Source organism: Monodelphis domestica, chromosome 7 (assembly GCF_027887165.1).
Source record: "Monodelphis domestica isolate mMonDom1 chromosome 7, mMonDom1.pri, whole genome shotgun sequence".
In the NCBI taxonomy this organism is placed as follows: domain Eukaryota; kingdom Metazoa; phylum Chordata; class Mammalia; order Didelphimorphia; family Didelphidae; genus Monodelphis; species Monodelphis domestica.
The window spans coordinates 226999572-227071660 of NC_077233.1; the positions used below are offsets into that span (position 1 = coordinate 226999572).

Below are 72089 nucleotides of genomic sequence, written 5' to 3' on the forward strand. Positions count from 1 at the left end.
AGCTGGTGAAGCCTGTCTTCAAATGAAAATTAATGCCGTGTAATTATAATAATCAAGTCTAATTCTCAAGAAGAGACAAAAAAATGTACTCTTCTCCCTTCTTTATAGAGATAGGGAAATATGAGTGTGGAACATTACATATATTGTCAGACTCATATGATGTTTTAGTTAATCTTATTGACCTTTTTTCTCTTTCATTCTTGCTTTGTGAACTATCTCTTTGGTAAGTAAAGACTATATATGAAAAATATTTTAAAAAGAAATAATAAAGACTATATATGAAAATATTAAAAAAGAGATAGTCATAAAAGACAAAAAAGAAATAATTCCAATTTTAAATAATAGCAATAACTATAGTATAACTCTTGAGCAACTAGGTGGCACAGTAGATAGAGCACTGGACTTGGAATTATCTTCCTGAGTTCAAATCTAGCCTTAGACACTTACTAGCTGTGTGACCTGGGAAAGTCATTTAACTTGCTTATCACAGTTCTTCAGTCTATTAAATGAGTTGGATGAGGAAATGGCAAACCACTCCAGTTTCTTTGCCAAAGAAAACCCAAATGGGGTCATGGAGAGTGGGACACAACTACAGTGATACAACAGCACCATAACTACCCTTTATATAGTCATGTAGGGCTAGAAGAATTTAGTACTCATCTAGTATGTACAAAAATACATAGCCAACAAAATAGCCCTAGCAAAAGCATGTTTACCATGTGGTTACAGAAAACATATAAATTAAGCCAGTCGTTATTCTTATGGCAATCTATTTCTTATGACTGCTGTCTGTTAGAAGGCAAATTCTATTTATAGGCACTGGATTCCCAGCAGCCACATTTGACCTTGATTCACTACTCAGCCAGCAAATGACTTTTGCTGGGGGAAATGGTACATGTCCTCATCTCAAATGTTTTTCTCTTTAATGTAAAGATTCTCTGAATCAGGCATGGATCATTTTAGGCTAGTTGCCTTCAGTAGCTTGGGGTCATTTATATAGTGATCTGTAGGGTGGCTTGCATTTTTCTAAGATCAAGACAGGGGTAGGGTAGTTCCCTTGAGTACTTGTGAATATGGGCATGTTTGCATACAGTTCATCTGTGGAAGCTGTGCCCAACAGCCTGACATCATGGAAGATTGCCAACTCTTCCCAAACACTGACTATTGCCACTAGAATTGTTTTCTATATCTCCTTTTATATCCGAAACAGAAAATAACCCCAGGATCAGAGATAATGTCCAAGAAGGCTACCCCCAAATACCTCCCTTCTTCCTTTTCCATATTGCCTACATGCCCTGTTTTCTCTCTGATTCCTTATCTTTGTGAAGAAGGGGAATAGGCGTTCTGCCTAGCTGAAGTAGGTAGTTGCCTATATGATAGAAATCGATAGGTCTGGGGGAAAACTCCTTTAAGATTCTCCCATGGTGCCCAAAACGCCTTCATTTTAGATTTATGTCTTAGGATACTGACTTTGGAAAAACAGATTTCCCCAGGAGAGAAATGCTATTAACATCTTATGATGAATTCATTCATCAGGCCATTCTTCATCTCTTCATGATCCACATGACTGGCAGATGAGAGGGCAGAATATAAAGGTTTAGAGTTCAGAAGGAGGAATAACTTTGTAATATAAGAAGAAAATTCTGGGATCAGCTGCCCTGGTCAATTAAAGGTCCATCTAAGGGCACTTGGTGTGATGGAGTTGGGATTGAGGGAGGAGAGAGCTTGTCATCTTCTCTGAGCCTGAGCCTAAGGAGGTCTTCATTGTCTTTGTGTATTACCTTTCCTTCAGAAATGAAGGGCTTGGTTTTCATCTCCCAGCACCAATGTTCAGCTCTTATCAAGGGCAGAATGAACTGTTTCTTATTCTTCATCTTGCAAAGCACCTGGCAGGGAACAGATGAACAATGACCATATTTTGTAAACCAGAAATCAGGACACATGGCCTAACAAAGACTTTCTGCCCTTCATTTGTCAGCACACTCCAAGCAAGATCTGGAGAGTTTTCTAACCAGAAGCAAACACTACAGCTCTGTGTCACCCACACCACCCACATTATCACTTACATAGCTCCAGACACCCATCATGCAAAACCAGTATGTGCATGCTTTTGTGAGAAATCTCAGAGGTTCTTTGGCATGTGTTTCTCCATGTTTTCTGCCTGTCAATCTTTTAGATATCCTTTATTATAATGCCAACCATAATTTTATTCAGTTACTACTTAGCAAAATATTGGACTTTTGGGGGGACATGATGTCCCAGAAAGTTATTTATTGGGTAATTGGATAGAACACTTGCAATATTAATTTTTCTATAAGAGTGCATGTGTTCACCATAATTCATAGTATTTGCTTATTTGTTAATAAGCAAATTTTCAGGGACCATCATTTTTTTTAAAGGTCGAGATCTGCAATTTCATCATGGTGGGAAATCTCTGATGCATATTATTATGATTGGGGGGAAGGGGTCTCTCCACTCATGTCAATTGGCAAGTCCTTGGTACTTTATAGTTTTAGAGATTTGCCTAGGACCATGGTGGAGAACCTATGGCATGCATGCCAGAGGGGGCACTCAGAGATTTTTCTGTGGGCACATGCACTTTTGCCATCACCTCAGCACAGATTTTGCCAGTATTCCTTATTAGAATGCCAGTAGGCTGGGCTGCTCCCTCTCCATGCATTCATGAGTCATCCACCCTCTGCCCAGCAGCCCAATGGGAGCATTTCTTCCCTTCCCTATCTGGAGTAAGGCAAAGTGGGGGACAGTTTGATCACTTAGTCTCTAAAAGGTTTGCCATCACTGGCCTAGGACATTTAGAAATTATGACTGCCCACTGTCAAAAAGCTTGTAGGTATTGAGATGCAGGATTCAGGTCTACTTAACTCTACATCTTGCTCTTAATCTAATATATTGAGCTACCTCTCTAGCTATACCTAAGGTCATAAAATTCCCCAATAGCCAAGGACCTCCAGGTTTATGCCTTTTAGCATGAGCCCTTCTTAGTTTTAAAGATTAAGAAAGTGAGACCCAGAAAAAGGAAATCATTTTCTTCACATTGCTGTTAGTTGCAGAGCTAGAATCTAGAACCAAAGCACACTAGGACACTGTAAAATCAACTGAAGGTAAGAATTGAGAAATTTTGTTTTTGTAATAGTTATTCCAAAGAAATAAGGAAATCTCCATTAGGTTCTAATCCCATTATTGCCAGTCATTGTACTAAGTGATGAGAATACAAATGTCAAACCTAGAAAAACACAGAACCACTGAAGTAGTCATAAAACCAAATCTTTAATCAGGAAAAGAGATGAGTCCTTAATATTCAGCTGCCCCACAGAGCCCAGCACTAAATGCCAGAGTCAAGACTCTGGGAACAGTGTCTATGAGAGAATCACCACCAAAGATGATTCTCCAAAGAATAATAGAATTTAGGGACTTATATACCTTTTGGGGAATTAAGCATAGCAAACTATACACAGGTGGGCAGGCCTGGGAAAGAGGCTATAGTCAAAAGCTGGGTACCAGGGAGTGGTCTATTATTACAATGGACAGAAAGGATGGCTCCAGCCAAGTGCTAGTCTTCCTGGGAATGGACCTCTTATACAATGAGGGAACCTTCTAAGACAAAAATGGTGATTGAGGATTTGAGCATTTCTATTACTCCTATTCAAGATACTTAAAATGGATGCTTGGTGATCCCTTGTTCAGTCTAAAATAAGGTCAGTTTGGGACTTCCCCTAAAGGCAAGTTCCCAAGGGATGGGGCAAATTTGGGGTTTCCAGAATTCAAGCTGACACAACTAATCAATAAACATTTATTAAACACCTACTGGGGCAGACAGTGAATAGAGTACCTAGCCTGGAGTGGGGAAGACTCCCTATATTGAGGTCAAATCTGAACTCAGACTTTTATTAGTCGTGGGCAAATCATTTCATTGAGTTTGTCTCTGTTTCTTCATCTATAAAATAAGCTGGAAAAAGAAATGGTAAATGACTTTGGCAAGGAAACCCCAAAAAGGGGTCACAAAGAGTCAGACATGACTGAACAACAAACACCTACTATAAGTCAGGTAGTATGCTAAGGAGGGGGAACAAAAAGAAACAAAAGACAGTCCCTGCCCTCAAGGAGTTTATAATGCCAAGAATGGAACAATAACTACTCTAGAGGAAGTTAAACAGTATATCTAAGTATATACAGAATTTTAAAAATGAATAAAAGTAGAGAAACACAAAGTAGCTCAAGGGTAGACATTAACATTTGGGGCAAATCAGGAAAAGTTTCATGGAGAAGATGGTGCTTAAGTGGTACCTTGAAGGAAGAGAAGGTTTGAGGTATTCTATGAACCATAGAGAAAGAAGGAATGTCTTCCAAGAAAGAGGACAAGAGACTGGAAAGGTTGCAATGCCATATGTGAAGAGCAAGGGGGTGGTCATTTGGCAGAATTGCAGCGTGAGAAGGGGAGTAATAAAAAATTAGTACTGAAAGATAGGTTGTGAGAGAAGCTAGGTGGTAGAGAGACAGGGCTGGAGATGACAGGTAGGGTGTTCAAATCTGACTTGGGAAAGAAAGAGAAGGAGAGAGAGAGAGAGAGAGAGAGAGAGAGAGAGAGAGAGAGAGAGAGAGAGAGAGAGAGAGAGAGAGAGAGAGAGAGAGAGAGAGAGAGAGAGAGAGAGAGAGAGGAGAGAGAGAGAGAGGAGAGAGAGAGAGAGGAGAGAGAGAGAGAGAGAGAGAGAGAGAGAGAGAGAGAGAGAGAGAGAGAGAGAGAGAGAGAGAGAGAGAGAATTAATTCATTTTGGCAGTAGGGAGAGATCTGAGATTTGTCTTCAGGTCCTTTGGCTTCCTTTTTGGGGTCCTCCTTGAATGAAAGAATGAAAAAATATATTTATTAAATGTTTATTATGTACCAAGCACTATGAAGAAGCTAAGTATATAAGTGGAGAAGGGGACACAGTCCCAACTTTCAAAGAACATACTTTCATTGGGAGAAATTGTATATATAAGAAAATTGAGCAATAAGGGGTACAAAGAAGAATGGGGGTGTAAAGGACATGAGTGAATAAATGGAGTAGAGAATGAGTGTCAGGAATTTTAAATGTATATCAGTAGGTCAAGTGGCAAGGCCCAAAGGTCTGGATGGCATAACAGTAGAATAAAGTCCAAAGGACCTTTGGACCTTCAGTAGAATAGACAGTAAAGCCTGGTGGTCCTCTGTGTCATTATAAAGACTGTAGTTGGCGATTCAGAGCTAATTCAAGTGTTATGTGAGTGAGCACCATTGTCCCAGTGAGCACCTTTGTCCCAATGACCCAAATGATATAAGGGCAGCCAAGTTAAAAAGAATTTGTAACATTAAAAAATATCATTAGTGACTCCATTCTTCCCTTATCCACCATTTTGTTGAGCTAAATTTCAGCTACTTGTAAGTCACTTGATTTTGGAAAAGTTAAAAGATTATTCACCCTGGGGGCAGCTGGGTAGCTCAGTGGATTAAGAGTCAGCCCTAGAGACGGGAGGTCCTAGGTTCAAATCTGGCCTCAGCCACTTCCTAGCTGTGTGACCCTGGGCAAGTCACTTGACCCCCATTGCCTAGCCCTTACCACTCTTCTGCCTTGGAGCCAATACACAGTATTGACTCCAAGACGGAAGGTAAGGGTTTAAAAAAAAAAAAGAAAAAAAGAAAAAAAAAGAAAAAAAAAGATTATTCACCCTCCCAAAAGTCATCTGACTTAAAGAATATTCCGAAACTACCCACTCTCCCTCTCAGCTCAGTGTCTCCTTATACCTTCCACTGAGAAACCAGATGTAGCAATTCCTATAATCCTATTTTTCATTCCCTTCAAATTGTGTATTAACTGTGAAGAAACCAAACTTGGGGTCCTTGATTACCAGAGCTTTGCATCCCAGTTGGCATCCCAAATCATCAATTAACTAGAACTACTCAGTTTCTTTATTCTATCATAATAGAGTGAAGAAAAGGCAAGGGGAAAGACTTCTTCCCAACTCCTAACATAACCCCCACCAAAATCTATTGTATAAGAAGCCCTATATATAATTCTCATTTATACAGTTTTTGTTGTTAATCAGCCATTTTTCAGTCATGTCCAAATATTCATGAATCTATTTGGAGTTTTATTGGCATAAATTATTTTTTAAATTAATTTATTTAATCAATTTAGAACATTATTCCTTGGTCACAATAATCACATTATTTGCCTCCCTCCCCTCTCCTCCACCCACCCTTCCAGCAGCCCTGCAATTTCATTGGGTATCACTTGTGTCCTTGATCAGAACCTATTTCCATGTTGTCGGTGTTTGCCTTAGGATGTTCATTTAGAATCTATATCCCCAATCATATCCCCTCCACCCATGTATTCAAGCAGTTGTTTTCTTCTGTGTTTCTACTCCCATAGTTTTTCCTCTGAATATGGATATTTGTTCTTTCTCATAAATCCCTCCTAGTTGATCAGGAACACTGCATTACCCCTAATGGAGAAGTCCATTACATTCGATTGTACCACAGTGTATCCATCTCTGTGTACAATGTTCTCCTGGTTCTGTTCCTCTCACTCTGCATCAATTCCTGGAGGTTGTTCCAGTTCCCATGGGATTCTCCCACTTTATTATTCCTTTGAGCACAATAGTATTCCATCACCAACATATACCACAATTTGCTCAGCCATTCCCCAATTGATGGGCATCCCCTCGTTTTCCAGGTTTTGGCCACCACAAAGAGCGCAGCTATGAATTTTTTGTACAAGTCTTTTTGTCCATTATCTCTTTGGGGTACAGACCCAGCAGTGCTATGGCTCGATCAAAAGGTAGACAGTCTTTTAGCGCCTTTTGGGCATAGTTCCAAATTGCCCTCCAAAATGGTTGGATCAGTTCACAACCCCACCAGCAGTGGATTAGTGTTCCTACTTTGCCACATCCCTTCCAGCATTCATTACTTTCCTTTGCTGTCATGTTAGCCAATCTGCTAGGTGTGAGGTGATACCTCAGAGTTATTTGGATTTGCATCTCTCTAATTATAAGAGATTTAGAAAACTTTTTCATGTGCTTTTAAATAGTTTTGATTTATTTAACTGAAAATTGCCTATTCATGTCCCTTGCCCATTTATCAACTGGAGAATGGCTTGATGTTTTGTATAATTGATTTAGTTCTTTGTAAATTTGGGTAATTAGATCTTTGTCAGAGGTTTTTGTAATGAAGACTGATTCCCAATTTGTTGCTTCCCTTCTAATTTTGGATGCATTAGTTTTGTTTGTACAAAAACTTTTTAATTTGATGTAATAAAAGTTATTGATTTTACATTTTATGATTTTTTTCTAGCTCTTGCTTGGTTTTAAAGACTTTCCTTTCCCAAAGATATGACATGTATTCTATTCTTTGTTCACCTAATTTGCTTATACTTTCCTTCTTTATATTGAGGTCATTCACCCATTCTGAGTTTATCTTGGTGGAGGGTGTGAGATGTTGATCCAAGCATAATCTCTCCTATACTGTCTTCCAATTTTCCCAGCAGTTTTTATCAAATAGTGGATTTTTTGTCCCAAAAGCTGGGATCTTTGGGCTTATCATAGACTGTCTTGCTGAGGTCTTTTACCCCAAGTCTATTTCACTGATCCTCCTTTCTGTTTCTTAGCCAGTACCAAATTGTTTTGATGACCACTGCTTTATAGTATAGTTTGAGATCTGGGACTGCAAGTCCTCCTTCCTTCACATTTTTTTTCATGATTTCCCTGGATATCCTTGATCTTTTGTTCTTCCAAATGAACTTTGTTACGGTTTTTTTCTCATTCAGTAAAAAAGTTTTTTGATAGTTCAATGGGTATGACACTAAATAGGTAAATTAATTTGGGTAGGATTGTCATTTTTATTATGTTAGCTCATCCTACCCATAAGCAATCAATGTTTTTTTCCAATTGTTTAGATCTAGTTTTAATTGTGTGGAGAGTGTTTTGTAGTTGTGTTCATATAGTTCCTATGTTTGTCTCAGCAGATAGATTCCTAAGTATTTTATATTGTCTAGGGTGATTTTGAATGGAATTTCTCTTTCTAATTCATGCTGCTGAGATGTGTTGGAGATATGTAGAAATGCTGATGACTTATGTGGGTCTATTTTGTATCCTGCAACTTTGCTAAAATGGTTGATTATTTCCACTAGCTTTTTGGTTGATTCTGTAGGATTCTTTAAGTAGACCATCATATCATCTGCAAAGAGTGATAGCTTGGTCTCCTCATTGCCAATTTTAATACCTTCAATTTCTTTTTCTTCTCTAATCACTACAGCTAGCGTTTCTAATACAATGTTAAATAATAGAGGTATCCTCTATATATGGGCATCCTTGTTTAAGTTCTGATCTTATTGGGAATGCTTCTAGTTTATCGCCATTGCAGATGATGTTGGTTGATGGTTTTAGATATATACTGTTTATTATTTTTAGGAAAGACCCTTCAATTCCTATATTTTCTAGTGTTTTCAATAGGAATGGATGTATTTTGTCAAAGGCTTTTTCTGCATCTATTGAGATAATCATGTGATTCTTGTTGGTTTACTTGTTTATATGGTCAATTATGTGGATGGTTTTCCTAATATTGAACCATCCTTGCATTCCTGGTATGAATCCTACCTGGCCATAGTGAATAACCCTCCTGATGACTTGCTGGAGTCTTTTTGCTAGTATCCTATTTAAGATTTTTGCCTCTATGTTTATTAAGGAGATTGGTCTGTAGTTTTCTTTCTCTGTTTTTGACTCCCCTGGCCTTGGAATCAGTACCATATTTTTGTCATAAAAGGGATTTGGTAGACCTCCCTCTTTGCTTATTATGTCAAATAGTTTGTATAATATTGGGATTAGTTGTTCTTTGAATGTTTGATAGAATTCATTTGTGAATCCATCTGGACCTGGGTATTTTTTCCTGGGAAGTTCTTTGATGGCATGCTCAATTTCTTTTTCTGGTATGGGGTTGTTTAGGTAATCTATTTCTTCCTCTTTTAGTCTAGGCAATTGTATTTTTGTAAGTATCCATCCATATCACCTAGATTGCCATATTTGTTGCCATATAATTGGGCATAATAGTATTTAATGATTGCCTAATCTTCATTAGAGGTGAGGTCTCCCTTTTCATCTTGGATACTGTCAATTTGGTTTTCTTCTTTCCTTTTTTTAATTAGATTGAGCAGTTCTTTGTCTATTTTACTTGTTTTTTCAAAGTACCAGATTCTAGTCTTAGTTATTAAATCAATAGTTCTTTGACTTTCAATTTTATTAATTTCTCCTTTGATTTTTAGGATCTCTAATTTAGTCCTCATCTTAGGATTTTTAATTTGTTCACTTTCTATTTTTTTTTTTAATTTTCATGCCTTGGCATAAATTCTTGAGTGGTTTGCTATTCCTTTTTCAGCATGAAGAGAATGAAGAAAACAGTTATAGTTTACTTGCTTAGGGTCCCTCAACTAGTGTCTGAGGGTGGATTTCAGCTCACAAAGATGAATCTTTCTGGCTCAGGGCTGGCATTCTATTCACTGTGCTACCTAGCTTCACTATTAAGGCTGACTCAGGGCTTTCCTCTCCACAACTCAAAGAATTAGATAGGAAAAGCATTGTTATGCCCATTTTATAGATGAGAAAATTGAACCGTAAGGGTATTCAGTGACTTTCCTAAAGTTACATTGCTAGTAAAGAACAGAACTTGAACTTGAAATCACTTTTCTGATTTCCAGTTCAGATCTTTCATTAATGATATCCTCTGATATCCATCTCTCTCTCTCTCTCTCTCTCTCTCTCTCTCTCTCTCTCTGTCTCTCTCTCTCTCTCTCTCTCTCTCTCTCTCTCTCTCTCTCTCTCAATCTCTCTCTCTCTCTCACTCTCACTCTCTCTCCTTCTCTCTCCTTCTTAGAATCAATACTAAGTATTGGTTCCAAGGCAGAAGAGTGGTTAGGGTTAGGCAGTTGGGGTCAAGTGACTTGCCCAGGATCACACAGCTAGGAAGCATCTGATCCAGATTTGAACCCAAGGTTTTCCTGGTCTCCAGGCCCGGCTCTCTATCCATTGGGTCACCCCGCTGTCCCCAAAATGATCTATTTCTAATCTTAACTACCACATCCAAACAGCATCATAGGTAGAATGCTAGACTATCTAGTTGGAAGATCTGAGTTCAGATCTTGTCACAAACAAGCTGTCTAAATGTTTACTTAGTCATTTTGTGCATACATTTTCTCATCTTTAATTGAAGGCGTTGTACTCAGTAGGCTCTGAATTCATGATTCTTTGACCTAAGCAGAAGCTGGGCTTCTCTTTTCCCTGAAATTATTCTTCCCGGGCTGTTTTCATCCAGAACAAAAGAAGCTTTGGGCAGTGACCCAAGGCACCATTCCACCTGCCACAGTTCTTTTCTCCCTGTGATTCTGATGCCAGGTACTGGGTTTCCACTGGGCACAAAACTTCATTGGTGCTTTCTGAATAGAGATGGTTCTTCTGTCCACCCTGGAGGCAGGCTTGCTTTGCTGACACCAATCAACATGTCAGACAAGCCATTGTGGTCCCAGCTCATGGTGCTTTTGGAATGCATTTTTGTTCTCCTCTTACAGGTAGGAGAGTCCAGAGGGGCTGAACCTCAGGGACTGGGGAGAGCAGAACACTGCCATGCCTGAAAGAATGTCGGATAAAACTGATGGAGAGAATGCTTATTTAATGGAAATCATTTGCATTTCTCTGGAGGAATGATTTTTGTGTCATTAGTGGCAGAACTGATTTGGCCCTGCGGCAGAATTCCAAACAGCCTTGAAGATTGACTGAATGAGGAATTGCATTGATTCAATCCTTGAGGATTTATGCTCATGCCTTGAGGTCAAACCCATCGAAATGATTGTGGTTTCTGGCAGTGACTTCTGTCTTACAAGGCAGCATTCACCTACAGTGCCTTAGCTTGTCTCCCCCCCATAGCACACAACAAGAATAATTTGGACACCCACAAGTACGTTCATCCTTTCAGATGGTTCTCATAGAATCACAAATCTAGAGTTAGAAGGAACCTTAGAGGCCACTGAGTACAACTTTCTTTTTTTATTTAGGTTTTTTTACATATGAGGAAACTGAGGCACAGAAGGGTTTAGTGACCTGTCCAGGGTCATACAGTCAAGGAGAGTCTGAATAAGGATTTGCATCTGAGTTTTCCTGCTTCCAAGTCCAATGCCCTATTATGCTCCCTTTCTAATCTGTTAGGAAACCAAGTCCAATTTTAAATGTTGTTGGGCTTACTGTGTGATGGACCTAATGCCCATCCTCTGAACTATACCAGTTCCAGGTATATAGGTCAAGTTCTCCCAAGCAATTTTTTCTCCCCTTTTTAAATGATCATTTATTATTGTTAACATTCTTTTCTTTTTAGATTTTGAGTTCCAGATTTTTTCCCTTCTCTCTCATCTGTCACCCACTGAGAAGACAAACGATATGATATCAATTATACATGTGAAATTATGCAAAAATTTTCCATATTAGCCATTTCTCAAAACAAAGCAAAAAAAAGTGAGAAAATTATATTTCAATTTGCACTCAGAATTCATTGGTTCTTTCATTCTGGAGGTAGATAGCATTTTTTTTGTTGTTATTGTTATAAATCCTTTGGAATTGTCTTAAATCATTGTATTGATAAGTGTAGCCAAGTCTTTGACGATGATCATTACAACATTGCTTTTATTGTGTACAATGATCTGGTTCTTTTCACTTCACTTTGCCTCAATTCATATTGGTTTTGGCAGGTTTTTCTGAACCACTCCCCCTTGTAATTTATTAAAGAACAATAGTATTCCATTATAATCAATCATATGCCACAACTTGTTCAGCCATTCCCCAATTGACGAACATTGCCTCAATTTCTGATTCTTTGTCACCACAAAAAGAGCTACTTACAAATATTTTTGTATATCTAGGGTTTTTTTTTTATCTTTTTGAGGTATAAACCTAGTAGTGGTATTGCTGGATCAAAGAGTGTGTGTAATTTTATAGCCCTGGTATCATTCCATGTTGTCCTTCAATACTGTTGGCCCTGCTCACTATGTCAACAGTTCATTTATGTATCTATTTTCCCTCATCCCCTCCAGAATTTGTCATTTTTTATAGATGTAAGGTAGTACCTCAAGAGTTATTTTTGTTTCTCTCTAATCAATAGTGATTTATAGCATTTTTTTAAAATATGACTATAGATGGCTTTTATTTCTTCTTCTGAAAATTGCTGGTTCATATCCATTGACCATTTATCAACTTGGAAATGTTTCTTACTTTTGTAAATTTGACTCAATTGCCTATATAGTTTAAAAATGATACCTATATCAGAAAACCTTTTTGTAAAAAAATTTTATATTAGTCTATCATACATGGTACCTTTCAGCAAATTGTAGTTTTTTTTAATTTTCTCTTTTAATTAGGTCTATTTTTGTTTTGCCTGAGATAATGATTGCTACCTCTGCCTTTTAACTTTAACTGAAGCATAATGAATTCTGCTCCTGCCCTTTATTTTAATTCTGTTTGTGTTTCTGTTTCAAATGTGACTCTTGAATTTAACATATTATTGGATTCTGGTTTCTAATCCATTCTGCTATCTACTTCCATTTTATGGGTTAGCTCAGCACATTCATATTCACAGTTATGATGGCTATGTGTTTCCCCGTGTTCTATTTTTTCTGTTTATCTTTTTTCTCTTTTTGTCTTGTCCTTCCTCAAAAATCTTTTTTGCTTCTCACTACTGTATCCCTTAATCAGACCTGGATGTTATCAAATACATGCTCTTTCTCTTATCCCTTTCCTCTCCTATCTCCCTATTGAGTAAGATAGATTCTATACCTGAGTGTGTATATATTTTCTTCCTTCTTTAAGCCTATCCCAATAAGAGTGAGTTTCAAGCATTACTCAACCCTACTCTCTATTTTCCCCTCCACCATAAAAGCTTTTCCTTGAATACCTCTTTTATTTGAGAATATTTGCCCCATTCTACTTTTTTCCTTCAACCCCCCCCCCCCCAACTCTGTGCATCCCTCTTTCTTGTCCCTACACTTTTTAGCTCTAGAATTTGACTATAATATTGCTGGGTATTTCATTTGGAAATCTTTTCCAGGAGTTAATCAGTAGATTCTTTCAATTTCTATTTTACCCTCTGGATATAAGCTATCAGGAGAGTTTTCTATGATAATTTCTTGAAATGTGATGTCTAGGATCATTTTTTATTATGGTTTTCAGTTAGTCCAATATTTTTTTCATTATCTTTCCTCAATCTATTTAACAGGTCAGTTGTTTTTCCAATGAGATATTTCACATTTTCTTTTTTTTTCAGTCTTTTGACTTTGTTTTATTATTTCTGGAAGTGTCATAGACTCATTAGCTGCTCCATGCCCAATTCTATTTTTTAGGAAATTATTTTCTTTAGTAAACTTTTGTACTTCCTTTTCCATTTGGTCAATTCTATTTTTTATGAAGGTCTTATCTCCAGTGAATTTTTGTGCCTCTATTATCATTAGGGCAATTCTGTTTTTAAAATGTTATTTTTTTCTGCCTCTTTTACCAAGCTGTTAATTCTCTTTTCATAATTTTCTTGCATTACTTTTATTTCTTTTCCCAATTTTTCCTCTACCACTCATCACTTTTTTAAAAACTCTTACATAATGGGTCCAATTAGATTTTTTCTTTGAGACTTTGCTTAGAACTATTTCCATATTGCTATCTTCTTCAAAGTATGTCTTGGTCTTCCCTGTGTGGTAGAGGCATGCATGCAAAGGACAGAAGCTGAAGATGGATCATCTGTCAGACAAATGAAGATTCCATTTGGAATGTGACTGGGAAACAGTTGGAGGTAAGAGCCAATTGCTTGACTGGAATTGAAGTCTTTGGGGCTTTCTGGCTGATGTGAAGGAAGAAGCTGGGTTTTATCTCTGGGACCTGGGATAATCAAGTTGGAGGTGATCTGACTGATTTGAAGAAGAAAAAGAAGGACAGTAGTTCTTGTATCTCTCTCTGACTGGCTCTCCTTTTGTGTTAGTGACTGAATTGCTATTTCTCTCAATATCCTCCAACCTAACATTCACTTCAGAGATTAAGGATATCCCATACCCTTAACTTATCCTCCAGTCTTGTCCTATCTTCCCCAAATAAACCCCTTGTTTGACAAAGAAGATTAAGAACTATTTAATTAAAACCTCACAGCTCACACTGATTGACTTAAGGGAGACTGAAGAAGGGAGGAGGGGAGGCTGAATTGGGAGGTACAAAAGGGAGGAGGTTAGGCAAAAAAGAAGATAACTACCTGATGCATTAGTTATCTAGTAACCATCAAATATACCCTCAAAATATCATTTTTACACCTGCCACTGTAGTAGTTTTCTTTGGTCAAGTTCTTTTTGTTGTTGTTGTTTGCTCATTTTCCCTGCTTATTTCTTCACTTTGGCTTTCATGTTAAAGTTTGGTTCTGATCACTTGGGGGTGAAGAGGCACTATGCCAAAATTCAGGCTTTTTCATGCTGTTCTTTTCAGAACTAGTCTCTGGGCATCTACAAGTTTTTAGTGCTTCCAAGAAGAGAAGTGTGGTCACTGCTATCCAGATCTACTCTCTAGTCTTTATCCAAGAAGGGACTATGCTCCTCTACAGCCCCAAGTATTCCCTTTGCTGCTGTTCCCTGTTGTACTGTAGCCATAACTGGTAGCAAGACTTTGGGCCCTAATTATGATCAGTGCCCCTGCTCCCTTGTGACAGATCACAAGCTCTCCTTCTCACCTTGTAACTGACCCAGATCTGCTTATGGGCAATAGAGTTGCCAATCAGCATCAACTATACCCAGCGCCAGCAAAGCAGCCTCTTGTAGCCTCTTTCTGACAAGCTTTCTAACCCCCTTACTCTCTCTGGGTTGAGAGCTCTCCAAACAGCAGCAACTACTGCTGCTGTCTCAACTGGTTGAGCTGCTAGCTCAAAGGTCCTTTTCTGGGCTCCTGTCAAGATCCAGCCTGCACTTATCCTGGTGTTACAAACCTGTCCTGCAGACCTCCTAAGTTGTCTCTGACAGGATAAACCTCTGACCTTGGTTTGTGGTATGATTTAAAACTGTTTAGGATCACCCTAGTGCAAATATCAATAAAATGGAAATAGGTCTTGATCAATGACACACGTAAAACCCAGTGGAATTGTATGTTGGCTATAGGAGGGGGGTGCTGAAGGAAGGGAAAGAACATGAATCATGTAACCATGGAAAAATTTTCTTAATCAATTAAATAAAACTTTTTAAAAATTAAAAAAAAATAAAACTGTTTGGAGGGGAATGTTGGGAGAGTTCAGCTGGGTCCAGATCTGTATCCCTTCAGCTTGGTCATCATCAATAGAGGGAATTTCCTTGTTTAGGAATTAGAAATTATAAAATCACATGTTCAGTCCACATCCTTATTTCTGCATGTGTACATGCTATCTTTTCTAATAGAGTGTAAGCTTCTTAAGGGCAGGAAGTGGTTAATTTTCATCTTTTTATCCCTGGCAGCTTGCAGTGTTTATCACATAGTAGATGCTTTATAAGTATTTTTCACACACCCAGATTATATGTTGATATAATTTTTACTAATCATTTTCTGACCTTTGACAATATATGTTCTCTCCTTCCTTACCAAGATGGCAGGTAATATGATATAGGTTATATATGTGTTGTGTACAATATTTATCTCCATGTTAGTCATGTTGTGAAAGAAGACACATATACTTACACTATTAAAAAATTCATGGAGGAAATAAAGTGAAAAATGCTATGTTCCAATCTGCATTCAGACTCCATCAGTACCTTCTAAGACAGCAGATAGTCTTTTTTATTGTAAGTCTTTTGGAGTTGTCCTGGATCCTTGCATTGCCAATAACAGTTAAGTCATTCACAGCTGAGCAACATACATTACTTCTGTTTCTGTGTACAACATTCTCCTGGGTCTGCTCACTTCACTTTACATCACTTCATATAAGCCTTTCCAGGTTTGTTTGCTTTATTGTCCTTTTTGTCATTTCTTAGGGCACAGTAGTATTCCATCACTATCATATACCACAACAAGTATGGCCATTCCCCAATTGATGGCCATTCCCAAGATTTCCCGCACTTTGCCATCACAAAAAGAGCTCTATAAATACTTTTGTGCAAATAGTCCTTTTTTCTTTCTTTTTATCTCTTTGAAATATAGACTGAGTAGTAATACTGCTGAGTCAAAGGGTATGCACAGCTTTATAGCCCTTTGGGCATGGTTCCGAATTGGTCCCCAAATGGTTCTATCAATTAACATCTCACAACAGTGTATTAGTGCCCCAATTTTTCACATCCTCTCTAACATTTATCGTTATTCTTTTTTGCCATATTAGTCAGTCTGATAGGTATGAAGTGGTACCTCAGAGCTGTTTTAATTTGCCATTCTCTCATTAATAGTGATTTGATTTATAAATGCTTATTGATTATCACTCACAAATATTTATTAAGCACCTACTATGTGCCAAACACTATGCTAAGTATTGGGGAGATAAAGACAAAAGGCAGTCACTGCTTTCAAGGAGTTCACAGGCTAATGGGAGAGACAATATGTAAATAACTCTCTAAACAAGCTTTATTCAGGATATTTCAAATCATCAACAGAAGGAAGACACCAAAATTAATAGGGGTTAGGAAAAGCTTCCTGTAGAAGGTAGAATTATAGCTGGGGTTTGAAAGAAGCCAGGGAAACCAGAAGTCAAAGAAGAGGAGAGAAGACATTTCATGTATAGGGGATAGTCAATGAAAATACCCAAAGTCAGGAGACAGAGTGTCTTGTGATTGAGTCACTGAAGAAATATACCTACGGGATATGAAAAGGCTGTTCAAAATTCACTTCCATCATGAAACCTGCCCTAATTAATTCTGGTTAGCTCTGATCATTCCATATTACCCTTCAGCCTGTTAGATATAAGACTTGAATCATATGCATTATAGGTTTTATATGTACTGAGAGGCATCTTGGTATAGTGGAAAGTGCATGGACTTTTCTCTGATTAACTGTGTGACCTTGATTAAGTCACTTTGCTTTTCTCAATGAAATAAAATAGGGATTTCCTCAATGATAAAATAGAGATTATAATGCCTCTAGTACCTACCCTATAGAACTTTTGGGAGGATCAAATTTAAAAAACCTATTATAAAATGTTTATACACCTTAACCCCTATAAAATATCAGCTATTATTGCATGATTTATAACAGGAATTCCAGGAGTATCTCATTATAACTAAAAAGTCAGGTAACCATCCTAGCATCCCTATTCCCAGCTTTCACTATGTGGGACATGCCCTATATAGGGATATTATAGGACCTGAAGAATACCTGGATTTTAAAGGGGAGGATATCTTTCTAAAGACCATATTTATTTAAGTGTACGATAGGTTCTCAGTTTATCAATAAATCCAATAAATTGTATTCCTTTTTTTTAACCCTTCCCTTCCACCTTACAATCAATACTGTGTATTGGTTGTAAGTTAGAAGAATGGTAAGGAATAGTCAATGGGGGTTAAGTGACTTGCCCAAGGTCACACAGCTGGGAAGTATCTGAGGCCAGATTTGAACCTAGGACCTCCCAACTCTAGGTCTGGCTCTCAATCCACTGAGCCACTCAGCTGCCCCCAATAGATTATATTCCAATCAATAAACAAACATTATTTTTTTTAAAACCTTACCTTTTGTCTTAGAAATAATGCTAAGTATTGGTTCAAAGGCAGAAGAACAGTAAGAACTAGGCTATTAGGATTAAGTGTCTTGCCCAGGGTCACACATCTAGGAAGCATCTAAGGCCAGATTTGAACCCAGGACCTCTCATCTGCAGACCTGATTATATTTATTGAGCTACCTAGTTCCCCCTCAGCATGCATTTATTAAGTCCTTCCAATGTATCAAGCATGGTGCTTGTCCCTGGAGATACAAAGACAAAAACAAAAACAATTTTCATTCTCATAAATGCTACTTCCTTGGAATAGACAAATATTAGTCTAAGTTTGGGAGGATGTTTTGAGGCCTACAATTTTGTACAGTTTTCCCCATAGAAAAATTATGAATACAACTAGGTGGCTATTCACCCTATGTCCTGGGTTCAAATATGGCTTCAGATATTTCCTAGCTGTGTGGCCCTAGGCAAATCACTTAACCCCAACTGCTCTTCTGCCTTAGAACCCCATCAAAAAAGTATTGGTTTTCAGACATAAGAGTTAAAAAAAAAAAGAAAATCATGGTGGTAAGGTAGTTGGCAATTTCAGATGTCTGTTGAAAACATTAGACCTGAGGTATAATCCCCTTCTAAATAGCACCATAGATACATTATGACATAATCCAATGTAATGGACTTCTCTGCTAGCAGCAATGCAACAACCCAGGACAATTCAGAGGAACTTGTGAAAAAGAACACTATCTACATCCAGAGAAAGAACTGTGGGAGTAGAAATGCATTAGAAAACTCTATGATAGATCACATAGTGTGATAGGGATGATGTTAAAGGATCATGCTATTGTAGAGATGAATAACATGGAAATAGGTTTTGAACAATGATGCATGTATAACCCAGTGGAACTGCTTGTTGGACTAAGGAGTGGGGAAGAAAGAGTGGGGGGAGGGGTAGGTAAGATGGGATCATGAATCATGTAACCATGGAAAAATATTCTAAATTAGAAAAAAAAGAAATCAATGAAGAAGATGCTATTAATGCAGAATAAACCTAGAAAAAAATAAATTGCACTATACTCCTTAATCAGAACTAGTGAAAAATATCTCTATGGGGAAATAGGTTTGGATTTCCAACTTCAGATGCCAAGGACACACTTCCTACTACTTCCATGGAGTAGGATGTAGGTGTTCTCCTTTGCCTACTGCCTGTACTTGCCCATCAGCCAATTGGTCTTTAAGCATATTTGTTAAGCACTTAAGGTACTCTGCCAGTTAATAAGAGCAGGGACTCTCCCACATCCAAGTCATGGTGGTTTCCAAGGTCCCGGTTACGAGTTCCAGCAGTGCAGAGATTGAGAGCACGCTGAAGATTGAGGATGGATCCTCCAAGGAGCTGAGCAAGACAAGTCAACAGGCATTTAATAAGTGTTTCTTATTCAGTGCTTGGGATACAAAGAAAGGCAAAGAAAAATTAGCACCTCCTTAATGAAACTCACTTTCTAATGGAGAAGAGAATATGTAAGTAACTAGGTAGACATGAGATACATACAGACTTGATGGAAAGTGATCTCAGAAGATAAGAGACTAGCCACTAGAGAGACAGGAAAAGGTCTCCTGCAAGAAGATGGCATTTCAGTTGAGTCTAAAAGGAACTCAAGACAACTAGAAGATGGAGGTGAAGAGATAGAGCATTGCTGGTATGAGGGACAGTCAGGGCAAAGGAATGGATATGGGAGAAGGAATGTTCTGAATGAGAAAAGTAGAATGGTGTTGCTGGATGAGATTGTGTGTATGTGGAGGAGAATAAAGCAGAAAACTTAGATGGACATGAAGGATTGAGTTTATGAATGACTTTAAAAGCCAGAGGGCTTTAAATTTTATCTTGGAAGTAATAGAAAGTCATTAGTTTATTGAGTAGGAGGGGTGACATGGTCAGAACTATATTATAGAAAAAATCACTTTGGTCAGTTATATGGAGGATAGATTGGAGTGGGAAGAGATTTGAGACAAGGAAATCAATGAGAGAAACCCTTGCAATGGTGCAGGCATGAAGTAAAGAACTGAACAAGATTCTGTGAGGAGAGAGAAGGAGACATGTACAAAATATGGCGGAAAGGTAATAACAGGATTGGACAACTGATTGGCCAGGTAGAGTAAATAAAAACAAAGAAGAGATTCCTTTTTGCCTTCATTATATCCTAAACACTTAGCCAATATCTGTAATTAATAGATACTTAATAAATACTATTTCTTGTGTATCCCCTATAATACCTAACCCAAGCATGCAATACATGATGCTGTTGACTAAATAATGGACGAAGGGTATACTGGTTTTGTGACTATGGACAAATCATTTTACTTTCTTTAAGCCTTGATTTTTTCACCAGTAAAATGAGGTTAACTATACTTGAACTAAGCTCACAGTGGGGAAAGCACTTTGTAAACTTGAAAGCATTATGAAAATGTGAATTATTATTTTCAAAGGATAATGTGTCATCAATTCCAAGTTACTATTTAATATCTTAGTGAAATCCTGGGTAAGAAAAAGTGTTCCTGTTTGATTATGATGAACATAAACCTTTCATTTTGTTCAGTCATTTTTCCAGTATTTAAGCAGATATATTTTAGCTTCATTTAACAATTTAAAAAAATCATTTCACATGTCTATTTTTAAAAACCCATACATTCCTTCTTAAAATCACTAATGTGTATTGGTTCCAAGGCAGAAAAACATCAAGGGTTAGGCAATGGGGATTAAGTGACTTGCCCAGGGTCACATAGCTAGGAAGTATCTGATGTAAGATTTGAACCTAGGACCTCCTGTCTCTAGGCTTGGCTCTCTATCTCCTGAACCACCCAGCTGCCCCCTTAACATGTCTTAAGAATATATTTCCCAACTGGACTGAGAAGATGGTGCTATTCCCACCCAGTCCTTTTGTCTTCAAACCCACTACCTAGCTCCACCACTGGGATATTTTCCTGATTTGCTGTTGTTATTCAGTTATGTCTGACTCTTCATGATCCCATGAACCATATTGTCTATGAGGTTTTCTTGGCAAAGATACTAGAATTGTTTTCCATTTCTTTCTCCAGTGAGTTAAGGTAAACATAAGTTAAATGACTTGCCCAAGGTCACAAAGCTAATAAGTATCTGAGGCAGGATTTGATCTCAGTCCTCCCCGAGTTTCAGGAAGCAGGCTTAGCACTCTATCCATTGAACCCTCTAGCTGCCCAATAATAACTAGATTCAAATATTTTCTAACCTGGAATTGGAATTCTCAAGGAAGATGGATGATTAAAAAAAAAAAAGCTAGAATGTCATCCACATCAGCCCCATGGTCCCTTGAACTTAAGAGGCTGAATCTTGTTAGTGGTAGGTACTACAGATAAGTGGCTCTTATTCCCATATATTGATTTTTTTTAATAATGGAAACTGAAGAATCTTAGAGATGTAGGCTCAGACACATGGCCAATTTGTGAATTCTACTGACAAATTTCATCACGGCCTCTCACTTTTAATTTTCTTATCAGTCAGGAAGGGGTCCTCCAATTCATCCTTTCTGTTCATGAATTAATACAAACCAATGCATGCTCTATCTAAGGACTTCTTTCTTAGAAGGAACAAACTCATAGGCCAACCAACACAAGATTTTAAGACTTCTAAGAAGATTCATGGATTCACACAATTAGGTAAATCTCAACAGAATTTCTGAATTGCAGATAGTGAATAAAGTCTCCCAGTTCTGTGGCCTCCATTTAGTTTGATGCCTATAAAATGCATGTTGACCATCTCCCATGAGAATATGAAACACAAAGACCAGCATCTTTCAATGAACAGATCAACAGCAACAGAGTTATTATATCTACTGGTGGTTTTTATTCTCTGGTTATTATTATTATTGGCCACACAGAAGGGAAACAGTAGGTAAAAATGGCCAAGCTATAGTACAGGCAAAGGGACTGAAGTATTTATGTACTCATCATTGCTTCCTGACTTTTTCTGAAAATTTCCTTGGATGTCTGTGGTTGCAAAGAAAGTTTGCAAAGCCAAGAGTAGATTTCCATATATTTTCTTATGAAATGTTCTTTGGAAATGCTCCATTGCAGGTAAAAGCTTGTAAGACAATTTATACATCTCTCCTAGGAAGAGATTGTCAACTTGCTTCATATTTAAGTGCCTTGCAACAACTTAGAGAACTTAGAGAACTGCATAATATGGGAGTATTGATCCAATCTGATCCATTGGATTATTCTCTTCATAATTTTCAACCAGGTGATATAGTATATGTAAAAATTTTTGCTAAAACATTAGTAACACAAGAGAGTTGGGTAGGTCCTTATACAATTGTGTTAGTTTCACCATCTTCAGTGAAAGTATTAGGTAGAGATTCATGGTATCATTGTTCACATATTAAATTAGCTCATGGAACTAATAATGAAAATGTACAAATCACTGAAGAAGAAAATAAAGAAGAATGAATCATGGAAAGCTGAGATTCATCAGCCAAATAGAGTTTGCAGTCAAAAAGATAAGTAAGGAGAGGACTGTTCCAGTGGAAGAGTACATTAGGATGGAAGAGGGCAGTGCAGATGAAGAGAATTCAGATAATTGATGGATATTATTAAAAGACTGGAAGGACTTATAAATATTAAAAGATAATGTAGCATACTAGGTATATTAGCATCTTGAAAGTATGATTGGTATATTGATTTTGTATATTATGAGTTCATATACCAGACTCATGGTCATTTACTTATTGAGTATTGTATTTCCAAATCTTCAGTCCAAAGGACAAAAGAATTCCTGAGAAGGACAATATTTGCCACAGGGTCCTAGCTCCCACCTTGTTAGACTACATTCCTTACCAAGTCACATTGTTGATTAACCTCCTCTTCTTTGAATACATAATTGTCAATTGAGCCAATGTTAAAACCTATGCAATGTCACATGTTCATTAGCTACCTCCCACTCCACTCCTAAACTCTCCAATAAAAGTTTGAGGGCACTTATAGAGGTCTTTCTCAATTCCATCAGAGGGGCAAGCACAATGGAGCCCATATTTTTTAACTCCCTGTCTCTGAGTCTTTATTCCTTTCTCTCTCTCTCTCTCTCTCTCTCTCTCTCTCTCTCTCTCTCTCTCTCTCTCTCTCTCTCTCTCTCTCTCTCTCTTCCCACTCTCTCCTCTATCCATTTTCCCTCTGTTTCCAATCTCCTTCTCAGGTGTCCACCCACAAAAATATTAATATGTAATTGCAGGAGGTTATAGATAAAGACTTTGAAAAAATTTTCAGTGAAGAGGATCAAGTGATTAATGGATGGAATTAGGGTAATATAATACAAAACAACATAACATAAATACATTTTACTACCATGGATTTCAGAGAGGAAGAATTCTTCAAACAAGTTGAGAAGAGAAGGAATAAACTGAAGTTTTGGGTAAGTATATTTCATGCAACAGTAACACAACACTAACATAACCGTAACACTGACATAACACTGACAAAACAACATAACATAGCATGAATAACAACATAACAAACATATATACACAAACACACAAACATAGTTAGGTTACATTGAATCACTAGTTCAATAAGATGCTAACAATGTTAGTTATAAAGTAGTTAGTTACTAACAAAATTAGCTACTTAGTTTAGTATAGGAATATAGACAGGGGATTTTATTAAGACAGGGCTTTAGTTAGATAGATTAAAATTAAGATTGATAAAATAAAGTAAAATACTGACTTACACTACAAAAGACATTGCAACACACATAACAATACACAATACATAGTACATATGACATATAACCTCACATATCACACAAAAATGTAAATACATATGTAAATATGTGTAAATAGTGTAAAATGTAAAATGTAAAATGTAAAAATGTGTAAAAATGTGTAAAAATGTGTAAATAGCACAAATGTCAAAATAGTGTTTTCAACACAATTTTAGCTTTGTTCAAAGGGGGTACTGTAGCAAGGAAAGTTTTCAAGTTTTCAAAGTTGATTGACAGCCCTCAAACCAAGATTCTACAGAGCTGGCTGGATCAGGATTCTAAGACAGTTGGGGGGAACTGACAACTGTCTTTCTCAAGCTGGGATTCAAAAGGAGAGGCTGTGTGTCAGAGTCTCCCTGAAGAAATCATCTTTGAAGTTGCCTGATTTGGATTATCCTCAAGAAAAGGTTGAGTGTGGAATGACCTCCAGGAATTGATGCAGAGTGAAAGGAACAGAACCAAGAGAACACTGTACACAAAGACTGTGGTACAATCAAATGTAATGGACTTCTCTACAAGTAGCAATGCAATGATCAAGGACAATTCTGAAGGACTTATGAGAAAGAACACCTATCCACATTCAGAGGAAGATCTGTGGGAGTAGAAACAGAAAAGTAAAACAACTGCTTGGTCACATGGGCCAATGGGGATATGAATGGGTTTATAAACCCTAAATGATCACCCTAGTGCAAATATCAATAATATGGAAATAGATCTTGACCAATGTAAAACCCAGTGGAATTGTGCATTGACTATGGGAGGAGGTGGGGGGAAGGGGAGTGAAAGAACATGATTTTTGTAATCCTGGAAAACTATTCTAAATTAATCAATTAAGTAAAATTTTTTAAAGAAAGTAAAAGGTTGAGTGTGTGTTTCCCTTTCACACTGGTAGACAGTTGTGAGTAGGGTGTTGTGGAAAGGAAAACTGAAGCAAGTTTTGGACTTTCTGCCACTCAGGTTGAACAAATAGCAGTTGGAATGTTATAGAGAAGATATTGACAAGAAAGACAGTTGGTGGTGGAAGGGGAACTTGGAGAGTGACATTTGGTCTAGGAGACTCTCTTTCCTGGCCCTTGGACTGGAAGGAGTGCTCTCTCCCGTTTTTGGGATAGAAGTACCTCTATTCCTGGATCTTTCCCAAATGTATGCTCTACCTGGATTCCTGTGATCATGTCATCAGACAAAAGGATTTAAGGGGAGCAATTTGAACTATAAGGCCAGTCTTTAGGGGCATCAGCCCGAAGAGACAGGACCAATCAGCTCTTGAGGTCAGCACCTTTTCTTCCTCTTGCTATCTACTGCTAAAGACTTTGAACTTAAGAAAGCCAGCATAGATTAGCATAGATAGGAATAAAAGAAACCCTCCACCAGCCTGTGAGAGACTCAAACCCAATCTATGGAAATCCCAATTCCCTCTTCCAATATCTTCCCAATCCAAACTTGTTATTAAATTCATCTTGAGTTAAATAACCCACAGTCCTCCACAGAGGACAGTCATTCAGGGGGACATAGAGGGAGCTGAACCTAAGGACAGCCATTCAACCATAAATGGTCCCTATCAGACCTCTACTGGACCATCGTGGTCTGTCCCTCAGGAGGGTCCGGACTTAGCTGCTCTGGGGTATCTTCAACATCAATCAGTAGAGAAGACATTCCCTCAGGCTATCATAGTTGGCTCATTTCTCAGGAACCCCAATTTTAAAAGATAGCCTCTCACCAGGGGTATCTCTCTCCTTTTACCTCACTGGCAGTCATATTCCCTCTCTCCCTTCAACCACTCCATTTGCTGTTACAAAACCTCCCTTATTCCCTATACCTCTTCAATATTCTTACTATTCCTTTAACTATTACATTGTGAACTTCCTTCCTTCCTGAATCTTGTAAGGACCCTACATCTGGATTCTTCAGTCTGACCCTACCAAAGACTCTGGAATTTGTGAGAATCTGGACCCGTTTTGGACTTTATCTTTTATTTACCTTTTAGTTAGTTAGATTAAGCTTAGATTAGAAACCTTAGTGTGTTAAACTCTGGGTAGTTAGGGATAAGTCACTCCCTGATTCCCTTTATGTCTGTTTGGTTTAATAAACCTCATATATATGTGTATATATATATATATATACATATATATATATTTTGTTAGTGTGATCCATCTGTTAAACTTCCCTTTCCTTTTCCTTCCTAAAACCTCCTCATTACAATAGTAAGTTTGGTTTTCCATGAGTTCACATGGCTCTCTCAATTTCCCTCCTGATTCCCATTTCCCTAATTTGAAAAAAAAAATTAGCATTCAATGGGTACTGAAATCTTTATATATATATATATATATATATATTTTTATTTGATCATTTCCAAGCATTATTCATTAAAGACATAGATCATTTTCTTTTCCTCTATGGGGATAGCCGACGCGTAAATCCACTGGACATTGTATGTTTTCTTGATTTGAACCCATTGCTATGTTGATAATATTTGCATTAGTGTTCATTTAGAGTCTCTCCTCTGTCATGTCCCCTCAACCACTGTATTCAGGCAGTTGCTTTTCCTCGATGTTTGTACTCCCATAGTTTATCCTTTGCTTATGAATAGTGTTTTTTTCTCCTAGATCCCTGCAGATTGTTTAGGGACATTACACCACCACTAATGGAGAAGTCCATTACATTCAATTATACCACAGTGTATTAGTCTCTGTGTACAATGTTCTCCTGGTTCTGCTCCTCTCGCTCTGCATCACTTCCTGGAGGTTGTTCCAGTCTCCATGGAACTCCTCCACTTTATTATTCCTTTTAGCACAATAGTATTCCATCACCAACATATACCACAATTTGCTCAGCCATTCCCCAATTGATGGGCATCCCCTCATTTTCCAGTTTTTGGCCACCACAAAGAGCACAGCTATGAATTTTTTTGTACAAGTCTTTGTGTCCATTATCTCTTTGGGGTACAGACCAAGCAGTGCTATGGCTGGATCAAAGGGTAGATATTCTTTTGTCACCCTTTGGGCATAGTTCCAAATTGCCCTCCAGAATGGTTGGATCAGTTCACAACTCCAAAAGCAATGAATTAATGTCCCTACTTTGCCACATCCCCTCCAGCATTCATTACTTTCCTTTGCTGTTATGTTAGTCAATCTGCTAGGTGTGAGGTGATACCTCAGAGTTGTTTTGATTTGTATCTCTCTGATTATAAGAGATTTAGAACACTTCTTCATGTGCTTATTAATAGTTTTGATTTCTTTATCTGAGAACTGCCTATCCCTGTCCCTTGCCCATTTATCAATAGGAGAATGGCTTGATTTTTTGTACAGTTGATTTAGCTCTTTATAAACTTTAGTAATTAAACCTTTGTCAGAGGTTTCTATGAAGATTTTTTCCCAATTTGTTGTTTCCCTTCTGATTTTAGTTACATTGGTTTTGTTTGTGCAAAAGCTTTTTAATTTGATGTAGTCAAAGTTATTTATTTTACATTTTGTGATTCTTTTTATGTCTTGCTTGGTTTTAAAGTCTTTCCCCTCCCAAAGGTCTGACATGTATACTATTCTGTGTTTACCCAATTTACTTATGGTTTCCTTCTTTATGTTTAAGTCACTCACCCATTTTGAATTTATCTTGGTGTAGGGTGTAAGGTGTTGATCTATTCCTAGTCTCTCCCACACTGTCTTCCAATTTTCCCAACAGTTTTTATCGAATAGTGAATTTTTGTCCCAAAAGCTGGGATCTTTGGGTTTATCGTATACTGTCTTCCTGAGGTCTCTTTCCCCCAGTCTATTCCACTGATCTTCCTTTCTGTTTCTTAGCCAGTACCAAATTGTTTTGATGACTGCTGCTTTGTAATATAGTTTAAGGTCACGGACTGCAAGGCCCCCATCATATGTGGTTTTTTTTCATTATTTCCCTGGATATCCTTGATCTTTTGTTCTTCCAAATGAACTTTGTTATGGTTTTTTTCTAAATCAGTGAAGAAGTATTTTGGTAGTTCAATGAGTATGGCACTAAATAGATAAATAAGTTTGGGTAGGATGGTCATTTTTATTATATTGGCTCGTCCTATCCATGAGTAGTTAATGTTTTTCCAATTGCTCAAGTCTAGTTTTAGTTGTGTGGAGAGTGTTTTGTAGTTGTGTTCATATAGTTCCTGTGTTTGTCTTGGGAGGTAGATTCCTAGGTATTTACTTTTGTCTAAGGTGATTTTGAATGGGATTTCTCTTTCTAGTTTTTGCTGCTGAGCTGTGTTGGAGATATATAGAAAAACTGATGATTTATGTGGGTTTATTTTGTATCCTGCAACTTTGCTAAAGTTGTTGATTATTTCAATTAGCTTTTTGGTTGAATCTCTAGGATTCTTTAAGTAGACCATCGTGTCATCTGCAAAGAGTGATAACTTGGTCTCCTCCTTGCCTATTTTGATGCCTTCAATTTCTTTTTCTTCTCTAATTGCTACTGCTAGTGTTTCTAGTACAATGTCAAATAGTAGAGGTGATAATGGGCATCCTTGTTTCACTCCTGATCTTATTGTGAATGTGTCTAGTTTATCCCCATTGCAGATGATATTAGCTGATGGTTTTAGATATATACTGTTTATTATTTTTAGGAATAACCCTTCTATTCCTATGCTTTCTAGTGTTTTTAATAGGAATGGGTGTTGTATTTTATCAAATGCTTTTTCTGCGTCTATTGAGATAATCATGTGGTTCTTGCTGGTTTGCTTGTTGATGTGGTCAATTATGTGGATGGTTTTCCTAATATTGAACCAGCCCTGCATCCCTGGTATAAATCCTACTTGATCATGGTGAATGATCCTTCTGATCACTTGCTGGAGTCTTTTTGCTAGTATCCTATTTAAGATTTTTGCATCTATATCATTAGGGAGATTGGTCTATAGTTTTCTTTCTCTGTTTTTGACCTGCCTGGTTTTGGAATCAGTACCATGTTTTGTCATAAAAGGAGTTTGGTAGAACTCCCTCTTTGCTTATTATGTCAAATAATTTGTATAGTATTGGGATTAACTGTTCTCTGAATGTTTGATAGAATTCACTGGTGAATCCATCAGGCCCTGGGGATTTTTTCTTAGGAAGTTCTTTGATGGCCTGTTGGATTTCATTTTCTGATATGGGATTATTTAAGAATTCTATTTCCTCTTCTCTTAGTCTAGGCAGTTTGTATTTTTGTATATATTCATCCATATCCCCTAAATTGGTGTATTTGTTGCCATATAATTGGCAAAGTAATTTCTAATGATTGCCTTAATTTCCTCTTCATCGGAGGTGCTGTCCCCCTTTTCATCTTTGATGCTGTTAATTTGCTTTTCTTCTTTCCTTTTTTTAATTAGATTGACCAGTACTTTGTCTATTTTGTTTGTTTTTTCAAAGTACCAGCTTCTTGTCTTATTTATTAAATCAATAGTTCTATCACTTTCGATTTTATTCATTTCTCCCTTAATTTTTAGGATTTCTAGTTTGGTTTTCTGCTGGGGGGTTTTAATTTGATCGCTTTTGAGTTTTTTCATTTGCATTTCCAATTGATTGATCTCTGCTCTCCCCAGTTTGTTAATATAAGCATTCAGGGATATGAATTTACCTCTGATTACCGCTTTGGCTGCATCCCAAAAGGTTTGAAAGGATGTCTTGCCATTGTCATTTTCCTTGATGAAATTATTAATTGTTTCTATGATTTCTTCTCTAACTAAACGATTTTGGAGTATCATATTGTTTAACTTCCAGTTGGTTTTGGATTTGGTTTTCCATGTACCATTACTAATCATTATTTTTATTGCCTTGTGATCTGAGAAGGCTGCATTCATTATTTCTGCTTTTCTGCATTTGTGTGCTACGTTTCTGTTACCTAATGTATGGTCAATTTTTGTGAATGTGCCATGTGGTGCTGAGAAGAAGGTGTATTCCTTTTTATCCCTATTTATTTTTCTCCATATGTCTATTAATTCTAATTTTTCTAAGATTTCATTCACTTCTTCTACCTCTTTCTTATTTATTTTTTTATTTGATTTATCTAAATTTGATCATGGTTGGTTTAAGTCTCCCACTAATATGGTTTTACTGTCTATTTCTTCCTTCAATTCTCCTAGTTTCTCCATTAGAAATTTGGGTGCTATATTATTTGGTGCATACTTGTTGATTAATGATATTTCCTCATTGTCTAAAGTCCCTTTTAACAAAATATAATTACCTTCCCTATTCCTTTTGATCAGGTCTATTTTTGCTTTGGCTTTATCAGATATCATGATTAGCACTCCTGCCTTCTTTCTGTCAGTTGAGGCCCAGAAGGTCTTACTCCACCTTTAATTCTGAGCTTGTGGGTGTCAACCCGCCTCATGTGTGTTTCTTGAATACAACATATGGTAGGGTTTTGGATTCTAATCCATTCTGCTATTCATCTACGTTTTATGGGTGAGTTCATCCCATTCACGTTCAAAGTTATGATTGTCATTTGTGGACTCCCTGGCATTTTGATAGCCGTATTCTAATTCTAACCTTTTCTTCTTCGGCTCTACCTTTCAGTCCAGTGATTTACTTTGAATCAGTCCCCCTTTTCCCCTCCCTTGATGTTTCCCTTTTTAGTCCCTCCCTTTGTGTTCCCTCCCCCTCCCCCCTCTCTTTCCCTCCCTTTTTGTTTTCCCTCTCCCCCTACCCCCCTTGGTTTTCCCTTCTCCCTACCCTTGTTGGGTAAGATAGAATTCAAGATCCCAATGGATCTGGATGTTTTTTCCCTCTCAGAGTTGATTTCCCTGAGATTAAGGTTTAAGTAAAAAACCCCTCTCTTCTTCTCCTTCTTATAAGAGTTTTCTTCCCCTTCCCTTCCGTTGTGAATCTTTGTGTGAGAAAGATTATTCTATTTGGTCTTTCTTTACCCCCTATTTGTACATTACATTTTCCCCACATGTTAGTATACATAGATTGATATAAATGTAGTCCTTATAGAAGAGAGTTTGAGTAAAAGAAGATAACATTTTTCTCCTTTCCCCTTTCCTTAATATTTACCTTTTCAGGTATTCCATGCTCTTTGTTTTTCGATATCGAACTTTCCACAGAGCTCTGGTCTTTTCTTTGCAAAAAGTTGGAAATCTTCTATTTTGTTGAATGCCCATACTTTCCCTTGGAAGTATATAGTCAGTTTTGCTGGGTAGCTGATTCTTGGTTGAAGACCCAGCTCTCTTGCCTTTCTGAAGATCATGTTCCATGCCTTACGATCATTCAGAGTAGAACTTGCAAGGTCTTGTGTGACCCTGATTGGCATTCCTTTATATCTAAATTGTCTTTTTCTGGCTTCCTGTAGAATTTTTTCTTTTGTTTGAGAGCTTTGGAATTTGGCAATTACATTCCTGGGAGTTGTCTTTTGGGGGTTTAGTGTAGAAGGTGTTCTGTGAGCTCTGTCAGTGGCTGTATTACCCCCTTGTTCTAGAATCTCTGGGCAATTTTCTTTGATTATATCTTGTATCACGATGTCGAGTTTGGTGTTTATTTCTGGCTTTTCTGGAAGTCCAATTATTCTTAAATTATCTCTTCTCCCTCTATTTTCCAGATCTGTCACCTTGTTGGTGAGATATTTTATGTTCTCTTCTAATTTCTTGGTATTTTGGCTTTGCTTTATTAATTCTTGCTCTTTTACACGATCGTTGTCTTCCAGCTGCCTGATTCTGGCCTTTAAAGCCTGGTTTTCCTTTTCAGTTTGGTCACACTGGTTTTGTAGATGCGTGAATTTCTTTTGCATTATTTCCCACTTTTCCTCCCAGAAGGCTTCCATCTTTTTGGTCATTTCTGATTCAAATTCTTCATGTGTTTGTGGAGAGTTTCCATTTCCTTAGGAAGGTTTCGGAGCATTTTCTTGTGCATCGTCTTCTATCTCCTCTGTATTTTGTATTTTGGTTCCATAGAATGTGTCCAAAGTCGCCCCTTTCTTCTTATTTTTCTTGGGATTTTGGGGCTTCTGTGCTTCTGTGGAGTTTGCCATCTCTGAATGGGGAGGATTAGCTTTTCTTATCTCTGTTTGGTGTTCAGAGGCTTTAGTCCTGGGCAGATTGTCTGTTCTATGAGCTTTCCCTGGGTTAAATTGAGTATGCCTCACTGGAACTGGAATGGAAGGGTCGGACCAGGGAGCCACAGTCTCCCCCGGTTCTCTCTGTTTCCCTGCTGCTAAGGTGACCCCTCCACTGGGTCGGTTTGCTTTCCAGAAGTTGCCTTCAGAATAGCTGGCCGTGAGGCTGTTTTGTCGGCCCTGAGGGTTGCTGTTGTTTCAGAGGACCCTGCTCTCTTCTGGGGAAGGGGCCGCGGCTTCCCGGAGCTCCGAGGGCAGTGACTTTCACTGAGACTTGGATAGCAGGATCCAGCTGGTGAGGCTGTCTTGCCTGCCCTAAGGGTTGCTGTTGTTTCAGACGACCCTGCTCTCTGAGGGGGGTGGGGCTGCAGCTTCCCGGAGCCTTGGACTCTGCGCTCCTACCCCTTAGGTCCAAGTGATCTCGGGTTCTGGCTTTTGAGGGGGGCCGTACCTTTTGATCCAGGTCCAGGTCCAGGAGGATTCCCAGGGTCTATGCTGTTGATCGTTTTGAATTTCGTCGCCTTAGGAGCTTATAGTTTGAGATCGGTCGGGAAGGGTTTTCCGGAGATCTGAACTTTAGCTTTCTCTAAGCCGCCATCTTGACCAGAAGTCGGGTACTGAAATCTTATAAAAAGAGAGTGACAATTATTTTCTATGACAAAACCTTAAAGGTTAGTAATTTTGTCCCAAATATTTCCAATCTGCCTTTAAAAACATATAAAGGATCATCATGGATTTGTCTAATGCTGTCCCGGATACATTCATATTTTCTGTCTTTCTGTTTCTTAGGATTTCACGAATAGTAAGAGACGAGTTTCCGTGAGTCCATTAGTTACTACCTAAATGATCATCCCCTTCTATTTGTCTTAAAATTGCCATTTTCAAGCTTGAAGGGAGTCCTGTCTAGTTCCAGACAAATTGGATTCTTTTCCATCTCCCAAATATGCCCCTATAGTTACTTCCCTATGCACCTTCATTGATTCCTGTGCTTGGAATATCTTTCTCCAATCTACTTGTCAAAATTCTAGCCATCCTTTCAGATCTAATTCAAATGCTTTCTTCTTCATGAAACATTCCATGATCCCCTAGATGGAAAATCCTATGACTCCAAAGCACTTTATTCTCTCATGTACTCATAGCATTCTTTTAAAAATTATTTGAGTAGATAGATACATGATTAGGTAAACAGAAGAAGACAAAGACAGAGTCATGATAGATCAACATATAGTTTAATTATATATGTAGATGAATCCCATTTAATTTCAAGTGCCTTTAGAAAGAGATCATGCCTTATTTATCTTTGTATCTCTTCTGGTGCCTATCAGATAAACAGCCAAGTACAGAGGATAAGAGCTCTGGCCTTGGAGTTAGAAAGACCCAAGTTCAAATCCAGTCTTGGACACTAGCCATTGTGATTCTGGTCAAATCATTTAACCCCTGTTCGCCTAGGTTTCCTCGAATATAAAATGAGGATAAGAATAGCACCTATCTCCCAACCTATCTTGTTGGGAGGGTTGAATGAGAATATTTGAAAAACACTTACCACCATGTGTAGGATATAGTAGGTGCTTCATTAATGTTTATTCCCTTCTCCTATCACACTGCATTAAACAAAGTGGTTGTTTAATAAATGGTTGGAGAATGGAATGAACATTCCCGGTTTGGTGTTTATTCTGTTCCTTTTGCCTCTATTTTTATGATAGCAATTCTCAAGCTTCCCTGTATCAGGCTCAAAACCATTTTCAACTTATCTTCACATCAAGGTCACTCCACAGCTTTGATCAGAGGATGCCAGAGTGAGAGCTGAAAAGGGCCTTAGCAGCTGTTTAACCCAACTTGCTCATATTACAAATAAGGAAACTGAGTTCCAGAAAGGGTTAATGTTAATGACTTATTCATGGATATTCATGGATAGTAAGTGACAGAATCAAGACTCAATTTTAGCTTCCCCCTTCCTGACATTTTTTATTCAATCTTCTAGAATTGTTCTCTGTTGAATTTCATTTCACCTCAGCAGGGATTGCCCAACATTCTGTCTATAGTTTCTATATTTCACTTCTCTAGGTTTTTGTTTGGAAGCCCACTGAGCAAGGGCTGTATCTATTTCTCTGTATTATAATCTCCTTGGGGTGCTCAGTAAATATTATTTTAATAAGGATACCACTTGTTAAGCCACACTCCCAGAGAGCAAGTGTTTTGACTCAAGTTCATCTCCAGTTAAAGATTCAACCAGAGGATAAATGAGATCATAAGCTTATCAGGCATTATTAAAGATATATGATGAATCATTTTCATGATAGTAAGAGAAATGAGAAAAGGCAGAAATTAAAAGCCTAAAATAATAATGAGGAAAGAAATTCTAACAAGGCAGATTTAATAAGAACAAGGAGCTTTATTCTAAACCTCCCCATCTGGTGTTAACTTCCCCATTCTCAAGGGTTTAAGCCATTGTTTCAGGACTTCCTTCTTGTTAAGTGATTGAGGAAAGGATGTTTTCTTTTAGTCTAGTCCTTTCTTCACCTTGAGATTAGTCTCTGGTCTATTTATCTGAGTGCACACAGTAGGTACCTCATATTCATTTATTATATAACATTGAATTGCTTTGAGTATAATAGAAATAAATACCAATTCTGTGTTATACACACACATAAAATGAAGGTTTTGGTAGGGTCCATGAGAAAGGATCATATATTTAGAACTGAAAGGGATTTTGTAGGTCATCTAATCTAGTGCTCTTGCTTTACAAATGGAAACTGAGACCACCAAGTTAGGTTAAATAACCCACACAGGGTCACACAGGTAGAAATAGAAGAGCCAAGATTTGAAATCAATTCCTCTGATTATTGAGCAAATGTTTTTTGAATGTATGATGCTACCTCAAATATAATAGGAATATGTCCAATTCCTGTGCTGCACTCAAAAATATGTTGCTGAATTGGTAGAGTCCTATAGAACAGTGATCTCGAACCTTTTTTTCCTAAACTCTTGGACCCCTAATAGTACAAAAGTTTTGAGCATAACCACCCAATATATTTAAATGTTTATTCATAAATTGTGTATGTCCTATACTAATTATTCAGTAAATTAGAAGACTTCCAAAAATAGTGGTCTTTAAAGGATTCCTACTCTTAATTCTCTAATCCTAGGATTATGTAGACCAACACCATTACTTTACAGAGGGGAGAATGGAGGGCCATAGATAAGTAGTTACCTTTTTCAATGTCATATGTCAAGATAGTCTCAGAGTAGAGACCAGAATAAATTTCTTCTGTCTAGTATTCCTGTCTCTACACCATTTATTTCACTCACAGAAAAAAAAGCATATCCATTTACCATCATATTTTGAAGGGCTTAGAGTTCCTTCTGAGGTTAATAACTAAATGAGCTAAAGATCAGAGATCAACAAAAGCACAATTTACTAATTTATTGATTATTTTTAAACATTAGTCAGGTTATACTCTTAGAGAGTTGCCTGAGCACCAAAGGGCTAAATGACTTGCCCAGGGACACACAGTCAGTAGGTGTCTGGATGCAGAACTTGAGCCAAGGCTATTTGTACTCCAATTCGAGTATATCCCTTGCTTCCTCTCACTTCCTTTCTTCACCTTAAGATTTAGATTAGATTCCTAGACTGGTAGAGTTTAGACACAGTCTTTAACCTTTGTGTGCTGAATGTAAAATAACCAGATGGCTGGCCAGATTTAGTGTCATGTAGACACAGCCCTTGATTTATGACAGTGATTTCCAACCCAAGTTTGCTAACACCCAAAGGGTTTCCTTGATTCTGAAATTCTCAAAACAACATTAACTTGAATTTATCTTTGAAAACAAAAAGAAAAATTCTTCACTCTCTAATAACAGGAAGAGCTTGTATTTTCACACAACCAAACACCAACAGGGTGTTTCAATCCACCAAATGTTATGGGAAGTCAAGATTACAAGTTTAGCATGAGGAGACATTTCAGACAGTGCCCATTGAAATAGTAACCTGAAATTATATATTTATATATATATATATATATGTATACACACACACACACACACACACACACACACACACACACACATATATATATCATTGTTTAAGATAAAGAAAGGAAGAGAATTGGGATTATCTATCTAAAAACTATAAAATAACCTTTTCCTCAAAAATCAAGTTGATAACTTCTCTACCTAAAATCTAATTCCTCCAACTAGTTAAATAAACAGCCCTTAGTTGATATATAAAGATGGTAAAAAATTGAAGGCAGCAGGACCAGGCCAAGAGGAAAGAGTTCTCACTGACAGTTGGCTCTTAGTTGTCTTGAGCAGCTGTGTTGGAAATCACTCTATCAGCCACAAGATACACACACAGGGACCCAGGAACCAGCCATTGGATAAGGGCTACAGTCACAAGACAGGGAGATTAGTCCAACTCACAAGGTCAACCCAAGAACCTTAGACCAACAACCTCCAATTTCAACTCTCCCCCAAGGAAGAGCAATTCTGTCACTCTCCTAAAATTCTGGAACCTTCCTGCTTCTGCCTTGTAGCAGCTGCTTCTTCATTTCCTTATAGTCTCAAAGCTTCTTTTAAAAAAAATCTGCCTTCAAATTGATGTTAAGTATTAATTCTGAGGTAGAAGAGCAGGAAAGGCTAGGCAACTGGGATTAAGTGACTTACCCAGGGTCACACAACTAGAAACTGTCTGAGGCCAGATTTTAACCTAGGACCTCCTGGCTCCAGATCAAGTATTCTATTCACTATGCTACCTAGCTGTCCCATAACCCTACTTTTTACAAAGTAGACAATAAGATTGACTCATCCAATGTCACATAGATAGTAAGTGATGAAGAAATCAAGCCTTTCTCCATTCTCTTGTGCTACTTGTGGGGTATGCAGGATGAGCACTTCTGTTTAAGGGCTTGCAAAACTCTTTTCAGGGATGATCATCCACCTTTTGTATCTACCTGTCACTGAACTATCACCTGCAGCTCCAAGAAGTTATAGCATGCATGGTAGCCATACCCCAGTAAAACCAACTCAGCAGATGAGCTAAACCAGGTTGAGGGGAACCAAGATGACTCAAACCCATTGATGACTTAGGAGGATGTCTACCCCCTTGGGTTGGGCAGATGAGAACAATTTATTCCAAGGCTATGAAAGTAACTGAAGCAGATGGTCTAGTTCAATTAGAGCTTGTTCAGGCATAAAAGACACCACGATCATCCACTGCATCCCAAGCATCCCCAGCCATTTTGACTTGTGTCTTGCCACTGGGCTTTGATGACTCTGGAAGAGAGAAAGAAGCTGATGACTTTGTGCAATCCTGTCTCCCTTAGGCACAGTTTACAGCAAGTCAAGATACCATTCTCAGATGTCATTGGCCCTTTTTGAAAACAAAGGGGGCAGCTAGGTGACTCATTGGATTGAGAGCCAGGCCTAGAGATGGGAGATCCTGGGTTCAACTCTAGCCTCAGACACTTCCTAGTTGTGTGACCCTGGGCAAGTCACTTAATCCCCATTGCCTAGTCCTTCCTGCTCTTCTGCCTTGGAAGCAATACATAGTATTGATTCTAAGATGAAAGGTTAAGGGTTTTTAAAAAAAAGAATGAACAACAGCTGCTTCTGAGACCAATAATACTGAAAGTACTTTGTTGTTCTATGCAGCGGGTTTATGGAAACAGGAACAAACTGCCTATGATAGACACAATATTTGCCTTTAAGGATCTAAGGAGAGTTGGATTTATGCTGGGTCAGAACTTTTGCTACCTGTTGTTGCCCCATCTATGAAAAAAAGCCATGAGTTGAATGTTTTCAGAACTCCTTGCTTTGATTGACAACTCACAGAATCGATTAAATTGAATTCACCAAGTATTTATTAAAAAATAAAAACTATTTATTAAATACTTACTATGTCAGGTAATGTGGTAAACATGAATGGTATAAAGATAAAATCAAAACAATCTTTGCCTTCTAAGAGCTTTCAACATACTGAAATGGAAGATTTATGGAATATTAGATCTGAGAGGAGGGGAGAAGCAGCTAGGATGTGCAGTGGTTAGAACAGCAGGCTTAGAGTCAGGAAGACTTGAGCTCAAATCCAGACTAAAACAGTTACTAGCTATGTGACTCTGGGCAAGTCACTTAACCTTCTTTGCCTCCATTTCCTTATCTATATAAATAAATTGGAGAAGGAAAGGACAAACTGCTCCACTCAGTTGTCTTCACCATGAAAATCCCAAATGGGATCAACGAAAGGTCCAACATGACAGAAACAGCTAAACAGCAACAAATGATTTTAGTCTCGAAATTTTTGCAGCTTATGGGTCTGAACAACAACAACAAAAGAGCTGGAAGAAACCATAGGCATCATGAAAGGCAAGAACTGATAAATCATGCAATGGATAGGGCTTTGAGCTTGAGATCAGGATAAACTTTGCTCAAATCCTTCCTTGTTGTGTGACCCTGGGCAAGTCACAATCTCTCTCTCCAGCCTTGTTTTTTCTATTTTTATCAGTAAAAGGCGGGCAATAAGAATTTTAAATCTCTGGATTGTTGTGAAGATCATATTAGATAGCATTTTTAAATGTTTGCAAGTCCTAAAACATTATATAAATGCTAATTATTATTATTATTACCTAATTCAATCACATTTCACTAACACTGAGGCCCACATTAGGGAAGGGACTCAGGTTAGTCAGCAACAGTTTGGGACTAAAACCCAGGTCTCCTGCCTCCCAGTCCAGTGATCTTCTGTCTCTGCCATATATGTCTTCTCTCGTTCAATGAGCAACTTCCCAAGAATGTCCCTGTGGCAGGTCCTAACTCACACAAAGAAAGAATATACATGGTTCCAGGATTTGAGCAGGGGCTCGGGAGAGCTGGAGTAATTTCAAATTTGGCCCTTGAATCACTGTGTAGCAATTTTCTCTCTTTCCTTCTTCCCTCAGAGACACTGTGAGCAGAAAAGAGATGTTATTTGGGAGGCCCTTCGAACTCCTCCAAAGAAAGGTGCTAAATAAATTTGAAGTATTACTGCATTTTTATTTTACCGAGTCTGCAAATTAATGACCCCAGACCTGTGAAATCTCTAAACTTCAGTTACAGATTCGCAATAAAGGCTGTAAATCTAAGCTCCTTTCAGGGAACATTGACTGTAGTATCTCTTGTTTAAAGGCTTATTCCTGAACCCCGGGGGAGAAAATTGGTTTTCATTCAAGGGGTAGGGCAGTATCATCATCACAAAAGCAGTTTGGAGGTTCAAGGCTAGAGTCTGTGCAGGTTAGGGGTCCCTGATTGGATTTGTTATCTTTCTTCTCTTCCACAGTCAGAGCCTGCCTCCACTAACCTCAATTAGTGATTTTTCAACTGTCTGTTATTCATTAATTTGGAGACAGAAGACCTGCATTGGGACCTGGGGATCTATTGCATTTTAGCTGTGTGACAATATGATCATGAACAAATGACATAATTTGTTTAAGACTTAGTTTCCTCCTCTGTAAAATGGGTATACTAATACTTATGAGGAAAACCTTTGTTAAGAGGTAAAATACAATATAAAATTGAGCTATTTATCATATGGAGGACTCAGGGGAGGATTAGCAATGGCTTAGGGTTATAAGATTTAAATCAATATCAATAACTCCAAGTATTAATTTTATAAAGTTTATTAATAATCACTTGAAGTAGAAAGAATAAAAAGGAAATAAAAATATAAAAACCTAATTACCTAAAAAAATAAGACCACATGAGTAAGTTCTCCTACGTGACTCAAAACCACCTCCACTGCCACGTTTCTGGGAGAAGACAGAGTGAGGGTGGAGCTACACAAAACTTATATCTTCCCTACATCAGTATGTAATTTGAGAAGGAACATGGGAAGCTGGGAAAGAGAGTTCTGCAGAGCAAAATTCTAATTATGCAGGGCAGATTCTATTGCCAGAGAAACTGTTCAACATGTATGCCCAACTGAGAATAGGTTATTGTCATCTCATAAATGAAGGACAGAATAGTCACCACTCAAAAGACGGCATAGTATAATAGCTAGAGGGCTTGACTTGGAGTTAGGAAGATCTAGGTTCAAAACTTACCTCTGATTTTTTTTAACCCTTACCTTCTGTCTTGGAGTCAATACTGTGTATTGGCTCCAAGGCAGAAGAGTGGTAAGGGCTAGGCAATGGGGGTCAAGTGACTTGCCCAGGGTCACACAGCTGGGAAGTGTCTGAGGCCAGATTTGAACCTAGGACCTCCCGTCTCTAGGCATGGCTCTCAATTCACTGAGCTACCCAGCTGCCCCCCTTTGAATTGATTTTAAGCAATTAGGGTTAAGTGACTTGCCCAGAGATATATAGCTAGGAAGTGTCAGAAATCAGATTTGAACCCAGGTTCTCCTGACTCTAGGTCTGACTCTATCCACTAAGCCACCTAACTGCCCCTTATCTCTTATATCTGATTCTACTGGCTATTGGATCAACTAGGGGAAAAAAATGTTTAACCTCTCTAAATGTATTTCCTCATCAATACAATGGGGCTAATGACATCTTTGGAGCCCACCTCTCTGTTGCTGTGAGCCTCAAATGGGTTAATATATGTCAAGGGTTTTGCAGATTACTAATTCTAATTTACAAACTTTAAAGTGCTAAATAAATGTTAGCCATAAATATATATTGTCAGTCAGCCATTGTATAGCCAGCTCCAAAAACGGGGCTCTATTTTCCCTAAAGCATGAGGTATCCAGTTGACACTGGGTAACTAGAATACAGATAGCAGCAAGCCCCTGTGATCAATATAAATGGTTCAGGAAGCTTCCTACATTAAGTTTCTCTGAAGCCACATACATCAGAGAAGGAAAAGTAGGCGTGATGGGTGGAACCCTTCAAAGGGAAATATTGAGCACATATTCAATAGCTCAAGCCTAAAAGTCAATGTGGAAAGCTCCTTCTAGCTAGGGAAATAAGCCAAGCCTATTGAACAGGTTGCTGATGATAGGAGCCCTAGGAAAAAATAACCCAGGATCATGGCTATTGATTGGCTCTCTGGGGACCTGTCTGAAGGGAAAAACTCTTCTGGGAGAAAGAATAAGGTCTCATGTGTTGTATCAAGTTGGTGTGACTTGAAGCCAAAGTATCTTCTTGGTTGTGACATAGAAACAATGAGAAGAGACTTCCAGGACAATGAGCAGAGAGATAGTGGGGGTAAGCTAGCCATGGCATAGTATACACAATGATTTGTGTATGAGAATCAATCAACAAGCATTTATCAAGGGCTGACTTCACTCCATTGTTGTTGCTCAGTCTCTTCATCCATGTCTGACTCTTTATGACACCATTCAGGTTTTCTTGGCGAAGATACTGGCATGGTTTGCCATTTCCTTCTCCAGGTCATTTGTCATATGAGAACACCAAAGCAAACAGGATGAAGTGACTTGCCCAGGGTCACACAGCTAATAAATGTCTGAGGCTAGCTTTGAACTTATGAAAATGAATCTTCCTGACTCTATGTCAGTTCTCCATCTACTGTGCCACTTGGCTGTACCACTTTATCTCAAGATCTATGCTCATGAGAGGATATATCAAATGAGACAACAAGTCCCACCTAATATCATAGAGCAACTGATCTAATGAGGGAAACAACATGAAAAAATTTACATACAACATATAAAGTATAAAAGGGAAGTAAACTAATAGAAAAGGCAATAGAAACCAAGGCAGGAATCACTGCTTGCTTGTTTATCTTTGTTCATTCATGTTTTTTTTTTTTTTAATTTTAAACATTATTTTATTTGGTCATTTCCAAACATTATTCACTAGAAACAAAGATCATTTTCTTTTCCTCCCCTCCCCCCCTCCGACCACCTTTCCCTCTCCCATAGCCGAAGCACGATTCCACTGGTTATCACATGTGTTCTTGGTTCGAACCCATTTCCCTGTTGTTGGTATTTGCATTAGAGTGTTCATTTAGAGTCTCTCCTCAGTCATATCCCCTCCACCCCTATAGTCAAGCAGTTGCTTTTCATTGGTCTTTTTACTCCCACAGTTTATCCTCTGCTTGTGGATAGTATTTTTTAGATCCCTGCAGATTGTTCAGGGACATTGCATTGCCACAATTGGAGAAGTCCATCACCTTCGATTGTACCACAATGTATCAGTCTCTGTGTACAATGTTTTCCTGGTTCTGCTCCTTTCGCTCTGCATCACTTCCTGGAAGTTGTTCCAGTCTACATGGAATTCCTCCACTTTATTATTCCTTTTACCACAATAGTATTCCATCACCAACATATACCACAATTTGTTCAGCCATTCCCCAATTGATGGGCATCCCCTCATTTTCAAATTTTTGGCCACCACAAAGAGTGCAGCTATGAATATTCTTGTACAAGTCTTTTTCCTTATTATCTCTTTGGGGTACAAACTCAGCAGTGCTATGGCTGGATCAAAGGACAGACAGTCTTTTATCACCCTTTGGGCATAGTTCCAAATTGCCCTCCAGAATGGCTGGATCAATTCACAACTCCACCAGCAATGAATTAGTGTCCCCACTTTGCCACATCCCCATCAGCATTCATTACTTCCCATAGCTGTCATGTTAGCCAATCTGCTAGGTGTGAGGTGATACCTGAGAGTTGTTTTGATTTGCATCTCTCTGATTATAAGAGATGTAGAACACTTTTTCATGTGCTTATTAATAGTTTTGATTTCTTTGGCTGAAAACTGCCTGTTCATGTCCCTTGCCCATTTGTCAATTGGAGAATGGCTTGATTTTTTGTACAATTGATTTAGCTCTTTGTAAATTTGAGTAATTAAACCTTTGTCAGAGGTTTTTATGAAGATTGCTTCCCAATTTGTTGCTTTCCTTCTGATTTTAGTTATATTGGTTTTGTTTGTACAAAAGCTTTTTAATTTGATGTAGTCGAAATTATTTATTTTACATTTTGTGACTCTTTCTATGTCTTGCTTGGTTTTAAAGTCTTTCCCTTCCCAAAGGTCTGACATGTATACTATTCTGTGTTTACCTAATTTACTTATAGTTTCCTTCTTTATGTTCATGTCAGTCACCCATTTTGAATTTATCTTGGTGTAGAGTGTGAGGTGTTCATCTAATCCTAATCTCTCCCACACTGTCTCCCAGTTTTCCCAGCAGTTTTTATCGAATAGTGGATTTTTGACCCAAAAGCTGGGATCTTTGGGTTTATCATATATTGTCTTGCTGAGGTCACTTGCCCCAAGTCTATTCCACTGATCCTCCTTTCTGTGTCTTAGCCAGTACCAAATTGTTTTGATGACTGCTGCTTTGTAATATAGTTTGAGATCTGGGACCGCAAGGCCCCCTTCTTTTGTATTTTTTTCATTATTTCCCTGGATATCCTTGATCCTTTGTTATTCCAAATGAACTTTGTTATGGTTTTTTTCTAAATCAGTAAAGAAATTTTTTGGAAGTTCTATGGGTATGGCACTAAATAGATAGATAAGTTTGGGTAGGATGGTCATTTTTACTATATTGGCTCGTCCTACCCATGAGCAGTTAATGTTTTTCCAATTGCTCAAGTCTAGTTTTAGTTGTGTGGAGAGTGTTTTGTAGTTGTGTTCATATAGTTCCTGTGTTTGTCTCGGGAGATAGATTCCTAGGTATTTTATTTTGTCTAAGGTGATTTTGAATGAGATACCTCTTTCTAGTTTTTGCTGCTGAACTATGTTGGAGATGTATAGAAATGCTGATGACTTATGCGGGTTTATTTTGTATCCTGCAACTTTGCTAAAGTTGTTGATTATTTCAATTACCTTTTTGGTTGAATCTCTAGGATTCTTTAAGTAGACCATCATGTCATCTGCAAAGAGTGATAACTTAGTCTCCTCCTTGCCTATTTTGATGCCTTCAATTTCTTTTTCTTCTCTAATTGCTACTGCTAGTGTTTCTAGTACAATGTCAAATAATAGAGGTGATAATGGGCATCCTTGTTTCACTCCTGATCTTATTGGAAATGCAGATGATATTGGCTGATGGTTTTAGATATATACTGTTTATTATTTTTAGGAAAGACCCTCCTATTCCTATACTTTCTAGTGTTTTCAATAGGAATGGATGTTGTATTTTATCAAAGGCTTTTTCTGCATCTATTGAAATAATCATGTGATTTTTGTTGGTTTGCTTGTTGATATGGTCGATTATGTGGATGGTTTTCCTAATATTGAACCAGCCCTGCATCCCTGGTATAAATCCTACTTTATCATGGTGGATGACCCTTCTGGTCACTTGCTGGAGTCTTTTTGCTAGTATCCTATTTAAGATTTTTGCATCTATGTTCATTAGGGAGATTAGTCTATAATTTTCTTTCTCTGTTTTTGATCTGCCTGGTTTTGGAATCAGTACCATGTTTGTGTTTGTAAAAGGAGTTTGGTAGAATTCCCTCTTTGCTTATTATGTCAAATAGTTTGTATAGTATTGGGATTAACTGTTCTTTGAATGTTTGATAGAATTCACTTGTGAATCTGTCGGGCTCTGGGGATTTTTTCTTAGGGAGTTCTTTGATGGCCTGTTGGATTTCATTTTCTGATATGGGATTATTTAAGAATTCTATTTCTTCTTCTGTTAGTCTAGGCAGTTTGTATTTTTGTATATATTCATCCATATTGCCTAGATTGCTGCATTTATTGCCATATAATTGGGCAAAGTAATTTTTAATGATTGCCTTGATTTCCTCTTCATTGGAGGTGATGTCCCCCTTTTCATCTTTGATGATGTTAATTTGCTTTTCTTCTTTGCTTTTTTTAATTAGATTGACCAGTACTTTGTCTATTTTGTTTGTTTTTTCAAAATACCAGCTTCTTGTCTTATTTATTAAATCAATAGTTCTATCACTTTCGATTTTATTCATTTCTCCCTTAATTTTTAGGATTTCTAGTTTGGTTTTCTGCTGGGGGGTTTTAATTTGATCGCTTTTGAGTTTTTTCATTTGCATTTCCAATTGATTGATCTCTGCTCTCCCCAGTTTGTTAATATAAGCATTCAGGGATATGAATTTACCTCTGATTACCGCTTTGGCTGCATCCCAAAAGGTTTGAAAGGATGTCTCGCCATTGTCATTTTCCTCGATGAAATTATTAATTGTTTCTATGATTTCTTCTCTAACTAAACGATTTTGGAGTATCATATTGTTTAATTTCCAGTTGGTTTTGGATTTGGTTTTCCATGTACCATTACTAATCACTATTTTTATTGCCTTGTAATCTGAGAAGGCTGCATTCATTATTTCTGCTTTTCTGCATTTGTGTGCTATGTTTCTGTGACCTAATGTATGGTCAATTTTTGTGAATGTGCCATGTGGTGCTGAGAAGAAGGTGTATTCCTTTTTATCCCTATTTATTTTTCTCCATATGTCTATTAATTCTAATTTTTCTAAGATTTCATTCACTTCTTTTACCTCTTTCTTATTTATTTTTTTATTTGATTTATCTAAATTTGATCATGGTTGGTTTAAGTCTCCCACTAATATGGTTTTACTGTCTATTTCTTCCTTCAATTCTCCTAGTTTCTCCATTAGAAATTTGGGTGCTATATTATTTGGTGCATACATGTTGATTAATGATATTTCCTCATTATCTAAAGTCCCTTTTAACAAAATATAATTACCTTCCCTATCCCTTTTAAACAGGTCTATTTTTGCTTTGGCTTTATCAGATATCGTGATTGCAACTCCTGCCTTCTTTCTATCAGTTGAGGCCCAGAAGGTCTTACTCCATCCTTTAATTCTGACCTTGTGGGTGTCTAACCGCCTCATGTGTGTTTCTTGAAGACAACATATGGTAGGGTTTTGGATTCTAACCCATTCGGCAATTTGTCTACGTTTTATGGGTGAGTTCATCCCATTCACGTTCAAAGTTATGATTGTGACTTGTGAATTCTCTGGCATTTTGATATCCTTCCCTAATTCTAACCTTTCTTCTTTAGCTCTAACCTTTTAATCCAGTGATTTACTTTAAATCAGTCCCCCTTGTCTCCTCCCTTGATATGTTTCCCTTTCTAGCCCCTCCTTTTTTGTTCCCTCCCCCTGCCCCCTCTCCTTCCCTCCCCTTTTGTTTTCCCTCTCCCCCTCCCCTCCTTGGTTTTCCCTTCTCCCTACCCTTGTTGGTAAGATAGAATTCAAGATCCCAATGGATCTGGATGTTTTTCCCTCTCAGAGTTGATTTCCCTGAGAGTAAGGTTTAAGTAAAAACTCTCTTCCTCTCCTTCTTATAGGAGTTTTCTTCCCCTCCCCTCCCTGTGTCAAAGTTCATTTTCTATCCAATTTAAATCAATACAACAAATAATACTACTATGAGTAAGGTACTCTTCTAGGCACACAAAAACAACATTTTTAAAAGCAGTCTTTGCCCTCTGAGCATATTCTGGGAAGGAGGAAGGGTTATAACATTTACAACAACAACAACAAAAAAAGCACAGTACAATTTGGAGAAGAAAACATTAAGGGCTAAGGGGACCAGGAGAGGTTTCCACTACGTCAGGCAATAAGACCAGAAATATTGGTGGGTTTGTCATGTAATGAGAATGAGGGGTGACAGATGGGCAGTATGAGTGACAAATTAGTAACCATGAAAAATAGAAAGAAACAGAGGACAGCCTCTAGCACATTCAAAAGATCCTCAATGGGTGATTTATGAAACAATTCCAACAAGAATCACGTAGGAGGTATCTATCTGTATAGTCTCCATTCCAACGAGAATATAGATCCATTCAAGTACTAAAATCTAATCTACTCTTATAGCACCCCTCCTCTACCTTTCCCCCTGTCCTTTCCTCTTCTCCCCTGCCATTCCTCTTCCTTCTCCTCTTCCTTTCCCCTCCTCATCTTCCCATCCCCCCTTTTCTCCTTTATTTCCTTCCCCTGTTCTAACTTATCCTTTTCAGGCCAATTGTTTATATGGGGTTGAAGGTCAAAGTGCCAATAAATCATCTCTTACCTTTCCTTACTTATGACCTCCATGGTCTTAGTTTTTGTACATCTCTAATGCATTCACCACAAATTATTACATTTTATCATTATCTGTATTTTTGTTTTAGTCCACCTATGATGTGTATGGGGTTTATGGGGTGCTCAGGGAGGGGTAATATCTCTGGTATGGAGGGCTTATCATGCCCTTCTAGGGCAGCTCTCCAGCCACTGACCCTCACCTGACACCCAGCTCTCACTTGTGGCTCCTAGTAGCTGCTAGCATGCGGCAGTGGCCACACCCCGGGCAACGGCTTCGACAGGCTGGCTAAACCTTGTGAGGGTAGCCATCAGGTCGACTTCAACCCCTGGTGAACTAGGGCTTTGCTCACCCAGCATGTGAAGACTGCTTTGGCAGAACAGGCGGAAGAAACCAACAAGAAGGTTCAATGGCTGAGATGGCAATGCAGCAAGGCACTGTGGAGTGCTTAGAGCGTGATGGAGCACAAAAGACAACACGGCCATCCAATGCAGCTGAGGAAGTCTCCAGGTGTAATGACTTTTCGTGCCACTGGACCCAGGCTTCCAATGCCGAGAGAGTGGGACTGTCTCTGTGCATCGACTTTTCCACTTAAATCTTCATGCACAGGTGTCTTTGTGCACAAAAACACACAAAGACAATCGTCATCCTCGGTTCGAGAGACAACCAACACCTATGATGTTGAAGGTCTCTTAGGAATGGTACTATCTTATCCTAAGTTTTTATTTCACCCAGTCCAGCACACTTCAGACACTTAATTAACGTTTATTGGATTGAATTGAACTATCTGTCTTAGAATGGGAGGAGTTCTTAACCTTTTTTAAAGTCATGGACCTCTTTCAGTGTAGGGAAGCTTATGAATCCTTCTCAAAATGTTTTTAAATAATTGAAAGAAAGGCTAAATTTCTATTAGAGGTTAGTGAATATAAAGATGTTATTTTTTCTGATTAATTTCATGGACCCCACTGAAATCTTTCAATAGATTCCTTATGGCTCCAAGGCCCCCAAACGAAGAGCCATACTAATCCAACCAGAATACAGAGATTCAAGTCAAGAAGGAACAGTGGCAGCTCTAGGTGAGTTAGGATGACTTCTCTATGCATAGTAGCCAGATCCCCAAAGAATTCCAGATTACTGGGCATAGATACTCATAGTCAGTTCACTCTTCCTATTCTTCACACAGTCCCATTAAGAAGAAACCCCAAATGTTGGCATTTAACCTTTCCTGGCTTTAGTCATTTCATGTCTAAAATGAAGATCTAGAATAAATGTTGTATAAGGATCATTTCATCTCTAAACCTAGAATCCTGATTTTTAATAATGATAGTGACCAGAGTATTCCAAAAATCTTAGTGAAATGTTAAACTTTAACACTTGAGAACTGCACTAAAACTTCTGGACATCTTATACAGTATATCTCTTTAAGGCAAGACTTCTTCAAATTATGGCATATGATTGTGATGGAATACTATTTTGCTATAAGAAATGATGAGCAGGAGTTCAGAAAAACCTGGAAGACTTATGTGAACTACTGTAGGGTGAATGAATAGAACCAGGACAGTATTGTACACACAAATAGCAGTATTGTAACAATAATCAACTGAAAAATATTTGGATACTTTGATCAGTACAATGATCCATGACAGTTCCAAAGAACTCATGATGAAAAATGCTATTTACCTCCAGAAAGAGAACTGATGAACTCAGAGTACAGAGCAAAGCCCATTTTTTCACTTTATTTTTCTTGCTTTTTTTGCAACATGGTGAATATGGAAATATATTTTACATGACTTCACATGTCTAATAGGTATCATATTACTTGCTTTCTAAATAGTTGATGGAGAGGCTGAGGGAGGGAGAGAATTTGGAACTTAAAATTATATCAACCCTAAATCTCCATTCCTTGATTTCTACACATTATTCCTCTTAGTTATGCCTTTAAGGATTTAGTAAAACAAGTGTAATTTCTCTTCATATAACAGTCTTTCAAATACTTCAAGACAGTTATTATGATCCCCTAAGTCTTCTCCAGGCTAAACATATAAATATGTACTTGATTTTGCCATAACCTACAAGTGTTACATTTCAACAATTAAGAATTTTGAAATTCCTTTATTCTACTATGCCTTCTAAGCATTCTATCTTTTCTGATGCCTCAGTTCATCTAAACCTGTTCCTGGTCTTTACTATACCATACTTGCAGTTCTTTCACCCTTCAGTCCTATCTCAAGAATCACTCCTGCTCTGATTTTACTTTTCTTCTAGCTCAGCCTAAACTTTCTAGTTAGCCAGTTCAATGTTACATTGTACTCTACTCTTTTCTCCTTTGTCCCATTGTCCTACCTATGCTCATCTCTTCACAAAAGCAACCCTAGATTATTCCAATCATACCTCTGCAACATCTACTTACATGAAACTTAACAATGGTGGTGGGAATCTCACAATGTACTTCCTGTAGTCACATAAATTTATGTTATCTAATCTCACATGGTTCTTTACCGAAGCCAGGAAATCCTCTTACTCCTCCATAATTGGTTCTTTATCACAGACCCTGTAATTTTTGTTCAAAACCTTCTCTTCTTACCTCAAGACTCCATATGATCCTATCTTTTCATTCTCATCTCATACTTTATTGAGAATGTAGAGGTCATTTCCTGAGCTCACTATTCTCTCCTTCTTTACATCTTAAAATCCTTGCAGTCACTCACCCTTTATTTCACAAAAGAGGTAGTGGTCTTTGCCAAGGTTAACTTGTCTACATGCATCCTTGGTCTCATCTCCTACCATCCCCAGCAGATCTGGCTCGTTATCTTCCCCTATTTTGCTATAATCTTCTGTCTCATTCCCTACTATCTACAAATACTTCCAGCTCCCACATCCTAAAAACAGAGACAAAGAGCTTCACCATCCTCAAGCTGTCATCTTACATTTTTTCTCCCTTGCTCAGGAAAAGTCCTAGGGAAAAAAAAAACCTGTCCATTCTCATTTTCTCCATTTCCTCTCCTCTTTCACACTTTTCAATCCAACTTCTGAACTCATCGTTCAACTGCAAATCCAGTAGCCTATTCTCAACCCTTATCCTTCTTGAATTGTTTTGCACCTATGCCTTCTAGATATTCTCTCATCTCCAGCCAATTTTGCCTGCTCCTTATCATTCACAGCTACAAGAACATTATCTATACAGTGTCTCCATAACATGTTCTTCTAAACTGATGGAATTGCTTCTCTTCTCTTCTGTTCTGTTCTGTCTCTCTGTTTCTCTGCCTCTGATTCTCTTTGTTTCTTTCTCTGTCTGTCTGTCTGTCTCTTTCTTTCTTTCTTTTTTTCTCTCCTGAATGGGTTCATTTATTACCTCTATACCTCTGACTTGTATATCTATAGATCCAGTCCAATTCTCTTTCCTGAGCTCCAGTCTTAAATCACTAATTGCTATTGGACATTTTGAACTAGCTTTCCCATTGGAATCTCAAACTTGACATGTGCAAGAAAGAAACAAATTTATTTCCACTAAAACCTACCCTTATTCCAGATTTCCCTATTTCTGTTAAAAGTATCACCCTCTTACCAATCAACAGCATCACCACCCTTCCAGTCACAGGTTTACAACCTTCAGGTTATCCTTGACTCCTCATTCCACATACCCTATCCATTGCCAAACCTTATCAGATATTATTCTCTTAACACCTCTGACATCCATCCCCTTCTCTCTATTCACACAGTTACCACTCCATTCCAGTCTTTTATCACTTCTTGCCTGGACTTTTTTAATGGCTTTCAAATTGTTCTTCTTACCTCATCTTTCCCCTTACATTCTCCACACAACTACCAAAATGATTTTCCTAAAGCACAAATCTGATCATGTCAGCTCCATATTCAATGAACTCTGGTGACTCTCTCTTACCTCCCTTGCCCTGGTGCTTAAAGCTTTCTGTTTTTTTTCTTTTTCTTTTGTTTTTTCTAGGCCCTGATCTGCCTTTCCAGCTTTATTATTGTATATTACTCTTCTTCCTATATTATGGTACAGCCAATTGCCATTCTTGTTTTTCCTCACACACAGCACTCAAACTCCAGGTTCTAAATCTTTTCAACATGATCTGGGTCAAATTGGAAGGATATTTTCAGTGAATGCCTCAGGGCTCAATGTTTGGTTCTGTGTTATTTAATATTTTTAAATTTTTATTTATTTGTTTGTTACATTTAAATTCCCTTCTATCTCCCACCCTCTCTCCCCTCCTCTAACTAGAGAAACCATCATTTAACAAAAAGATATATGTGTGATTTGGGGAAAGACATATAAACTTGCTAATGATACAAAACAGGAATGGATAGCTAAGTCACTGGATAATTGAGTCAGGTTTCAAAAAAAATCTTCACAGGGAAGAATACAAGTTGAATTAAATAAAGTGGATTTTAATAGAGATAAGCATAAAGTTTCCCATTTATGAGGTGAAAAATGAACTTCACAAATGTAAAATGGAGGAGGAAAGATTGAATATCTGAAGAAAAAAAAGATCTAGGGATTTCAGCTCCATATGAGTCAACAAATGGCAGCTGAGAAATCTAAGGCAATTTTATGAAGAGAAGCAGAGTTCAGGACTAAGATGGTATTAGCAATGCCAACTCTTTCTTGGCCAGATTACATATGGAAAATCATGTTCAGTTCTGGGGGTCACATTTTAGGAAGATCATTCATAAGATGGAAAGCATGCAGAGGAGTGCAAAGAGAAATGATGAACAAACTTCAATTCATAACATACCTACTCCTAGTCAATCCACTCCAACAATATTTAATATGGGGAACAATAGAAGAAAGTGAGCTCATTTAATAAATCAATCAAAAACATTTACTAAATGTCTACTATGAACAGCCACTATTCTAGATACTGGGGATACAAAAATAAAATAGAAAAGCTCTACCCTCAAAAAGCTGTCATGAAGGACAAGACAAATGAAAGTAAATATAAAATATATACATGTATATATATGTGTAGCACATTAAAAACATAAACAAAAATATGAAGTGGGCAAGTTTTCAAAGCATTTTACATATATTATCTCATTTTATCATCACAAAAACCCAAGGAAGTAGCCAGAGATGTACTAGTAAATATTTAGCAAGTAGCTTTAAAAAAAAAGATGTATGTACAATATTCTTTTAAGTTCAATCTGCATTATTAATATTTTCTCTATAACTTTCTTAGGTCTAGTGACAGAATAATAAATCAAGCTCTGATTCATAGCATTTGCCAATTTCCAAGGTGTAAAATACTTACAGTGAAAACTTTACTGGCTTTCAGCCATTATACGCTAGCTCCAGTACCCTAATGGATACAGGGGAGGGAAGACAAGAGAAAGCAAAGGAAGACAAGAGGAAAACATCCCAGTTGGAAAAAATTGACAAACAGTCCAAAAGAATCAATCATTCGATAAACATTTATTAAGGACCTACTAACTACCAGACCTATACCAAGACCTGGGGACATAAAGAAGAATAAATGACAGACAGTTTCCACCTTCAAAGAGCTCACCATCATCCAGTAAAGAAGACAAGGTGTAAATAACTATGTACAAACAAGCTATATGTAAGATAAGTTGGAAATAATCAAGAGAAGGGCTCTAGAATTAAGCAAAAAAATTCCTATAGGAAGTTTCATTTTAGCTGAGACTTGAAGGAAGCTACAGAAACTAGGAAGAGGAGATGAGGAAGGAAAGCATTCCATACATGAGAGGCAGCCAGTGAAAATTCCTTGAGGGTTTTGTAGACACAGAAAGAAGCCCAGTGTCACCAGATCTCAGTACAAGGAAGATAAAAGGTGTAAACTTTACATAGTAAAGCATGAAAACACTGGAAAATAAAGAGGGAAAGATATGAAGGTATTTGAACACCAAACAGAGGACTTTATATTTGATATTGCAAGTGATAGAGAACCAATGGGAATTTACTGACTGGGGGAAACATGGTTAAACATTAACTTTAGGGCTTTAAAAATCATCTACTCTTACTATCTTTAGTTTGCCAATCAGGAAATTGAAATCTCTAGAAATAAGGTGACTTTTACCCTTGGTTACATGAATATCCTCGTAGAGCTGGAATTAGAATTTGGATACACTGTTTTTGTCCCTATCCAATATTATCTCCATACTTAAAACTCGAATTTTCATTGACTGTAACAAGTGAAAAGAATCATAAAGACAAAACTTCTCTGAAATGATAGTATAAATAAATGAGGAAGTAGAATTCAATTTATAAAAATTCAGTTTTATATTCAACCTTTTATAGAATATACAGACACTAAAAAAAGATGTCAGTGGATCCTAAAGGGTCCTGAAAACCTTCGGGGGTCCCAAAGAATTGAGTAGAATGAGCTGTAGAGAGAAAGATGATGTGTCAAGAGGGCCAATGAAGCTGGTAGCAATCAGAGGCAAGGTTTATTGATCACAGCTAGTATTTGATACAGAAAATGGCATGGGCTAAGGGATAGGTAACCTTTTTCCATGGACAATGGTTACTAATGATTTACAATCTTAATACAATGACTTAGTTTATCTCACCAAAACTTGACCAGAGTTTTCTATAGGATAATAATTCAATATGTCAATGTGTACAGAGTTTCTTATAGAATTCTTGCACCAGTAATTTCTTGGCAGAATATACAGTGTGAAGGGGTTGGATTAAGTTCTCATGGGGGGGGGGGAACTATATGTCTGGTTCTAGTTAGCTGATGGATATAATTTTACTGGGGTCTATTCTCACTACTGGGAGCTACAAAGAGAAAAAGGAGGGAAAAATCAATTCTGATTAAAAGGCCCTGATTATTGGGTTGGCTCCAGGCAAGTTTTATTTATTCATTTATTTGTTTATTATTTTAAAATTCACACATAGCTTCCTTTTTCACTCCCTTTCCCACACTAGAGATGACATTATTTAACAAAAGAAAGCATATATATATATATATATATATATATATATATATATAAAACACTTTGTCATGCTTATTTCTATTTATCAGTTCTTTCTCTGGATGTAGATATACACACATTAATCTTTAAACAATATTTCTCTTGTTTCTGCTTGTTTTACTTTTCATAATTTCATGTGGGTCTTTCCATGATTTTAAAAAATTAACCTACTTGTCATTTCTTATGGTTCAGTAGTATTCTATCATAATCATATGCCACAACTTATTTAGTCATTCCCTAATTGATGGGCTTCCCTTCATTTTTCAGTTCTTTGCCACCACAAAGAGAGCCAATATAAATATTTTAGAACATATAGGTTCTTTTTCTTTTACCCTGATCATCTTAAGAAACAAACCTAATAGTGGATCAAAAGGTGTACGTGTGTGTGTGTGTGTGTGTGTGTGTGTTGAAGATGATAATGTTGAATGTGACCCTGTAATATAGAAATTAGAAGAACCAATAGGTCAAAGACCTCTAGAGAACTCAGAAAATAACAGCAACAATTTTAAAAAGTCTTGAGACATTCTCTCTCCTCTCTCTCTCTCTCTCTCTCTCTCTCTCTCTCTCTCTCTCTCTCACACACACACACACACACACACACACACACACACACACACACAAACACAAGAAACTGATGCTAGAATAAAATAAACTTAACAATTAAGAAATAGGCAGCTAAAACTTAAAAATGAACATTTATAAAGTAAGTAAGCAAGTTGTTGCAATAGCAGGAATTTATCTTTGCTACCCTCCCACCATTATATCTGAATGAGTGAGGAGGACTAAAAGGGTTAACAGCAGGTAATGGACTTCAATGATTATAAAGGAAAGGGCAGTAGTGGGGAGTAGCTGAGAGAAGAAAAGTCAAAGGCATTTTTTTTTGTCCAAACAAGGGGCCACAAGATCAGAGCCCAAAGGCCAGGTAGTTCAAAAGAGGGTCAGGGTCTTTATTGATGTGAATAAAGAATGATTCTAAAAAGACCAAAGAGGATGGCCAAGAAGATTCAAGGAAATCAGCTAGAATTGAGCAGTACATTAAGAAACAGAGTAGTGAACCAAATGGCCAGTTGGGAAGTAAATAGAAATGAACTCTGGAAATGGATTTCTGAAGTGTACTTCGAAGGATCTACAGGAATTTCTTGGTCTCTGCCTCCTTTAGTGACTAAAGGAGTTTGGACTTTATTCAGTAAGCAGAAAGATGTCATTGAAAACCCTTGAGTAGGAAAATACACTTTAGGAAAATTAATCTGTTATCAGGATAGATGGGCAAAACTAGAGACAGATTGGAGTCGTGTAATATAATTCCTATTTTAAATTTTTTTCCTGATCACTGAAAGATAGTTGTACAAAAATATTCAATTATATTCTACATAATGGTAAAAAACTGGTGAGAAGATTTATTCTTAATATTTGTATTGTTATGGAACAACCTCCAGGAAGTGATGCAGAGCGAGAGGAGCAGAACCAGGAGAACATTGTACACAGAGACTAATACACTGTGGTATAATCGAACGTAATGGACTTCTCCATTAGTGGCGGTGTAATGTCCCTGAACAACTTGCAGGGATCCAGGAGAAAAAAACACCATTCATAAGCAAAGGATAAACTATGGGAGTGGAAACACCGAGAAAAAGCAACTGCCTGAATACAGAGGTTGAGGGGACATGACAGAGGATAGACTCTAAATGAACACTCTAATGCAAATACTATCAACAAAGCAATGGGTTCAAATCAAGAAAACATCTAATGCCCAGTGGACTTACGCGTTGGCTATGGGGGGTGGGGGGGGAGGAAAAGAAAATTATCTATGTCTTTAACGAATAATGCTTGGAAATGATCAAATAAAATATATTTTAAAAAAATATTTGTATTGTTAGATTTATAATAAGGATCTATAACATTTTTTCAGTCTTTTTTATTCCTTTGGCCTTACAATCTTAGGAATGCCCTCACATTCCCTATTCCAGAGTAGCTTATAAATTTTGGATAATTATCTTGTCTACTAAACAAAACCTCATTTTGGACAAGCATGTCCAGTGGCAGCATGACATTCTCCATCCACGAATTAGAGATGTCCCAGGTTGTTTAGAGGAGGGCTGAATGATGAGATTCCAAAATTATATTTAATGCCTCAAGATGCTGAATGAATTTGTTTTTGATCACTAATAGGAATTTGACAAAGTGAGGAGAGCAGTTTTACAGAAATTTTGTTTAATTTAAGTACAGATAGAAAAATAGAAAAGAGGAAAGAGATTATTACTCTTATACCCTCTAAATATACCTAAAATTCCTAATGCTACCTAAAATTTCCTAAAACTATCTCAACTGTCTTCTGAGAAAAATTTCTTCTGCCTGGCATGCCAGACCTATCTAACCTATTCTATCTATAAATTATTCACTAACTACTTTAAAACTTAAAAATTAAAGGGTTGGACTAAATGTATAAAAATGTGGTCACCAAAATTAATATATCTCAAGTCAGAATGACTGTTTTATGGTAGTTTATTTACAAAAGGAGAAAGAGTGAAAATAAGGAAACAAAAGAGAATAGATAATTACTCCAGCCTGGTCCCAACCAGGCAGGGCTTCAGAGGCCCCAGCAAATGGGGCCCAGAGGTAAATTAAACATAGGTTCTATCCACAAGGGTTCCTCCATGACAAGGGGCCTCTCTGAAGGCTAATACCTCCAGAAAAGTCAGGAAAGGGAATCAGCCTTTTTCAGTCACCCACATGGTAGTTCTAAGGGAAAATCAAAGAGCAGTCTGAGGTCCCAATCTGGAGCTCCGTCAAGGTCAAGTTCCAAGGTGAAAAAGAGCTGGTCACAGGAAGTTCTTGCCATTTTAAAAAACCCTTTCTTTTATTACTTCCTGTGCCCTCCTTCCACTTTACATGGACCAATTGCAGCTATAGCTTTGCTTAGGACTGCCCAGGGGGCAGTCAGTTGATTCTGATTCATCACCCACTAACACACACATGGGGTACAGACCTCCCCATACATAAGGATAAGTGGGGTGTATATGCTTCTGGTGATTAAGTCTAAAAATGGGCAGGGGTGAGTTAATTCCATCTTCACACTACCTAATTTCCTAAAATAATAGCCACCACTCACTCATTCCTTCAATCAGTTTAATATAGCAGCCCAACTGTCAGCAGCCAACTGCCAGTAGCCCCTTGCCTCAGAGACAGGCCTCCTATTCTCTTGAGATCCCAGAGGCAAAAGACCTTCTTCTCTCGGTAGCTGCTTCCTTTATCTCCTCACTGACCAATTGTTCCCCCTAACTTCCTGCCTGAGGGCAGGCTACTTCCTCTGATTCCTATCAGTTCTGATGTACTTAGAAACCCTGCTCTCTAGCTTCTCTAGATTAAGAAAATCCTTTTAACATATCCCCTCTGAGAGCCTTTGGGAGAGTAGTCTCCCCAATGGATCTTTCAAACATAACTGTCTTACACTTATACTCATATTCCCTAGTCAAAGTTGCCTATACTATTAATGCTTTCTGGTAGAAAACTATATTAATATGAGAAACGCGAAGAAGTAAATAGAGAAAGAAAGAAAGCAAAATAAATCTTGGTTTACAAGTCTCAAATTACAAACAATTACAGTTACAAATTTACAAATAATTGCAGTTACAAATAACACAATCCTGTCTAAACTCTACAGAAGTAAGAACCTGAATATTTTAATCCAAATTCAACAAATACCACATAAAAAGTTAACAATTATTATTATGTACAAAAAATGTACAAGAATATTATATAAATACAATATCCCCCCCTGAGGTCAGTGTTGACCAACACTTATAACCCTTTGTAACACTTTATCATTTACCTATCATTCAGTTATTTTAACTTTTCCACAATCCTATAAAAGTATATTAATAATAATAATTTCTAAACAGAAATTCTATTGTATAACATAAATTATGCACTTACCTATTGGCTATTACTAATTCTGTTTTGAAATTAAACCTTTTATTGCAAAATATATATATATATAAGTTCAGGAGTTCAATGTTATTGAAAATAATGTCTATTTGTCTCTGTAGTCTTATCCTTGATCCATGCAGTCAATCATTTCTGATGGAAGGTACTCTTTTCACATGAGAGCAATGGATCCACAATGCCTTTTCTCCAATTTTTATAGTTGTTGGGATTGTTAACAGTACTTAGAATGGACCCACACAGGCCAGCTGAGTTGTTCCTATGCACTAGAAGATCTAGAATGGGATACTGTTATGTCATAGAAATGACAATTATAAAGGATGCAAAGAAACAAAGAAAGATCTATGCCAATGATGCAAAAATGAGGACAGCAAAATTTGGTAATGCATGGCAATAGTAAAAATACTAACAGCATTAACATAATGTCTTAAATTTGCAAAATGCTTTCCAAATGTTATCTTATTTTATCCTGACAACATCCCTTAGATACTGATATTTTATTAGTCACACTTTACAGATGAGAACACCAAGGAAGTTAGAATTTGAAGCTAAATTTTAACACAGGTCTTTTGGCTCTAATTCCAGCACTCTGTCCACTGAATTTATTTTTCCTTTTTGTTTTGTGGATTGGTAAGTCAAAGAATTCATGATTCAGAGGGTCAACTTTATGGTGATAGGTCTTTCTATAGTTGGCAAGGCTGATCCTGAGAAAGCAAGACTGTGACTAATATGCTGAAATTTAAAAAATAATAATAATTCATAAGAGAAATGGCCATAAAACTTTTAACATTCACAGATGGAAAAGAGAACAGAGTAAAAATCATTTTAATTAGTCTTGTTCTGTTAAAGTTTATATTCTATTTTCTTTCTCTTTTTTAATAAAAAAAATTAATAGTTCCTATTTTATAGTTTTTATGGTTCAATTCAATTTCTGTTCTAAGTATTTTTCCCCCACTCCAGTCCATCCTCCACTTAGCTCTCAATCTGATCTTCCTAAAGCATAGATCTTACCAAAAAAAATAAATAAATAAACACAAAAATTCTAGTGGCTGCCCTTGACCTCAAGGATCAAATAGAAAATCCTCTCTCTGGCACTCAAAGTCTATTATAACCTGATCCCCTCTGCCCTTTCCATTCTTACACTTTACAACCCCAAATGCATTTTTCTTTGATCCAGGAGTAGTTCCTCAAAATCAGACACTGCTACTGTGACTCTGGGCATTTTCACAGGTTGTTTCTCCATCTGGAATTCTCACCCTCCTCATCTCTATCTCCTGCCTCTCTTGGTTTCCTTCACATGCCACTTAAATTCTTATCATTTACAAAATGCCGTTCCTTTTGTTCTTCTAAATGAATTTTGTTATTATTTTTTCTAGTTCAATAAAATAATATTTTGATAATTGTAGTGGCAAAGAACTGGAAATTGAGAGGATGATCATCATTGCTAAGTAAGTTGTAGCATATGATTGTGAAAGAATACTACTGTACTATAAGAAATGATAAGCAGGTTATTTTTTTCAAAAAAATGGAAAGACCTACATGAAATTATGAAGAGTGAAATGAGCAGAACAAAAAGAACATTATATACAGCAACAGAAATATTGTTTGAAAGATAACTTGTATATGTCCACCTTCAGAGAAAAAACTGATAAATGGAAACAAGCAGTACATAATTTTTATATACTTTTTTTGGTTAAATAATGCCTTCTTTAGTGTGGGGAGAGAGAGAGCTGGGAACTTTAGCATAACAAACTAATTAATAATTTTTAAAAAAGAAGCCTTTCCCAAATTCTCTTCCTTTTAGCACTTTCCTTCTATTATTGATTATTTATGCTTTATATAGTTGTAGTCTCTCATTAACGGAGGATGATGATTGCCTTTGTGTGCTTTCATCTGTGATGTAGATGAGTGTGCACAAAGACACTTGTGCGTGAAGGAGATTTAAGTGGAAAAGTCGATGAACAGAGACAGTCCCACTCTCTCGGTGTTGGAAGCCTGAGTCCAATGGCATGAAAAGTCATTACACCTGGAGACTTCTATGTTTTATATATATAAATTATATATATATATATACATATATATATAACAAGATACACATGCACAGATATATAAATAGATAGATAGCTATTCAGCATATGTGTGTGTGTGTGTTTGGGTGTTTCTTGTTTGTACCTAGTTGGTTGTTTATTGTCTCTCCCATTAAACTCTGAGCCCCTTGAAAGCAAGAGATATCTTTTATCTTTCTTTGTATTCCTGATGGACACAAAGGCACAATGCCCAGAATGTGGTAGAAGCTTAATATATTTTAGTTGACTGACTCACTATTTGTTTAAATGCATTTGTTGAGAGCATTTTTCTTTTGTTTAAAAAAAAGTATTTAAAATAAATTCCTAACCACAAATACTATTACCAAGGCCAGAGTAGCAGTTTTCAGGCAGCATTTAAAGACAGGACAGAATATTTTTGTCCAGCTCATTCAGTTCTCAAGAGCTTTTTTCAAGCTGATTATGTGAAAAGAAACTGCTTTTCATTCCTAGACATTCAGTATCTCTAATCCCCTGTTTGGAGCCTCCAAGATGAATCATTGATCCTTTTACTCCCATTCTCAGGACCCAAACCTAAGCAGCCAGACCTAATTAACATGCAATGCAAGATGGTAAAGGCAGCCAACACATGTTTTAGGGAAAAGGGAAATGTATCCTCTCATGTAAATGTTAGCTATTACAACAGTCTTTCAATGAAGATTCTGGGTCAGACTCAGGGACAGTGGCATAAATGGAGAGAACAGACAGAGTAGTCCAAATGAACAAGCAGAGAAGCTAAGCAAACCACATTTCCTACATAATGTTCCTTTATATTTATAGAGTACTTTTTTGTTTTGGGGTAACTGGTTTAGTACTTTATCCCTCTGAGGTGCTTCATGTGGCTGGGATGAGGTGAGAATGACCAATTTTATGAGATGAAGGACTATGTTTTATATATATAAATTATATATATATATATACATATATATATATAACAAGATACACATGCACAGATATATAAATAGATAGATAGCTATTCAGCATATGTGTGTGTGTGTTTGGGTGTTTCTTGTTTGTACCTAGTTGGTTATTTTGCCCTGCCCCTGCTCTCTCCAGACCCCTGGCATTGTCAACTGACTGATAGACTAAAGAATTTTGGACCCTTTTATAGGGTTATATGACTTTCAGACCTTCCAGCTTTCCTGCCACTAAACTTTCTTTTATGTGTTGTCCCTCTTAATTAGAGTGTGAGCTCCTTGAGAATTCAGACTATCTTGGTTTTATCCTTAGTACTTTGAATAGTGCTTAGTATATAATGTTTAATAAAGTCTTATTCTCTTCCCCTAGTCCTTTTCACTCACTCATTCATTCATTCATTCATTCACTCATTCAATCACTGTTGCCCATTATTTGGGGCCATATCTATTCAACCTACCTATTAGCAGTGATTTCTTCCCATTTTTTCTACATTACCTTTCTATTTTTTTCTGTATTATTAAAACATCTTCTTACAATTTTATCTTTCTTTAGCTTCAGTTCTCTTTTGGCTCTTCTCATTATAAGGCAATATTTCACTAACATTTTTAGTTGCTAATTTGATTTATTCTGTTGGAAGTTTTTGATATACATGTCATAACTGTAAGATTTAAATTAATATTAATAACTCCAAGTATTATATTTATAAAATTTATTATTAATCACTTGAAGTAGAAGAAATAAAAGAACTACGGTTAAGTATGACCACATGAGTAAACTTTCCTACAAAGCTCTCCCCACCAGTCCTCCACAGCTGCATTCCAGGAAGGAGAGAGAGGGAGGTGGGGCTACACCAGAATATATCTTCCCTACATTAGCACGTAGCTAAAAATGTAAATGGGATGCTGTGAAAGAGAGTCCTTGGGGAGCAAATTCTAATTACATAATCCCTCCTGTGATTCCATTGGAAAATGAGCATGTAGAAATCTCCCAGATTTACATGCCTAGTTTCCCCAATGAATCAGTACATATAATCAACTTATATCTCTAAAGATCTTTAACCAAAGGTACATAAAATATTTCACTTTCTAGGGGGAAATTTCAACAATTTGGCAATGAGAGAAATAAAAGAGAAAGAGAACAAAAGCAATGATTACTAGGCACATCGACAAAAAGCCAATTAGGGAGCAATCTCCTTTTTCATAAGAGTGTACATTCAAAATAAATGCATTCAACCCCCCTACAATTCAATTCACTATATTCCAAAGTTTATTCTGGGTCTTTTGGTATAGTGTGTGGTTTCTGCAGGCTTCTTTCTGGCTCCTTCTCCAAACAGTTCACTTTCTTGATTCAGGGAGGTAGCAAGCTTCTTATCCTAAAATTCCTCTCAAACAAGAAAAAATTTTATAAATCTAGAATTCTGTGACAATAATACAATCCTCCCTGAGGAGGATGTTGACCAAGACCCAGATCACCCTGGAATACATGACTGAGTTATGAGGTATATGAATCAATTATCAAAAGAAAATAAAAAACATAAAAAACCCAAATAAAAGAGAAAAAAGTAACTTCTGGACGAAACATAAAATATCAAAGTCTCATGTATAAAAATTCTAAGTAAGGAAGAATAAGTCCATAACAGGATGTTGAAACAGGGCCAGATTAAAGTGATTTATGTCCCACAAACCTATAGTATGTGGTAGAGGCATGTATGCAGCAAGACAAGAAGCTGGAGACTGATCATCTGTCAGTCAAGTGAACATTCCATTTGGAATGTAACTCGGAAACAGTTGGGGGCAAGAGCCAACTGCAAAACTGTTTCTTCGGGTCTTTGGGAGCTGATGGTAGGGACCTGGAGAAAGGCTCTTGGCTTTCTGGCTGACCTGAAGGAAGAAGCTGGTTTTATCTCTGGGACTTGAAATAATTAAGTTGGAGATGACCTGGGTAATTTGAAGGAAGAAGAAAGACAGTTGTCCTCATATCTCTTTCTGACTGGCTCTGTTTCATGCTAGTGACTGAATTGCCATTTCTCTCAATATCCTCCAACATAACACTCACCATAGAGAATAGGGATACCCTACCCCTCTTACCTTATCCTCCACCCTTGTTCTGTCTTCCCCAAATAAACCCCTTGTTTGACAAAGAAGATTAAGAACTATTTCATTGAAACCTCATAGCTCACACTGAGTGGCTTGAAAGAGATTGAAGAAGGGGGGGAAGGGAAGGCTGAAAAACTTCTGAAGAGGAAGGAAAAGGGAGGAGGTTAGGAAAAAGGAGATAACTACCTGATCCATTAGTTATCTAGTATCCATCAATATACACCCACAAAATATCATCTATTACAAGTAGCAATTATGCACTTACCCAATCAGCATTCAGGACTATATTATGAAAGAGAGAGAAAAAGGACTAGACTGAAGCAAAAGGGAAATAGTATTCCCTGGTCTGATTTTACCTTCACTCACAGGAATAGGGGAGCCACAAACTGAGGTACTTGGTAGAAGTCTGAATCTGGCAAGAGGGAATCCTGAGTCTGACTTTGCAAACAGCTGCTTCCTTGAACCCCAAAATAAGTTCAAGTTCCCTATCTTGGCCCAGAATCTCATCAATTCCACCAGGATTGGTTGGTCTCCTTGACTTTGTGTTCCCAGACACTGTGCAGGTCAACTTTGTGCTCCTTGGCACTGTGCAGTTACTCTTTTGTGATCCCTTCTCCTAGAATCAGACAAAATTATTAATCAAAGACCCATAATATTTAACAATCAATGGCAGGTTTCTGTAAGGCTTTGGGGTATTCATTGACATTAGGGCTAATGGACATTTTAAACTTATTTTAGTGCAAAATAAAAACCCCATCAATACTGGTAACATGTACTTCAAGTACAAAAAAATTAGAGAAAAAAAGAAAACTCAAACACTCTATTGCACATTCAAGAAAAAAACAATAAAATTTTTAAAAAACCAAAAATATATAGTTCACATTCCATGAAAAGGTGTCAGCCAAGAAGAGGTACAAGAGAAAGGTTTCTCACCCCAAAATGAGATCCATTTCCTTTTTAACTTGGCCATAATAAGCAGTGTGAGTGCACATGATTTTCACCAAGTAACAGCTTTTTAAAACAGTAGTACAGTAGCTACTGCACATTCAAAGAAGTACCAAAATACCCCAAATCATAAGAGCCCATTTAATGATAATAGCAAGCAAACCCTATCAAACAAAGCCACTATCATTAGGACTCACATGAGTCTCTATAGCCACTTTCTGTGTGACATTTTAAAAACCTATAAATCTCATAGATACTTGGCACAAGTTCTCCAGATCTAGCCTATCTGTCAACTTAGCTAAGATATTTCTAATAATGTCTATTACTGCCATCATTCTAAAATTTGGCAGGAGAGTCCAGAAAAAACCCTCTGTACTGCTGATGAAAACCTAAAATGTTCTAAAAGCTTTAGGTTCTAAAACCTAAAAAGCTCTAAAATGTCACCAAGAATCTACATCTTTTTGGTGGAAGGGTAGAGTAAACTGAAGAGTTACAAATATAAAAACCATCCAGGAGCCACCAAGCTCCATGGGAAATACTCCTTCTGGGAGCCAGCCAGAAGTTACCAAGCTGGCTGAGAAATCCTTCCCATCTCTCAGACGAGATTATAACCCATCACAGGGTAACAAAGCTCCTTGGGAAACCTCCCTCTCCTGGTATGAAACTGTAATAGCTGTAAAATGTATGTATTTATATGTCCCATCCATTGCAATGTTGAGGTGAGGAATACAATAGTGAAAATCACTTCTAATGTCTCATCCACTACATTTTTATAAATGTGGCAATGGGGAATACAATAGTGCTATTGAACTTCATTCAACTACTAAATGGATCCTTACCTTTTGTAACAAACAACTCAAAGGTAGGCAAATGATCAGTCAGAGGTATTGGTACTATTAGATATCTGAAAATCACTTCTGAAGACCCTTTAAAATCAACTGAGATTTTTAGCTCATTAAATTCTCCAAAAGTTACTGATACAGGTTGCAACTAGTTTGTTGGGGTCCATCCATCACCATCTCTGTGACAAATAACAAAGGCAATAAGGAATAAAAGGTCATTAAGGCAACATGTGACCTCGATAGATCTGGTGAAAAACCCAGCATCCATAAGGACCTATGGTTTTGCCATGTAAAAGGGTTTATCTAAGTTGTTTATGGACTTTTATAATAGTATTTTCTCCAGTCCAGTCATAGGGGAAGGGTACAAATAAAGACAATGTAACAGAACATATAGCTAATGGCCAAAACACCATAGCTTAAAATGACATAGTGCAATGAAATATGTTAGATTAGGTAAATATGTGAACCTAAAAAATAAAAATGAATTTTAAAGCAAAAAATTAGCAAATACAACATATGTGACAGGATGTGAACATCCCTTTCCAGAGTCCTTTTCTCTAATTCCAATAGCTGCATTACAGAGACTTTTTCACTATTTGGAGGGGAACCAACTGACATAGTGACACCAATAAGGCAATGGAGTCTGAAAAGGCTTAAAATTCACCTCCAGACTCATTGAGGTTCCTTACCCTCCCCAGTATCATCATCCATCTAGATTCCTCAAGATGGTCACACTTCTGGGAAATTTCCACACTGAGCATAGTGTGGATGAATCCCACATTGGATGTGTTGTAGAAACTGGGTAGAATCTCACTTCTGAATCTTGAAATTACACAAGATATATTTCAGTTATTTTTTCTTGGGGAAGAATGAATAAATTTCAAAGTATCCAATCGGTACAAGTACTCCCAGGAACAGAAATAAGAAAAGATACAGCACTGCTCTTTCATAGAATGGGCCATGCTTTTAAATCAAATTTTAAATTGGTAGCAATTCTACTTTCTGTTCAGAGGTGGCGCTACTCTAGTATGAATTGGCTAGGAGTAAAAGCCTCATAAGGCTAGTGAATAGAGGCTGTTGGGAGTTGAGCTCTAAAAGAGGATATGAAAGCTTCCCTGGGTTAGTTTAAAATTGGCTTGGAAGTTTAATGGGGTTGGGCCTGGTCAGTGTGAAAAGGACTGCTCTGGGCATGGTGGAGCACAGGGTATGTGCTGTGGTCTAAGAGCCACCTCAGCTGCAAGCTGGAAGCTCAAGTGGATATCATGTGCTTGAGACCCACCTGGGGTGGGGAAAAGAGGATTTATACCTCCCCCTCCATGAAGGAAAATGGCTCACTCAACAGACACAGCAGGCAGGTAACAGGGGCTCCAGGCTCAGCAAGTATCCCCAGGCTAAGTCCCACAAACCAAAGCAGGTGGGCAGAAGCACCACTTTGTGTCTCCTGCATCACGAAAACTCAGAAGAGAGTTCCTCTAAGGGGGAGGGCAAAAAGGGCCACAGCAGAAGGGAAGCAAGATTTTTTCAAAATCATCTACTCCCCATCTTTACTCAAAGGCTATCTTAAAAGATCAAGGATTCTATCCCTTTGTGGCTCACCAACAATGTAATATTTAAATTAATATGAATAACTCCAACTATTATAATTTATAAGTAGTAATCACCTGGAGTAGAAGAAATAAAAGAACAAAGCTTAAGTATGACCACATGAGTAAATTTTCCTGCCAAGCTTTTCCCTCAGCCTCCACAGCTGCATGCTGCATTTGGGGGGGGGGGGGAGAGAGAGAGAGAGAGAGAGAGAGAGAGAGAGAGAGAGAGGGGGGGGGGGAGAGAGAGAGAGAGAGAGGGGGAGAGAGAGAGAGAGAGAGAGAGAGAGAGAGAGAGAGAGAGAGAGAGGGCTACACCAAAATATATCCTCCCTACATTAGCACATAGCTAAACACATAAATGGGATGCTGGGAAAGAGAGTCCTTGGGGAGCAAATTTTAATTACACACACCCAAACCAGAGAAGGTTAAAGTCTATACTCAGTGGGTTCACATTTTTCTATTTCAGGGAAGTCTGGCAATATGGAAAGAGAACTGGGTTTGGAGTCAAAGGATATGTATTTGAGTCTGACTTCTGTTCTGTGTTAACCATGGCCTCAGTAAATCATTTACATTCTCTGGACTTTAGCTTCCATTTCTATATGAAGGGGATGGACTAGATAACCTTTAAGGTAGATTCTAGCCCTAAAACTATGGTTCTATGAAATAGGATTTATAGTTTTCACCTAAGGAATCATTTGGCTACACTAACAGGGAGAGGTGAAGTTATCTATATTTGAGTTTCAGGATGAAAAGAGTGGAAAGGTTCAGATCTAAAATGTCTTTAGAGTAGGGCATTCCTGGTATAAAAACTCCTTCCACCAATGTAGAGTATTCATTAATAGTTTATATGCTTAGAAAGTGTCGAGGGCACTGAGAAATTAACAATTTGCTCAAAGTCAGAGAGTTAGTATGTATTGGAGCCTGTTTTTGAAACTAGCACTTTCTGATTACTCCAGTCTTCTCTCCACTAAGACCACCACCTTTCAACAATCCAGCTAATGTAGGCTGAATTTGAAATGGTTGTTCTGAATGCCTCAGATGGATCACTTTCCAAGATTGAGTTTACCAGAGAATTGCTCATCTCTTCCTTTCACTCTGGATGTGTAGACTCCGTCTAAGTGACATATTAGCACAGTCAAGCTCCCAGGACTTCCACATCACCCTCTCTGGCTCAGGAGAGTTCATATCACATATCTCTTGCATCCAAACTGAAAAAGCAAAAATTTGCCTTCATGCACCAACCCTAAGGCATAATTCAGATAAATAACTAAGCTGAATAGAAATCCTCTGGGTGGGAATTCATGTCATTGCATTGATTAAATAAAGAATCATGTGTATCATAAGAGAATTTGGTTTTTCACACATTCATACAAAACAGGGCATTGTGTTTCTTGGGGCCACCTTTAATTATCTGTAACTGTCAACATTATGCCAGAAAGACCATCCACCATTAAATCATCTCTTTGGAATTCAGGAGAGGAAGCAGGTTCAGAGGCACACAGCTGTGTAGGGGAGTCAGGTGGCTCATAAGTTCTCATCCAAGTGTGCCACTGCTGCCTTCTCAGCCAATTGGCAATTTGCCTTACATCCTCTCCCCCTAAATGCTCTCTCCTTTCTGTTTTGTGTCTGTATGTGATATTATTTCTTCTTGGTCTTCCTACCACCAATCTGACTAACACTTCTGAGTCTCCTTTGCTAAATCATCATCCATATCTTTCCCCCCATAACCATGTGGATACCCCTGGACCCTCTTCCCTTCTTGCTCTACATTCTCTTCCTTAGTGATGTTATTAGTTCCCATAGGTTTAATTACATATATGTACAGATGACTCCCAAATCTCCAGATCCAATCTTAATCTCTGTCCTGAGCTCTAGTTTTGCTTTGTCAACTGCCTAATGAATGTTTCAAAAGATATTTTCACATATCCTGGAGAAATCTAAAACTCAGCATTTCCAAATTAGAAGTCTTTATCTTTCTCCCAAAACCTTCCCCTCTTCCAAACATCCCCATTTTTATCAAAAGACAACTTTATTTTTTCCAGTGATCCAGATCTGTAATGTCAAAATCAACTTTGGTCCCTCACTTGCCCTCACTCCACATTTCCACTCAGTTTTCAAATCTTGTCATTTGCAGCTCTACCACATCTCTCATATCCTATGTCCTTCTCTCTACTCACAGAGTCAGCATCTTATTCCAAACTCATTGCCTTTAAAAAAAAAAAAACCTCTTACCTTCCATCTTAGCATCAATACTGTGTATTGGTTCCAAGGCAGAAGAGTGGTAAGGGCTAGGCAATCGGGGTTAAGTGACTTGCCCAAGGTCACACAGCTGGGAAGTGTCTGAGGCCAGATTTGAACCTAGGACCTCCCATCTCTAGACCTGGTTCTCAATACACTGAGCTACCCAACTGCCCCCTAGATTCATTGCCTTTTGACTAAACTATCATGATGGCCTCCTTCTTAGCTTCCTTGCCACAAGTCTCTTCCTACTAAAATTTATCTTTTATACAATTGCCAAAATGATTTTCCTTGAGCAGAGATATAACCCTGCCTTCCTTTGCTCACTAAACTCTAGTGACTTCTTGCAGCTTCTAAGATCCATTATAAACTCCTTTGTTTGGCTTTTAAAATTCTTCCAACTTGTCTTCCCAATCTCATTATACAGCGTTCCCTTTATCCACTCTACAGTCCAGTTGACCTCAGTTTCCCTCTCTCTTCCTTGAGTACTATATGCCATCTTGTTTTGCTATATCTTTTCTAGGACTACCCAGGACTGTGTTGGGGCCAGATCCTACTACTCATTAGAGTCAGCCATTCAATTTTCAGTGTAAGCATCCACATTTTGGAAAGCAGCATATGTCACAAAGCATGGCTTATGTTAATAAAGCATGGTAAACTTCAAAATGATTTATATATTTTGGATGATTATTTGTTTGATATTTATCAGCATACCACTAATTGTCTCCATACTTATAACACACTTCTTCTCATCTCTACCCCAGAGATACCTCTAGGTATATGCTTGAAAATGAATATGAAAATGAAAAGGGGAAAGTATTCACCCCCTACTCTGGCCCACGTCATTTGAATGTGGGTATTGCCAGACAGTTCTAACCATTTCATACATTTCTCCCCCTAGCAAGTGATTTTCCACCCTTGATTCTGTCTCTGCAGAGAGCTTTCTCTACAAAATAAGCATGGGAGAGAAAGGAAAAGAAGGGAATGAGACAACATGATCCAATATTACAGCTATGGCTCAGACAACAAAATGGCATGTTGGCTCATTTTAGAACAAAGGCAGAAAATATCCATATCTAATTTGGTTATCTCTTTGGGGAATTTTCTTTTAAAAGTACTAACAGAAGGTTTTCAAGAGGATAGTTAGAGAGATTTGCATTCTGGGAGCTAAGATGATGAAGAAAGGGATGCTCTGCTAACCCAAAACCTTAGCACACACACAAAAAGAAATCTCCTCAATAAAAAGGAAAGCAGGAGAGAGGTGCCTAATAGGAATGAAAAGAGAGAGTCGTCCAGGGAACGTGGCATCCAAGGGAATTGGCAGAACTTAAACCAACGCAATGCACTGCTACACAGACACAGGCAAGGAACTGGAAGAGAGGGAACCAACCCTGTGCCAGCCAGGACAACTCAATTAGCAAAGGGAAGTTTGAGCCCAATGCACTTCCAAATAGCCTAGGGCAACTGAAGTGGCAAAGTAGGGAACAGTTCAGTCCACAAGACAATAGGGGAAACGGAATCCAGCTAAGCAAAAAAGCTACAAGTCTCCTAAAATTTGAAATATAACCAAAGCTGTACTCAGGGGGAAACTTATATCTCTAAAGGCTTACATTAATAAAATAGAGAGGGAGCAGCTGGGTGGCTAGGTGCATTGAGAGCCAGGTTTAGAGACGGGAGGTCCTAGGTTCAAATTTGATCTCAGACATTTCCTAGCTGTGTGACCCTGGGCAATTCATTTAACCCCCATTGCCTCTTTTGCCTTGGCACCAATAGAAAACTGATTCTATGATGAAAAATAAGGGTTTTTAAAAAAAGATTCAGCAAGCAACACCATCCATACAGAATCTTTCCTGATACCTCCAACTACTTGTTAACTATAATAATAATATAAATGTAATTTTAAAGTAATCCCTCTTGACTTATGAGAAAGAATACTATCCACATTGAAAGAAAGAACTGTGGGAGTAGAAATGCAGAAAGAAAACATATGATTTATCCCTTGTTTATATGGGTATAAGATTTGGGGTTTTGGTTTTAAAAGATTACCGTATTGCAAAAATGAATAATATGGAAATAGGTATCAAGTCATAACATTTGTATAACCCACTGGAATTGAATATTGGCCCTGGGAGGAGGAAAGGAAGAGGGGAAGGAAAGAAAATAAATCATGGAAACATGGAAAAAATGCTTTAAAATAAAAATTTTAAAATATAATTAAATAAGTAAATAAAATTTAAAACAAATAATCCCCTTTGCTAACTATAACTTTACTACCATATATCTGTATATATATACTTTTAATATACCTGTTTTGTATATATTCTTATACACATTATACAGAAGTGGCTAGTAATGAATAGGAACCTGTGATGAGTATGTACAGTCTTGGAGCCAGCCTCATAAGGTGAAAGGGTTAGAAGTACGGGATCCATCAGATGGAACCCTTTGACAGGTAACCAGGTAATTTACGAATCAGAAAGTGGAGGGGTTTTTGCATCAGAGAAAATTATTCTTGCCAATGGTTTCCAACTAATGGACCCTGTATTTCTATCCCTTCGAACTCATGAGGTTGACTCCAAGACTGCACATACCCATTCTTTAAAAATCCCTTACATTCTCTTTTAGTATCAATTCTAAGACAGAAGAGTAACAAGGACTAGGTAATGGGGTTAAGTGACTTGCCCAGGAACACATAGCTAGGAAGTATCTGAGGTCAAATTTGAACCCAGGTCCTTCTGACTCTAGTCCTGATGCTCTATCCAGTGTGCTACCCAGCTACCCCATGACTATACATACCCATTGCAGATTCCCTTTCAGTTCTTGTGACTGGTTGTAACTACCTCCAAGCCCCCACACACATACACACACACTATAGCTCCTTGTAGGATCATAGATTTAGAGCTTCAATGGGTCTTACTGAGGAAACTGAAGCTCACTACAGTGACTCATCCAAAGTCGAACAGGTAGCAGACTACACAGGTAGGTTTTGAACACAAGTCTTCTGACTTCAAAATCAATGCTTTTCCCCCTGATCTCTGCTGCCTCCCCCAAGGCAGTGTATGGCTTCCGCTAGGTATGTGAAATTGCTTTTCCTAGTAGCCGCCAACTGCCTAGTCATTTATAAAGGGTGATGGGGAGGGAGGGAACATATCAGTGTAAGCCCTGCCCCAAAGTCCATTGACAAGGGACTTTCTCCTAAATGTAGAAGTGAAAATCCTGCCCTACATGTTAGAGATATAGCAACAAAAAAATGGAGGACTCCCTTCCCTTTAGATTCCAATTGTGGCCACTTCTTTCTTTTTCTCAGCTTCCCATATAATTGAGATTTAATACTGATGTCACTACACCTTATTAGAAGGGGTATCTGAATGTAAAATTATTTGGATCAATGAAAATGGAAATGAAGATGTCTCCTTTTTTAAAGAGTTCTCTACTTTAGCAAATAACTTTCTCTATTAAAGAATTTTAAAATGTCACGAGAAACAAAAATTTGTGCTAAGAATGAGAAACCAAAGGCTAGAAAGAAACTAGAAGGATGATCCTTGGAGTATCAGGGTTGCATATTTCTGTTGCAAACCTCACTTTTTTCCCAGGGCACCTTATAATGATAATAATAATATTGCTTTCTTCATAATACTCTATCCAATCATATAGTTATTATTCTAGGTCAGTCCCTATTCACCTCTCACGTCTACTGATAATGTGAAGTCCGGATTGGTTTCTCTGTTTTCAACTTTTCTTTCTAATCCATCCTATAACTGTGATATTAAAATAACTTTTAAATACTGATATATATTAATTTAAGCTCACCAAGGAATTCACTTATGAAATTCCTTAAATGAAACATTCAAGTCAGAATGGAGTTTTATGGTGGTTTAATTACAACGGGAGTAAGAAAGAAAAGAGAGGGAGAGAAGGAAAGAAGGGGAAAAGGAAAAAGGTTAACAACCTTCTGGCAGAGCCAGAAGGAGTTTAGGCCTGGAAGGCTAAGGTAGAGAAGAGAATCAGTCCCTTGACTCATG

General features: G+C 37.6%; 1 long non-coding RNA gene across 1 annotated transcript; it reads right to left on the bottom strand.

Moving 5' to 3' along the window:
- Positions 1–334: 334 nt before the first annotated feature.
- Positions 335–58038, bottom strand: LOC130455626 (uncharacterized). Its single transcript, XR_008913703.1, has 3 exons — positions 57350–58038; positions 30458–32135; positions 335–1886 (listed from the first exon to the last, which is right to left on the bottom strand). It is a non-coding gene; the product is annotated as an uncharacterized LOC130455626 (long non-coding RNA).
- Between the last annotated feature and the right edge of the window lie 14051 nt (positions 58039–72089).